Genomic DNA, 72,089 nt, shown 5'->3' on the forward strand with positions numbered 1-72,089 from the left:
TGTGATAGGACCTTGACCAGAGTTGAACGGCAAGAACATAGACATCTGAATGGTCTGTGTTTCTACTGTGGTGATTCCACTCATGCTATCTCTGATTGTCCTAAGCGCACTAAGCGGTTCGCTAGGTCTGCCACCATTGGTACTGTTCAGTCAAAATTTCTTCTGTCCGTTACCTTGATCTGCTCTTTGTCATCATATTCTGTCATGGCATTTGTGGATTCAGGCGCTGCCCTGAATTTGATGGACTTGGAATATGCTAAGCGTTGTGGGTTTTTCTTGGAGCCCTTGCAGTGTCCTATTCCATTGAGAGGAATTGATGCTACGCCTTTGGCCAAGAATAAGCCTCAATACTGGACCCAGCTGACCATGTGCATGGCTCCTGCACATCAGGAGGTTATTCGCTTTCTGGTGTTGCATAATCTGCATGATGTGGTCGTGTTGGGGTTCCCATGGCTACAAGCCCATAATCCAGTATTAGATTGGAAATCCATGTCGGTGTCCAGCTGGGGTTGTCAGGGGGTACATGGTGATGTTCCATTTCTGTCAATTTCGTCATCCACTCCTTCTGAGGTCCCAGAGTTCTTGTCTGATTACCGGGATGTATTTGATGAGCCCAAGTCCAATACCCTACCTCCGCATAGGGATTGTGATTGTGCTATCAATTTGATTCCTGGTAGTAAATTCCCAAAAGGTCGATTGTTTAATTTGTCCGTGCCTGAGCACACCGCTATGCGCAGTTATGTGAAGGAATCCCTGGAGAAGGGGCATATTCGCCCGTCATCGTCGCCATTAGGAGCAGGGTTCTTTTTTGTAGCCAAGAAAGATGGTTCGCTGAGACCTTGTATAGATTACCGCCTTCTTAATAAGATCACGGTTAAATTTCAGTACCCCTTGCCATTGTTATCTGATCTGTTTGCTCGGATTAAGGGGGCTAGTTGGTTCACAAAGATAGATCTTCGTGGTGCGTATAATCTGGTGCGAATTAAGCAAGGTGATGAATGGAAAACTGCATTTAATACGCCCGAGGGTCATTTTGAGTATCTCGTGATGCCGTTCGGACTTGCCAATGTTCCATCAGTGTTTCAGTCCTTTATGCATGACATCTTCCGAGAGTACCTGGATAAATTCCTGATTGTGTACTTGGATGACATTTTGATCTTCTCGGATGATTGGGAGTCTCATGTGAAGCAGGTCAGAACGGTTTTTCAGGTCCTGCGTGTTAATTCTTTGTTTGTGAAGGGATCAAAGTGTCTCTTTGGTGTGCAGAAGGTTTCATTTTTGGGGTTCATCTTTTCCCCTTCTACTATCGAGATGGATCCTGTTAAGGTCCAAGCCATCCATGATTGGACTCAGCCGACATCTCTGAAAAGTCTGCAAAAGTTCCTGGGCTTTGCTAATTTTTATCGTCGCTTCATCTGCAATTTTTCTAGTATTGCTAAACCACTGACCGATTTGACCAAGAAGGGTGCTGATGTGGTCAATTGGTCTTCTGCTGCTGTGGAAGCTTTTCAAGAGTTGAAGCGTCGTTTTTCTTCTGCCCCTGTGTTGTGTCAACCAGATGTTTCTCTTCCGTTCCAGGTCGAGGTTGATGCTTCTGAGATTGGAGCAGGGGCTGTTTTGTCGCAGAGAGGTTCTGGTTGCTCAGTGATGAAACCATGCGCTTTCTTTTCCAGGAAGTTTTCGCCTGCTGAGCGTAATTATGATGTGGGCAACCGAGAGTTGCTGGCCATGAAGTGGGCATTCGAGGAGTGGCGTCATTGGCTTGAAGGAGCTAAGCATCGCGTGGTGGTATTGACTGATCATAAGAACTTGACTTATCTCGAGTCTGCCAAGCGCTTGAATCCTAGACAAGCTCGTTGGTCGTTGTTTTTTGCCCGTTTTGACTTTGTGATTTCGTACCTTCCGGGCTCTAAAAATGTGAAGGCGGATGCTCTGTCTAGGAGTTTTGTACCCGACTCTCCGGGTTTATCTGAGCCGGCGGGTATCCTCAAGGAAGGAGTAATTGTGTCTGCCATCTCCCCTGATTTGCGGCGGGTGCTGCAAAAATTTCAGGCTAATAAACCTGATCGTTGCCCAGCGGAGAAACTGTTTGTCCCTGATAGGTGGACGAATAGAGTTATCTCTGAACTTCATTGTTCGGTGTTGGCTGGTCATCCTGGAATCTTTGGTACCAGAGAGTTAGTGGCTAGATCCTTTTGGTGGCCCTCTCTGTCGCGGGATGTGCGTGCTTTTGTGCAGTCCTGTTGGATTTGTGCTCGGGCTAAGCCCTGCTGTTCTCGTGCCAGTGGGTTGCTTTTGCCCTTGCCGGTCCCGAAGAGGCCTTGGACACATATCTCTATGGATTTTATTTCTGACCTTCCCGTTTCTCAAAAGATGTCAGTCATTTGGGTGGTCTGTGATCGCTTTTCTAAGATGGTCCATCTGGTACCCTTGTCTAAATTGCCTTCCTCCTCTGATTTGGTGCCTTTGTTCTTCCAGCATGTGGTTCGTTTGCATGGCATCCCAGAGAATATTGTTTCTGACAGAGGTTCCCAGTTTGTTTCGAGGTTTTGGCGAGCCTTTTGTGGTAGGATGGGCATTGACTTGTCTTTTTCCTCGGCTTTCCATCCTCAGACTAATGGCCAGACCGAGCGAACCAATCAGACCTTGGAAACATATCTGAGGTGCTTTGTTTCTGCTGATCAGGATGACTGGGTGTCCTTTTTGCCTTTGGCTGAGTTCGCCCTTAATAATCGGGCCAGCTCGGCTACCTTGGTTTCACCGTTTTTCTGCAATTCTGGGTTCCATCCTCGTTTCTCTTCTGGACAGGTTGAGTCTTCGGACTGTCCTGGTGTGGATACTGTGGTGGACAGTTTGCAGCAGATTTGGACTCAGGTAGTGGACATTTTGACCTTGTCCCAGGAGAAGGCTCAACTTTTCGCTAATCGCAGACGCCGTGTGGGTCCCCGACTTCGTGTTGGGGATCTGGTTTGGTTATCTTCTCGTCATATTCCTATGAAGGTTTTCTCTCCTAAGTTTAAACCTCGTTTTATTGGTCCGTATAGGATTTCTGAGGTTCTTAATCCTGTGTCTTTTCGTCTGACCCTTCCAGATTCTTTTTCCATACATAACGTATTCCATAGGTCATTGTTGCGGAGATACGTGGCACCTATGGTTCCATCTGTTGAGCCTCCTGCCCCGGTTTTGGTGGAGGGGGAATTGGAGTATATTGTGGAGAAGATTTTGGATTCTCATGTTTCAAGACGGAAACTCCAGTATCTGGTTAAATGGAAGGGTTATGCTCAGGAGGATAATTCCTGGGTTTTTGCCTCTGATGTCCATGCTCCCGATCTTGTTCGTGCCTTTCATGTGGCTCATCCTGGTCGGCCTGGGGGCTCTGGTGAGGGTTCAGTGACCCCTCCTCAAGGGGGGGGTACTGTTGTGAATTCTGTGGCAGAGTTCACTCTTGTGGTCACAAGTGGTACTTCGGCTGATTCTCTCTGGGATCTTCCGTTTGTGGAGGAAAGTGGTACTGCAGCTTCTGAGTTTCCTCCCTCAGGTGATCTGGTGAGCTCGTTAGCATCTTCTCTACTTAACTCCACCTGATGCTTTGATCTATGCTTCCTGTCAATGTTTCAGTGTGGGACTTGTTTTTTCCCTGGATCATTCCTGTGGCCTGCTGCTCTGCAAAGCTAAGTTTTGCTTATGTTATTTTGTTGCTATTTTTCTGTCCAGCTTGCTTTATTGGTTTTTCTCGCCTGCTGGAAGCTCTGAGACGCAGAGGGACCACCTCCGTACCGTTAGTCGGTGCGGAGGGTCTTTTTGTCCCCTCTGCGTGGTTTTTTATAGGTTTTTGTGCTGACCGCAAAGTTGTCTTCCCTATCCTCGTTCTGTTCAGCTAGTCGGGCCTCGCTTTGCTAAATCTGTTTCATCTCTATGTTTGTGTTTTCATCTTACTCACAGTCATTATATGTGGGGGGCTGCCTTTTCCTTTGGGGAATTTCTCTGAGGCAAGGTAGGCTTATTTTTCTATCTTCAGGATTAGCTAGTTTCTCAGGCTGTGACGAGGCGCCTAGGTTCTGGTCAGGAGCGCTCCACGGCTGCCTTTAGTGTGGTTTGATAGGCTTAGGGATTGCGGTCTGCAGAATTCCCACGTCTCAGAGCTCGTTCTATTATTTTGGGTTATTGTCAGTCCACTGTATGTGCTCTGACCTCCATGTCCATTGTGATTCTGAATTGCCTTTCATAACACATTTTATCCTATTGCTCATGTGAAAATGAAAAAATTGAGGCGATAATAAATTTTTTGTGAAAAAAAAGTACTTTTTCATTTTTACGGATCAATTTGTGAAGCACCTGAGGGTTTAAAGTGCTCACTAGGCATCTAGATAAGTTCCTTGGGGGGTCCAGTTTACAAAATGGGGTCACTTGTGGGGGAGCTCCAATGTTTAGGCACACAGGGTCTCTCCAAACGTGACATGGTGTCCGCTAACGATGGAGATAATTTTTCATTCAAAAAGTCAAATGGCGCTCCTTCCCTTCCAAGCCCTGCCGTGCGCCCAAACAGTGGTTTACCCCCCCATATGAGGTATCAGCGTACTCAGGACAAATTGGACAACAACTTTCGTTGTTCAGTTTCTCCTTTTACCATCGGGAAAATAAAAAAATTGTTGCTGAAAAATCATTTTTGTGACTAAAAAGTTAAATGTTCATTTTTTCCTTCCATGTTGCTTCTGCTGCTGTGAAGCACCTGAAGGTTTAATAAACTTCTTGAATGTGGTTTTGTGCACCTTGAGGGGTGCAGTTTTTAAAATGGTGTCACTTTTGGGTATTTTCAGCCATATAGACCCCTCAAACTGACTTCAAATGTGAGGTGGTCCCTAAAAAAAATGGTTTTGTAAATTTCGTTGTAAAAATGAGAAATTGCTGGTCAAATTTTAACCCTTATAACTTCCTAGCAAAAAAAAATTTTGTTTCCAAAATTGTGCTGATGTAAAGTAGACGTGTGGGAAATGTTATTTATTAATTATTTTGTGTCACATAACTCTCTGGTTTAACAGAATAAAAATTCAAAATGTGAAAATTGTGAAATTTTCAAAATTTTCGCCAAATTTCCGTTTTTATCACAAATAAACACAAAATTTATTGACCTAAATTTACCACTATCATGAAGCCCAATATGTCACGAAAAAACAATCTCAGAACCGCTAGGATCCATTGAAGCGTTCCTGAGTTATTACCTCATAAAGGGACACTGGTCAGAATTGCAAAAAACGGCAAGGTCTTTAAGGTCAAAATAGGCTGGGTCATGAAGGGGTTAATACTTTGGGCCACTTGTACTGTTATGACCTGGTGGTAAGGGCAATAATGGACCTGGTGGTTAAGAGCACACGGAATGACCTGATAGTTACTAATAATATAGGACGAGCTCTGAGACGTGGGAACTCTGCTGACCGCAATCCCTAATCCTATCACACACACTAGAAATAGCCGTGGATTGCTCCTAATGCTCCCTATGCAACTCGACACAGCCTAAGAAACTGCTAGCCCTAGAGATAGAAAAATAAAGCCTACCTTGCCTCAGAGAAATTCCCCAAAGGAAAAGGCAGCCCCCCACATATAATGACTGTGAGTAAAGATGAAAAATACAAACACAGAGATGAAATAGATTTAGCAAAGTGAGGCCCGACTTACTGAACAGACAGAGGATAGGAAAGGTAACTTTGCGGTCAGCACAAAAAACTACAAAAAGACCACGCAGAGGGCGCAAAAAGACCCTCCGCACCGACTCACGGTGCGGAGGCGCTCCCTCTGCGTCCCAGAGCTTCCAGCAAGCAAGACAAAAATCAAAATAGCAAGCTGGACAGAAAAATAGCAAACCAGAGAAAAACAAGCAGGAACTTAGCTTCTGCTGGGAAGACAGGTCACAACAACGATCCAGGAGAGAACTAGACCAATACTGGAACATTGACAGGTGGCATGGAGCAATGATCTAAGTGGAGTTAAATAGAGCAGCCAGCTAACGAATTAACCTCGTCACCTGTGGAAAGAAACTCAGAAGCCGCAGCTCCACTCACAACCACCAGAGGAAGCCCATGGACAGAACCAGCCGAAGTACCATTCATGACCACAGGAGGGAGCTTGACAACAGAATTTACAACAATTGTGTCCACAAACATTCCCCCTCCCAATACTGTCTGTAGCCATCCCACCCCCAGCTCACCATACTGTGTCCTCAAATTTAATCCTCCCCATGCTGTCCTTAATTTTCTCACCTTCATTCCCTATACTATGTCCACACCCATACCCCCATGGTCCCAATACTGTGTCTGCACCCATCCCCCTCATTCCCCATATCCCCATACTGTGTACTCAAATTTCCCCCCTTGCTTCCCATACTGTGTCCACACCCATCCCGCCCCCTCACTAACCATACTGTGTCCACATCTATCCCCCTTTGCTTCATATATTGTGTCCTCAAATTTCTTCCCCAGTCTTCACGTTTGTTCCTCATAATGTGTTTACATATACTCACTTTTTTCTCCTCATACTGTGTCTGCATGCATTCTCCTCATCCTTTCTTCCCATACTGTGTACTCAAATTTATTTCCTCCTTCCCCTAATTACAATTAGGGGAAGGAGACAGATTTGTCTCATGTGTCCAAAGGATTTTCTCCCAGACGCTTTGTGGCTTTTTAATATGCTTTTTGGCAAATTCCAGTCTCGCTTTTTCATGATTTGCTTTCAAAAGTTGTCCCCATTAGTCATATTCCATGAAGTCCACTTTGACCAAGACACCAACCAATGGTGCGATCTAACACTGATGTACCTTGGACCTTGGAACTCACCTCTAATCTCTTTAGAAGTTGCTCTGGGCTGTTTGGTTACCATTCATGTTATCAGTCTATTCAGTTTGGCATCAATTTTCTTCTTCTGGCCACGTCCAGGGAGCTTGGCTATAGTCCCATAGATCTTAAACTTCAGAATAATATGTCCAAGTTGTTTGGAGATGATATAATAACCTTAACTTTTGCATGTTTGCATATAATTTTCCATCTAATCTCTTGAGTAGTGTTGAGCATTCCGATACCGCAAGTATCGGGTATCGGCCGATACTTGCGGTATCGGAATTCCGATACCGAGATCCGATACTTTTGTGGTATCGGGTATCGGTATCGGATCCATAGGGATCTGTAAAATAAAGAATTAAAATAAAAAATATTGATATATTCACCTCTCCGGCGGCCCCTGGACATCACGCTGGTAACCGGCAGGCTTCTTTGTTTAAAACGAGCGCCTTTAGGACCTGTGAATGACGTCGCGGCTTCTGATTGGTCGAGTGCCGCTCATGTGACCGCCACGCGACCAATCAGAAGCCGCGACGTCATTCTCATTCACTAAACTCCTAATTCTAGGAATTAAGGACCTGCGAATGACGTCGCGGCTTCTGATTGGTCGCGTGGCAGTCACATGAGCGGCACGCGACCAATCAGAAGCCACGACGTCATTCGCAGGTCCTAAAGGCGCTCATTTTAAACAAAGAAGCCTGCCGGTTACCAGCGTGATGTCCAGGGGCCGCCGGAGAGGTGAATATATCAATATTTTTTATTTTAATTCTTTATTTTACACATTAATATGGATCCCAGGGCCTGAATGAGAGTTTCCTCTCCTTCAGACTCTGGGAACCATGAGGATACCTTCCGATACTTGGTGTCCCATTGACTGGTATTGGTATCGGATATCGGTATCGGCGATATCCGATATTTTTTGGGTATCGGCCGATACTATCCGATACCGATACTTTCAAGTATCGGACAGTATCGCTCAACACTACTCTTGAGACAACTCTCTCCTTAGCCTTCTTTGGTCTATGTTCAGTGTGGTACACATCAAGATACCAAACAGCACAGTGACTACTTTTCACCCTTCAAATAGGCAAACTGACTGATTATAAGTTTGTAGACACATGTGATGCTAACTACAGGACACACCTTAGTTTAACATGTCTCTATGGTCAAAATATTTTCAGTCTTTTAGGCATATCATCATTTTCTCCATCAAAATTTCATTTTTTTGCTGTTTAACCACAATTCAAAAACAATATCTAATTTTCAGTAGTTTTTATTCAGTAAATTTAGCTTGAAAATTACTTTTGTCATCTTCAAGTTATTTCAGTTACTATGGTGTTTTTTTCTTACTTCAACAGCTTATGATTAGAACTTTTCTGGACCTAGGATCTACTAGAAGTGCCTGTTGTTACAGTAGTCTATTCTATATATGGAATCAATTCAAATTGTTTTACCAACAAAGACTAGTCATATGCTACCACTGTCTGATTACTGAGGATCTGATCACCGTATCCCCCTTCCGAATCACGATAACATAGTGGTAGTTGGCTCCATTCACCTCATATCTGTTTACTTCTTTAGATTTTCTTTAGGAAAACACTCACATCTTTTTGGAGTCTGTTATAGGATCAAGAAATGAAAGCAACTTCTTTGTTTCCCAGGAGGACAGAAAATATTTTCCACTAATTATGTGAAATCTGAAATCGGCTATAGTGGACACTTGTATAAGATTTTTTTTTCAACCTAGTTTAACCACTTAAAGACCAAGCCACATTTGACCTAAATTAACAAAGCTCAGTTTATCAAGTAATAACGTTTTACTTTATGGATGATAATTTTGGAATGTTTCAACGTATCCCAATGATTCTGAGATTCTTTTCTTCATGTCACATTGTAATTTTGCTCAAACTAAATTTCGATCAATATCTTTTGCCTTTTTTATGAAAATGACTGAAATGTTTACAAATTGACAATTTTAAAGCTAATATTACTTATACCCTTAAACTATACAGTCATACTACACAAACTAGATAACAAATAACTTTTCCCATGTCTACCTTATGTCAACATCTTTTTTTACACATCCTTTTATTTTGGTAGGATTTTAGGAAGGTTAAAATTTAGCAGCAATTTTTAATTTGTTTAAGGAAATTCATTAATCCATTTTTTACAAACCTGTTGAGATCTTAAAGGGACACTGTCACCTGAATTTGGAGGGAACAATCTTCAGCCATGGAGGCGGGGTTTTCGGGTGTTTGATTCACCCTTTCCTTACCCGCTGGCTGCATGCTGGCTGCAATATTGGATTGAAGTTCATTCTCTGTCCACCGTAGTACATGCCTGCACAAGGCAATCTTGCCTTTCGCAGGCGTGTACTATGGAGGACAAAGAATGAACTTCAATCCAATATTGCAGCCAGCATGCAGACAGCGGGCAAGGAAAGGGTGAATCAAACACCCGAAAACCCCGCCTCCATGGCTGAAGATTGTTCCCTCCAAATTCAGGTGACAGAGTCCCTTTAAGTGACTTTGAGAGCTTATATATTAGAAAACTCTCCTGAGTGATGTAATTTTAAGAATTTAACGCCTCAAAGTATTTAAAACTGCTGTCCAGAAGCTTAGACTTTTTTTTTTCATTTTCACAAGGGGTAATAGGAGACAATTGATATAGAATTCGACATGCAGTTCATTCCAAACATGGAAATAATCAATATGTGGTTAAAAATTCCTGTTTGGGCAAACAGCAGAGCTTAAAATGGAAGCAGCGATATTTGATTTTTGAAGCGCAATTTGGTTGGAATAAATAGAGAACACAATGTTGCATTTGCAGGGTTCTTTGCAAAAAACCCCATACAAGTGACCATATTTGAAAAACTAGGCATTTAACCCCTTTCTGATATCCAATGTACTATCCCGTCCATATGGGCCGGGCCCGTCTAAGCATGGATGGGATAGTACCTCATAGCAGATCGACTCCGCACACGGGTGGTGTGCGGCCATTCGGGGCCGGTTGTTAGCTGATTGTCACAGCTGACACCCGGCACTTTAACCCCCAAACATGATTGCTGCATTCCAGAGCCGGCACAGGGGCTGACAGCCCCTCTGCCTTTGGATAGGAGACATCGCGGCATGCTGCGGGGTCCTGATCGCTGCCATGGAGACCCAATGTTGTCATGATGACATCTGGGTCTCCAGAGCTCAAAGACTTCCTTTCAAGCGCAGTGCATGTCAGGAAGTCTCTAAGGTTAGTGTACAGAAGCTGCAGCACTGACAGCTTCTATAGAATGCAGATCTGCATGCTACAGAAGCAATCAGCCTGCACAAAATGAGTGTCCCATAGTGGGACAAAGTGTAAAACTAAGAATGAAATTAAAAAACAATTAAATAATTGTGAAAATATTTTTAGAAAAAAAATAAAAAATAATAATAAAAAAATCAATATTTACCGTATTCCATCAATAAATAAATACTTGAGTAAAAAAAAAATTTAAACAATAAAAGTACACATATTTGGTATCGTCCGTAACGGCGTGACCTATAAAACTGTCCCACTAATTAACCCCTTTAGTGAACACCATTAAAAAAAAAAAACAAGCCAAAAAAACAATGCTTTATCATCATACCGCTGTAAAAAAAGTGGAATAACACGAGATCAAAAAGACGGATATAAATAAGTGTGGTACCGCTGAAAACTTCATCTTGTCCTGCAAAAAACAAGCTCCAAAACAGCTCCATCAGCAGAAAAAGAAAAAAGTTATAGCTCTCAGAATAAAGCGATGCAAAAATAATTATTTTTTTATATAAAATAGTTTTTATTGTAGAAAAGCACCAAAACAAAACAAATATATAAATGAGGTATTGCTATCATCGTACTGACCCGAGTAATAAAACTGCCTTATCAATTTTACCACACGCAGAATGGTGTAAACGCCCCCCCTACCCCCAAAAAAGAAATTCATGAATTGCTTGTTTTTGTTCATCCTGCCTCCCAAAAATCGGAATAAAAAGCGATAAAAAAAAAGTCATGAAAATGGTACCAATAAAAACACGAACTCGTCCCGCAAAAAACAAGAACTCACATAACTCTGTGGGTCAAAATATGGAAAAAGTATAGCTCTCAAAATATGGTGCTACATAAACTATTTTTTTCATTAAAAAGCGTCTTTTAGTGTTTGACAGCTGACAAACATAAAAACCCGCTATAAATAGTAAATCAAACCACCTTTATCACCCCCTTAGTTAGGGAAAAATAATAAAATACATTTTTTTATTTATTTCCATTTTCCCAATAGGGTTAGGGTTGGGGTTGGGTTAGGGTGGTGTTAGGGTTGGGGTTAGGGATAGGGTTGGGGCGAAAGTTAGGGTTAGGGTTGGGGCTAAAGTTAGGGTTAGGGTTGGGGCTAAAGTTAGGGTTAGGGTTGGGGCTAAAGTTAGGGTTAGGGTTGAGGCTAAAATTAGGGTTAAGGTTACGATTGGGATTAAGGTTAGGGTTGGGGTTAGGGTTGGGATTAGGAGTAAGAGTGTGTTAGGGTTAGGTTTGCGGTTATGGGTAGCGTTGGGATTAGGGTTAGGGGTGTGTTGGGGTTAGTGTTGGAGTTAGAATTGGGGGTTTCCACTGTTTAGGCACATCAGGGGCTCTCCAAATGCGACATGGCGTCTGATCTCAATTTCATTTCATTTTTTGGCATTGAAACGTCAAACGGCGCTCCTTCCCTTCCAAGCTCTACCATGCGCCCAAACAGTGGTTTACCCCCACATATAAGGTATTGGCATACTCAGGAAAAATTGTACAACAACTTTTGGGGTCCAATTTCTCCTGTTACCGTTGGTAAAATAAAACAATTGTTTGTGAAAATAAGTTAAATGTTAATTTTTTTAAGCATTCCAAAAATTCCTGTGAAGCACCTAATGGGTTAATAAACTTCTTGAATGTGGTTTTGAGCACCTTGAGGGATGCAGTTTTTAGAATGGTGTCACTTTTGGGTATTTCCTATCATATAGACCCCTCAAAGTGACTTCGAATGTGATGTGGTCCCTAAAAAAAATGGTTTTGTAAAAATGAGAAATCGCTGGTCAACTTTTAACCCTTATAACTCCCTAACAAAAAAATGTTGGTTCCAAAATTGTGCAGATGTAAAGTAGATATGTGGGAAATGTTACTTATTAAGTATTTTGTGTGACATATCTGTGTGATTTAAGGGCATGAAAATTCAAAGTAGAAAAATTGCGAAATGTTCTACATTTTTGCCAAATTTCCATTTTTTTCACAAATAAACGCGTCATATCAAAGAAATTTTGCCACTATCATGAAGTACAATATGTCATGAGAAAACAGAATCACCGGGATCCGTTGAAGCGTTCCAGTGTTACAACCTCATAAAGGGACAGTGGTCAGAATTGTAACAATTGGCCTGGTCATTAACGTGGAAACCACCCTTGGAGGTAAAGGGGTTAAACTTGTGCTTCACAAGATTTTATTACATTTGGAAGTGAATACAAATTCAATTCTTTACAGTAAAATGATGTTTAAGCCCCAAATTTGTCTTCCTTTATAAGAATAATAGACTAATATGGACCCTAAAGTATTTTACGTAATCTATCCCAAATGCACTGGTGCCCCATGTGTGGTCAAAAACTAATGTTAAGGCACACATCAGGACCTGGAAAGGAAAGACTGATGTTTGATTTTTGGAGTGCAAATGTGGCCGAAATTGATTTTGGACGCCATGTTGAATTTACTGAGCTCCTGAGGTGTCTAAAAAGTAGAAACCAACACAAGCTACCACATTTCGCAAACTAAAAAACTCAAAGAATTCATCTAGGGTTGTTGTGACATTTTAAACTCACAGGTGCTTAACAGAATTTTATGAGATTCGGTCATGGAAAAAAAATTAAAATTTTTCCACTAAAATACTTCTTCAGCTTCAAATTTTTAATTCTCTCAAGCAGAAAATGGACTAAACAATCTGTTATGTAATTTATATTGAACACGTCAATGCATCATAGGTCAGTGTACACTATTGTTTGAGCGCAGGGCAAAGAAGGGAATGAGCACCATTTGACTTTCAGAAGATTTTGTTTTAATAGATTGTGGGTGCAAATTACACAGGCCCTGAGGTGCTAAAACAACAAAAACCTTCACATGAGACACCAATTTTAGAAACCACACTGCTCAAGAAATTCATCAAGTAGTAAGTGAGCATCTTGAACCCACAGATGCCTCACGGAATTTTATAAAATTGGGCCCTGGAAATAACATTGTAGTAGCAAAAAAATATTTTTTAAGTAGATACAGATTTTTCATTTTTGTAAGGCGTAATATGTGAAAAGGGACCTAACAATTTGTTGCGCAATTTCTCCAGAAAGCAGTGATACCCCACATATCATTGGAAAGTACAGTTTGGCCACATGCTGGGCTTAGAGGAAAGGAGTGCTATTTGACTTTTAGAGCATAGATTTGTTGGAATAGTTTGCAGGCACTATTTATAGAGCCCCTTAATTGCCAGAACACCAAAAAAACAGAAGTGAACTTTTCAATTTACATACCTCTGCAAATTAGCAAATTAATCCATAAGAGAGTGACTATTTTGGTCTCAACGGTGTTTTCCAGAAAAAAAAAAACAATCAGTGAAAATTGCATATATACCACCTTTATGCCCAATACATTGTGGTCACCTTGTTCATCTGGAACACCCACCCTTTAAATTGTTTAGTGGTTCTTGTTGCCACACATGTGAAAGCTATGGGTATAAGTAGGGAAAGGGGGGCATTTGACTTTGGGAGCTCAGATTTTGCTGGTTTGGCTTCTGGATGCTATATAGGAATGCCAAAGCCTTTGAACCACTAGTAAGCCCAGGTTCTAATGAATGTATTTTCGGCTCCATATACGGACTGCAATGCCCAGACTCCTTGTAGCACATGTAAGCCAATCTTACAGCCTCATTTGTGAGACTGTCAGTCCGGAGAGGAAGACTCGCTTTCAACCAGGGCATTGCAGTCCATATGCATACCATGAAATACTGTATGCTTGCCTAAACCTGAATGAGTTGACATTTGTATGTGTAAATTGCCTCTTCAGAGAAAAAGAGGACTTGAACTCTATAGCGTCACCTTTTGGAAGTAGCGATCCTACAAGTCACAATCAACTCTTAAACAAGTCTTGCAATATGACTTACGATAAAAGCCAAATCAGTATCTCAATTCACAGACATGGTGTTTCTGGCTGTTGGCCCTCATCAGTGCCAAGCATAAGAACTGATTTGGCTAGGTGAGAGGCTCTGGACTGAGGTCTAACATTTTTTGATCACTTTTTATTCAGATATTTCTGACAAAGAATGAATAAAAGCTGCAATTCACAAATTATTTCTTACTTATTTTTTTTTACGCTGTTCAACACGCAGGACAAGATGACATTTTCATTGATATCACATTTTTATATACAACTTTTTGAACACTTTTCATTCTATATTTGTGTCATTTTGTTGAAAAAGCTTGAAGTTTTTTTTTTACAGTGTTCACCATGCAGGGCAAATAAAATTACAGTTTTATAGTACAGGTCATTCCAGACTCAACAATATCAAATTTGATTACTCTTTTTTTAGGGATAAGCAAACGCGCTTGGTGATACTTGGATATTACTCTAGTATCTGGGTGCTTGGATGTGCTCAACTTTCAGGGAGCATTAGCCAGTGGTGAATTTCAAAATCTAATCCCCGACCCAAATGTTTGGTGACTGTTACACAGCCAATAAGCCTGAGAGGATTGCCTGCACATCACTAAAATGCCATAGCCATCTTGATAGTGACATTACTGCGATTGTCTGGCCGTGTAACATCATCAGGGGTTATAAAAGGACAGGTGCCACCATGCTCGGCACATTGACGCCATTGCACAGCTCTGTGAAAGTTGCTATTGGAAGCAGAGAGTGCTTGTTCAGGCGTGTGTGTGTACGGCTTAACAAATTAGAGTCCTGTATTAAGAGTCCTTCTAAGGGATAATCTTATGCTTTGCTGTTTGTATCAGAAACATTCTACATTTAGCATAGGGAGCAGGTAAGGACTGGGGTTGAAACTCAGCCCTGGCATTTGAAATCACCCAGGCCCATGGGCCCCCATGGATAGAGTAAAGGAAGATTTACTACAAGACCAATATTTCTAATGATACCTTTGGCCTGTTGGGGTAGGCTCCGTCAAAACTCTTAACGGTATGGATGTCTTGAGAACACCAATTCTGTTAACAATTTAGCAGACAAGGCAGCCCACAACCAGACAGGCCCTTCTGGCATTTGCCACAATTGCTAGATGGCCAGTCTGGCCCTAATAGGGAGGGAGATAGAGTTGCAGGAGCAAGGAGAGTGGCTCAATACAGTCTCTAGGAAGGGATTAGGGCTTTGCAGTCTGTTGTTAAATATTTAGCTGCAGCAGATTGTCTTTTTTGTGTGAAAAAAATTAACTATAATGCGATTCATAGAGTATTACGTCCTTTGTCACACATTTGGGTATTATATGCCGCTCACAAAAAGTGGTGAAACATTTTTCTGGATTCAAATACTCACCCATTGAGTATTCCATGCTCAGGGATATATTTTTGTTTCATATAACACACCCAGAAAGCATTCAAAAATGTTTCTGTAATCTCTCACTCATCCATAGAGTATTACGTCCTCTGGGGTACATTTCTGTGGTATATAACCCTCCAAAAAGCATATACATTTTTTGGTATTATAGTGCTCATCCATAGAGTATTATATGCTCTAGGGTACATACTGGTGGTATATAACCCTTCAAAAAAGAGTTCACAAGTTTTTCTGGATTCAATTAGTCATCCATAGAGTATTAGGTGCTTTCTGTGACCTTGGGGTTATATATAACACTCCCAAAAAACATTGAAAAATGTGTCTGTATTCAGTTACTCACCCACATACTATGACATGGTCTGTGGTATATTTCAGTGTTACATAATACTCAAAAAAAAATTGAAACATTTTTCTCTATTCAATTACTCATCCATAGAGTATTGCGTAATTTAGTATTATATATAACACTCCCAAAAAACATTGAAAAATGTGACTGTATTCAGTTACTCACCCACATACTATGACATGGTCTGTGGTATATTTCAGTGTTACATAATACTCAAAAAAAAATTGAAACATTTTTCTCTATTCAATTACTCATCCATAGAGTATTGCGTAATTTAGTATTATATATAACACTCCCAAAAAACATTGAAAAATGTGACTGTATTCAGTTACTCACCCACATACTATGACATGGTCTGTGGTATATTTCAGTGTTACATAATACTCAAAAAAAACATTGAAACATTTTTCTCTATTCAATTACTCATCCATAGAGTTTTGCGTAATTTAGTATTATTATTATTATAGCGCCATTTATTCCATGGTTCTTTACATGTGAGAAGGGGTATACATAATAAAAAACAAGTACAATAATCTTAATCAATACAAGTCAGGACTGATACATGAGGAGAGAGGACCCTGCCCGTAAGGGCTCACAGTCTACGAGGGATGGGTGAGGATACAAGAAGCGAGGGTAGAGCTGGTTGTGCAGCGATTGGGTCATAAGAGTGGTATTAAACTTAAAAAAAAAAAACGCTTTGACTAGTGTAGGTCATGATTTTTTTAAAAATGAAAAATAAACTTTGTTTAAAGATACCTAGCAATTAGTTTAAAGATACCTAGAAATTAGATTTCAATGTGCGCACACGCTGCCTCCAGCGGCCATTTTCCTGAAGCCTCTGGCGACCCATGGCTTCAGGATGATGACCGCAGGAAAACCGGTGATGCACTATGCTCACTGTGGACACCAGACTGCAGCGCCGCCACATTTCTGACGCCGGCATCCTCAAGAAGGGACCCTGCTCAGGTGCACTCCGCACCATCACAGCAATAACCACACCTCTGCTGCATCCCTCCGGTAAACCTGCGTTCGCAGTATAAGATGCACCCCCATTTTCCTCACAAATTTTTCGGGGAAAAAGTGCATCTTATACTCCAAAAAATACGGTATATGGCATCAATGTAATGTAAAGAGTCCAAGTTCCAGGCTGCAAACCCATACTAATGCTGGTAGTGGCATATATCTTTAGGAGAGTTGCCACATGACTTACATCCTATCAATGGATGACATAAGGTAGAAGCCAAGAGACTTGTATGTATATGCAGGAAAGCACATATATTAATGAGGGTACATACCAGGAGGCTGCTGTGCTGTATTGAGAACTGCAGCGCCGCAGATTTCCCATTGACTTCAATTAAACTTGTTACTCGAACCGAGCATCCGAGCATTAAAAATTGCTCAATTCGAGTAACGAACATACGTGCATTTAAGTGCTTTCTCATCTCTACTCTTTTTGTTATTTTTTTGTGCGATTTTTTTTTTTTTACAAATTTAATTCATTTTTTTAAACCTTTTTTTTCCGCATTATGGGACTTGAATATTTTTTCACTTTGATTGCTGGCCTGATACTCTGCAGTATATAAGACCTATCGGAGTTGCTCTGACACAGCTAATTAGATTATTTTCAGTCCACCATTATTATTCTTATTATTTATATATATATATATATATATATATACATACATTAATTCCATGGTGCTGTACATGAGAAGGGGTTACATCAAAATACAAATAACACTTACAGTAAACAAAACTAACAATGACAGACTGATACAGAGGGGCGAGGACCCTGCCCTTGCGGGCTTACATTCTACAGGATTATGGGGAAGGAGACAGTAGGTCGAGAGTTGCAGTAGCCACTGGCGGCCACAGACAGAAAAGGGCCCCGGTGCGAGAACAATATAAGGGCCCTTTCCAGACCACGAGCTCCTAAAAATGCAAAATTGCACTTGCTTTGGAGGTAGAAATGGGCCCCCTTACCTCTTGGGCCCCTGTTCGGCTGCACAGGTTGCACCAATGATATGTCCGCCCCTGGCAGTAGCTCCAATGGTGTTAAGGTGGCCGTGTGGTCTTTACAGGCTGTAAGCTTCCTTGAAGAGGTGGGTTTTCAGGTTTCTTTTGAAGGATCCAAAAGTAGTGGATAACCTGATGAGTTGGGGCACTGAATTGCAAAGGATGGGTGATATTCGGGAGAAGTCTTGGAGGCGATTGGGTGAGGAGCGAATAAGCATAGAGGAGAGGAGGAGGTCTTGGGAGGACCGGAGATTACATGAGGGAAGATATTGAGAGATTAGTGTGGAAATATACGGAGGAGAAAGATTATAGATGGCCATAGCTAGCAGACACTAAGGCCATTATTTGGCCTCAGGTTCCCTAGGCAACCCTCGCTAGTTTGATATCACTGACCTCATGACACATAGTTTATATGGACCGAATTAGCAAAACTCTTTTTTTGGTCAAATACACCAAGTTAACTTATATGGGGCCATCCATGGGACATCCCTCCCAGTTAATTGCTGTGTCTATTGGCCATCACTAAAGAAATTTGGCTTAAATGTACAGCTCAGTCAAAACTAGGCTCAATAACCTTTCCACTCATTCACTTCCTTCTTACTAATTTTCTACCAGATAGTCAAACTTCTAGAATGTCTAAGCCTTAGTTTGATGCAAGATTTTTCCATCGGATAGATTTTGTAGATCCACATTTGAGAAGGTTGAGATCTTTTACAAATCTTCAAAATAGCTACAATATCCCAAACACAGCTACTTACTCATTCTGACAGATGACACACTTTTTTTGTAGTTATCTATTCATTACTCTCTATCTTGCATCAATCCATTTGAAGGATAATGCATATGAGTCGCCCCACCCGGGCTGTGGGGTACTCGGTACCGGGTCTGGTGTTTCACAGGGGGAATGTCATGGTGGCGACCCGGTCCGTGGCCCTGGGCGCCCATGTAAAAGGGAAAGGTCTTTAAAGGGAATAAAGTTTATGTTCATGATGCCATCTGTGGTCACGCTCAGACTAGCCCACCGAAGAACCGGAGGATTCTCCGGTGGGCCCAGGCACTGACACCTGCTGGCATACTGGCCAGCAGCTGCCTAGCACCCCCACTGCTCCAGGGGCCCTCAGCCACTGGCTATGGGGCCCCTGAGTCAAGGGGGCCTGCCCTGTGCCAGTAGCAGCAGCTGGAGACAGGATCCTGTCCCCGCTGCTAAAGCAAAATGAATATTCACGCTTCCTCATGCCCCTATGGGCGTGGAGAGGCGTGAATACAATTTCTCTTTAATAGCGGGCAGCATTAGCTGCAGGCTGCAGCTAACATTGCCCACATGTAAATCCCCACCACCACACACACACATACACACACAGCACCACACACATATACACATGCAGGCACACAGACTCACACAGAGCAGCTCACTTCCCGGTGTCCTGCTTCCTGTCTGAGACAGCCCAGCTGGATGACGTCATCATTCAGCGTGCTGTCTCAGACAGAAAGCTTCCAGTGAGGAAGAGGCTGCTGGGATGAGCTGCTGCTGCGGGGAGATGGGCTGTGCTGTGTGCCTGCATGTGTGTGTGTGTGTGTGTGTGTGTGTGCGTGCGTGTGCCTGCGTGTGTGTGTGTGTGAGTGTGAGTGTGTGCCTGTGTGTGTGTGAGTGTGTGTGTGTTTGTGTGTGTGTGATGAGCTGCTGCTGCGGTGAGGTGCGTGTGTGTGGTGGTGAAGGACAATGATATTGGTGGGGAGAGACAATGATTGAGGTGATGGGCAATGATAGTGGTGGGGGAAGACAATGATGGAGGTGATGGGCAATGATGGTGGGGGAAGACAATGATGGAGGTGATGGGCAATGATGGTGGTGGTGGGGAGGCAATGATGGAGTGAGGGGAGGCAATGATGCAAGTGATGGGCAATGATGGTGGGGAGACAATGATGGAGGTGATGAGCAATGATGGAGGTGATAGGCAATGATGGTGGGGAGGCAATGATGGAAGTGATAGGCAATGATGTTAGGGAGGCAATGATGGAGGTGATGGGCAATGATGGTGGTGGGGGAGGCAATGATGGAGGTGATGGGCAAGGATGGTGGTGGGGGAAGCAATGATGGAGGCGATGATGGAGGTGATGAAATGGACAATGATGATGGGGAGGAGGTAATGATACAGGTGGTGAAATGGGCAGTGATGGAGGTGGTGGGGAGAATGATAGGGGTGGAGGGGGAGAAGGCAATGATGGAGGTGGCGATGAGGACAATGATGGGGGTGGAGAGGGGCTGCATTTTGCTTTATGAGGAGGCTACATTTTATTCTGTGGGGGACTGCATTATTCTCAGGGGACTACATTATATTATGGGGGCTACATCATACTATATGAGGGGGCTACAGTATACTATATGGAGGGCTGCATTATATTCTGTGGTGGGCTGCATTATACTATATGAGGGGGCTGCATTATACTATATGAGGGGGCTGCATTATACCTTATGAGGGTGCTACATTATATTCTATGGTGGGGACTGCGTTATACCTGAGGGGGTTGCATTATATTTTATTGGGTGATGTGTTATATTCTATTAGAGGGGACTGCATTATATTTTATGAGGGGGCTACATTATATTCTGTGAGGGGGCTATCCCAACCCTTGCTACATAATTAAGACATGAACTACCTTACATTATACCCTGATATTAGCGCTTTTTACCACACAATTGGTGGTCTTGTATCTATTTCTATGTAGCTACATAGTAGGCCCCAAAAGTGATTTTCTCTGGTGAGCCCAAGGTGCTCGAGTCCGACGCTGCCTGTGGTACTCGGTCAGTGTGGACCGACGCTGCTTTAAGGGGTCCTCTGGGGTGATGTTATGGCAGCTAGATGGTATAACTTCCCACAAGTGAAGTATATCCCCAGGGCTCCTGGTGTGTGGATGGAAGATGGTGAATGGCGCAGTAATGAACGAGGACGCAGGTTTGCAGTCTCTTTACCTTGTTTACTGAAGACTTCAGGCAGCCACAGTCCATTCAACCAGATCGCAGGGCAGGCAGGATCTGGCCGGCTTGGAGGCAAGTTAGGAGTCCCCTTATCCAGTTGGCAATCAAAAGCCTTCCTCTAGTGCCATGGTGTTGTAGTCCCTTACTGCCTAGGGCTTCACATAAGGTCCTCACAGATGTTATCTCTCTCTCCCCCAGATAGCATAGGACATAACCCGTATGACTGGTGGCTTGAGGCTGTTTATAGGGACTCTAGCACGCCCCGGCCTCAGAGTGGTGCCACCGTGCCTACTGGGTGTTAGGTCAGACAGGTAACTTGGAGTTCAGCTGTCCTGCCAGTCTCTGATGTATGTCATAGAGGTCCTTACAACCTTGGTGTTCCTGCTACCGGTCTCTGCGCCTCAGAAGGAGGCAGCCTGCTCGGGGATGGTCTCCCCCTGATTTTCTCTCCTGTGCTTTGCTCTCCTGCATGCTCTCTGCAATGTATTCGGCTTTCTTAATGTCTCTTTCCAGGAGCTGCTGCACTGCAGCTACACAGCTCCGTAAACCCTCTGCTGCCTCAGACTGATCTAGTCTGTTTCCTGGCAAGAACTGTTCTCTCTCTTCCCTCCTAAACTACCAGTTATATATATATGGGGAGTCACCTAGTGAATTGGATCAAAAGCTCCCTCTGGTGGCCTGGAGTGTGAATGTGTTGCATGTTTGTGGTACCTGGTTACAGTTATCCCCTCTTGCCTTCAAGCATAACATCACTGTCCCCGTGAGAAAAGCAATGCTACTGTGACAACCAGGACCCTGGGGCGCCACACATACAAATCCCCCACCACCACCATGGTCTAATTTCATTGTTATATTATTCTTATATAACTGTTATTTCACATTTTATCAGCTTCTATATGTTTAATTGCTTTATTTTGGAAGAGTAGAGAGCCACCATCTAGAGCTGACCTGTAGTAAAAAATTAAAGATTTTCAGGTTATGAAATACTGAATAGTAGAGATGAGCAGATCGATTCATGGAACTCAAGTCCAGCATCCAGGTCAGTGGTGGCTAGATGGAAGGCCCACAAATCTGTTACCTTCTGGCATGCCCGGCACAGCTTTTCATTAGCCAGGGCGATGTCATCTGTGCATCATGTTGCCAGGTACCAGTGATGTGGACGCTGGACCGCAGTCCAACTAGTATTCCATTAGATTGCATCACATATAAATGGAAGTCTTACTGAAAAGAGACAATTGCCTAAATACATTAAGTATGTAATAAATACAAAAAAAGTATTTTGAACTGAAATTATACTGTCCACTTTGTGATGCAGATGACAACTACAGCTACAACTCAAGGACCTCAGACCTTAAGGGAGATTAAAGTCCCCATACACATTAAAGTCAGGCAAATTTATCTTAATGTTTATTGGGGCCTCCCCACTCTTATCCTGATGTAGGGGAAAAGAAGAATTGGGCGCTTTCCATTTCACAACACAATCCTAACATATGAACACTCAGGGTACCGTCACACAGTGGCATTTTGATCACTACGACGGCACGATTTGTGACGTTCCAGCGATATATCCGTGACGTTCCAGCGATCTCGCTGTGTCTGACACGCTCCTGCGATCAGGGACCCCGCTGAGAATCGTACGTCGTAGCAGATCGTTTGAAACTTTCTTTCGTCGTCTAGTGTCCCGCTGTGGCGGCATGATCGCATGGTGTAACAAAGGTGTATACGATATTGTATACGATGTGCGCATAGTAACCAACGGCTTGTACATCGCACATACGTCATGAAATTATCGCTCCAGCGTCGTACATTGCAAAGTGTGACAGCAGTCTACGACGCTGGAGCGATATTGTTACGACGCTGGAGCGTCACGGAACGTGCCGTCGTAGCGATCAAAATGCCACTGTGTGACGGTACCCTAAAGGTACCGTCACACTTAGCGATGCTGCAGCGATACCGACAACGATCCAGATCGCTGCAGCGTCGCTGTTTGGTCGCTGGAGAGCTGTCACACAGACCGCTCTCCAGCGACCAACGATGCCGGTAACCAGGGTAAACATCGGGTAACTAAGCGCAGGGCCGCGCTTAGTAACCCGATGTTTATCCTGGTTACCATCCTAAAAGTAAAAAAAAACAAATACTACATACTTACCTACAGCCGTCTGTCCTCCAGCGCTGTGCTCTGCACTCCTCCTGGACTGGCTGTGAGCACAGCGGCCGGAAAGCAGAGCGGTGACGTCACCGCTCTGCTTTCCGGCTGACCGACGCTCACAGCCAGTACAGGAGGAGTGCAGAGCACAGCGCTGGAGGACAGACGGCTGTAGGTAAGTATGTAGTGTTTGTTTTTTTTTACTTTTAGGATGGTAACCAGGATAAACATCGGGTTACTAAGCGCGGCCCTGCGCTTAGTTACCCGATGTTTACCCTGGTTACCAGCGAAGACATCGCTGAATCGGTGTCACACACGCCGATTCAGCGATGTCTACGGGGAGTCCAGCGACCAAATAAAGTTCTGGACTTTCTTCCCCGACCAGCGACAGCACAGCAGGGGCCTGATCGCTGCTACCTGTCACACTGGACGATATCGCTAGCGAGGACGCTGCAACGTCACGGATCGCTAGCGATATCGTCTAGTGTGACGGTACCTTTAGTCAAGCGTTTATTTGTAGGGGGGGTTGGAAAAGATAGCTGTCAGTCAAATGAGTGTCAGAGGTGTAAGGCAAAAAAATCTAATTTATGATCTTAACATTTCTGTCTGGTAGCACCAATTAATAGATGTTCCTTTAGTTTTTTTCTGACACTAAAGAACAAGAAAAAATATTTTGTCCTGACAACATAAATATGAAGACACAAAAGAGAATAGTAAAACCAAAAACACTCAGTTTGAAAAAATGTTGCAGTAATCCGCAAGTGCTAGTAAAAGATGTAAAAAACAGGGTATTTGGTTGATACGTTTTTTGCAAAAAATGTATACTAAGCTGCTCTACCAATCTTCACGGTATACCCTTATCAGAGCAGTCCTAACTAATGTATGCAATCCCTATCTGATGTATTTAAAAACCTGATCATCTGTATATAACCTGTGTGAACAGGGTTCAGAGATGAAAAATCCATGTGTGCATACAGGGTAGAACAGCTTTTGTGCAGATAGCCCAAGAGGAGTGGTGGAACTCCCCAGTCTTATAGACACAAGAGAACAATTATGGAAACAGGAACACATGGGCTACTTGCACAGTGAACAAGTCTGTATGATCATGTTCACACACCACCAAGAAACCTGAAGACACAAAAGAGAATAGTAAAACCAAAAACACTCAGTTTGAAAAAATGTTGCAGTAATCCGCAAGTGCTAGTAAAAGATGTAAAAAACAGGGTATTTGGTTGATACGTTTTTTGCAAAAAATGTATACTAAGCTGCTCTACCAATCTTCACGGTATACCCTTATCAGAGCAGTCCTAACTAATGTATGCAATCCCTATCTGATGTATTTAAAAACCTGATCATCTGTATATAACCTGTGTGAACAGGGTTCAGAGAGGAAAAATCCATGTGTGCATACAGGGTAGAACAGCTTTTGTGCAGATAGCCCAAGAGGAGTGGTGGAACTCCCCAGTCTTGTAGACACAAGAGAACAATTATGGAAACAGGAACACATGGGCTACTTGCACAGTGAACAAGTCTGTATGATCATGTTCACACACCACCAAGAAACCTGAAGACACAAAAGAGAATAGTAAAACCAAAAACACTCAGTTTGAAAAAATGTTGCAGTAATCCGCAAGTGCTAGTAAAAGATGTAAAAAACAGGGTATTTGGTTGATACGTTTTTTGCAAAAAATGTATACTAAGTTGCTCTACCAATCTTCACGGTATACCCTTATCAGAGCAGTCCTAACTAATGTATGCAATCCCTATCTGATGTATTTAAAAACCTGATCATCTGTATATAACCTGTGTGAACAGGGTTCAGAGAGGAAAAATCCATGTGTGCATACAGGGTAGAACAGCTTTTGTGCAGATAGCCCAAGAGGAGTGGTGGAACTCCCCAGTCTTGTAGACACAAGAGAACAATTATGGAAACAGGAACACATGGGCTACTTGCACAGTGAACAAGTCTGTATGATCATGTTCACACACCACCAAGAAACCTGAAGACACAAAAGAGAATAGTAAAACCAAAAACACTCAGTTTGAAAAAATGTTGCAGTAATCCGCAAGTGCTAGTAAAAGATGTAAAAAACAGGGTATTTGGTTGATACGTTTTTTGCAAAAAATGTATACTAAGCTGCTCTACCAATCTTCATGGTATACCCTTATCAGAGCAGTCCTAACTAATGTATGCAATCCCTATCTGATGTATTTAAAAACCTGATCATCTGTATATAACCTGTGTGAACAGGGTTCAGAGAGGAAAAATCCATGTGTGCATACAGGGTAGAACAGCTTTTGTGCAGATAGCCCAAGAGGAGTGGTGGAACTCCCCAGTCTTGTAGACACAAGAGAACAATTATGGAAACAGGAACACATGGGCTACTTGCACAGTGAACAAGTCTGTATGATCATGTTCACACACCACCAAGAAACCTGAAGACACAAAAGAGAATGGTAAAACCAAAAACACTCAGTTTGAAAAAATGTTGCAGTAATCCGCAAGTGCTAGTAAAAGATGTAAAAAACAGGGTATTTGGTTGATACGTTTTTTGCAAAAAATGTATACTAAGCTGCTCTACCAATCTTCACGGTATACCCTTATCAGAGCAGTCCTAACTAATGTATGCAATCCCTATCTGATGTATTTAAAAACCTGATCATCTGTATATAACCTGTGTGAACAGGGTTCAGAGAGGAAAAATCCATGTGTGCATACAGGGTAGAACAGCTGTTCTCCTCTCTGAACCCTGTTCACACAGGTTATATACAGATGATCAGGTTTTTAAATACATCAGATAGGGATTGCATACATTAGTTAGGACTGCTCTGATAAGGGTATACCGTGAAGATTGGTAGAGCAGCTTAGTATACATTTTTTGCAAAAAACGTATCAACCAAATACCCTGTTTTTTACATCTTTTACTAGCACTTGCGGATTACTGCAACATTTTTTCAAACTGAGTGTTTTTGGTTTTACTATTCTCTTTTGTGTCTTCAGGTTTCTTGGTGGTGTGTGAACATGATCATACAGACTTGTTCACTGTGCAAGTAGCCCATGTGTTCCTGTTTCCATAATTGTTCTCTTGTGTCTACAAGACTGGGGAGTTCCACCACTCCTCTTGGGCTATCTGCACAAAAGCTGTTCTACCCTGTATGCACACATGGATTTTTCCTCTCTGAACCCTGTTCACACAGGTTATATACAGATGATCAGGTTTTTAAATACATCAGATAGGGATTGCATACATTAGTTAGGACTGCTCTGATAAGGGTATACCGTGAAGATTGGTAGAGCAGCTTAGTATACATTTTTTGCAAAAAACGTATCAACTAAATACCCTGTTTTTTACATCTTTTACTAGCACTTGCGGATTACTGCAACATTTTTTCAAACTGAGTGTTTTTGGTTTTACTATTCTCTTTTGTGTCTTCAGGTTTCTTGGTGGTGTGTGAACATGATCATACAGACTTGTTCACTGTGCAAGTAGCCCATGTGTTCCTGTTTCTGACAACATAAATGTCACATTATCACATAATATAATCGTGACATATCTGACATATTCTGGGTGTCTGCATCCTTTGCAATGTCACACGTGATATGTTTCTCCTGAGAGAGAGGATGTGACATTGACATGGGAAATAGTGTCACAGTCACAGTTATCTGTTTTACAAAGCTGTCTTTCATTTTGACAGCTGATGATCTCTTCTAACATAGTTTCTACAAATTCACATTAAAAAGAAGATACAATACAAAACCCAATGGCCAATAGCAGTATTTCAGCTGCAAGTATGTGGCACATATGTAATTTCCACTTAGTTCATTCCAGATACTTAAGATCCAGTGCCTATTACAACACAGTATTTTATAGACTGTTCATAGTGGATTTTACACTGTCATATATACAAACGTGGTCAAAATTGTCGGTACCCCTCGTTTAATGCCAGAAAAACCCACAATGGTCACAGAAATAACTTGAATCTGACAAAAGTAATAATAAATAAAAGATCTATGAAAATGATCAAATGAAAGTCAGAAATGTATTTTTTTGTGAAAAAAGTAAAATGTTAATTTTTTCCTTCCACATTGGTTTAGTTCTCGTGAAGCACCTGAAGGGTTAATAAACTTCTTAAATGTGGTTTTGCACACCGTGAGGGGCGCAGTTTTTAGAATGGTGTCACATTTGGGTATTTTCTGTTATATTAACCCCCCAAAGTCACTTCAAATGCAAGGTGGTCCCTAAAAAATGGTTTTGTAAATTTTGTTGTAAAAATGAGAAATCGCTTATCAACTTTTAACCCTTATAACTTCCTAACAAAAAAAATGTTGCTCCCAAAGTTGCTGATGTAAAGTAGACATGTGGGAAATGTTATTTATTAAGTATTTTGTGTAACACCACTCTCTGATTTAAGGTTCAAACTTTGAAAATTGCTAAATTTTCAAAATTTTCGCCATATTTCCATTTTTTCATAAACACAAGTCAAATAGAAGAAATTTTACCACTAACATTAAATACAATATGTCACGGAAAAACAAACACAGAATCAGTGGGATGCGTTGAAGAGTTCCAGAGTTATAACTACATAAAGTGACAGTGAATAATGCGAGGGCAGCAGTGAGTAAGGCTACTTCACACATCACTACTTTCACACATCAGGATTTTAGTGTCATGCTAAATCCGGCGAATGTTGGAAAAACTGGATCCGGTGCAGATTGTGAAAAACTGATGTGGCGGATCCGTTTTTTTGACGGATCTGGCTAGCCTATCTAGATTATTGGATAAAAAAAATTTGGAGCTTGCTCAGTTTACAAAACCGGATCAGGCCACCAGATCCGCCTTTTTCCGGATCCAGCACCTTCCGGCTCCCATAGGCTTCCATTCTAGCAAACAGCCAGAAGCGCCGGATCCGGCGCTTCAGGCTTTTTTACCGGAGACAAAAAACATTGCAGTGGACGTTTTTTCAAGAAACCGGAAGCGGCAGATTTGCCGGATGCTGCAAAAACCGGACGAAACGCAATGTCATCCGGTGCAATCCGGCACTAATACAAGTCTATGGGGAAAAAAACTGATCCGGCGGCAACATTCACCTGATCCGGTTTTTTTATAATTTAGCCGGATTTAGCCTGACGGCGAAAGCCTGATGTGTGAAAGTAGCCTAAGACTTTTGGGCTGCTAGGGACAATGTGAGCCTAATATATTCGGGGCAACATATTGCTGTACATACCCTTCAAGTGATTCTATCTAATGGCCAAGGGCAACCTCAAGATGAACGTCAGAGGCCAGGGGCACACTCAGCTTGTGAAGCTAATGGAAAAGATGGACACAGACTACATGAGGTGGAAGGTATTGCAATCCAGGTATGCTGCTGGAGGTGAGGAAGATCCCCAAGGGCTAGGAAAGCCAGAGAGGGGGATATGTCACCTAGAACGCGAGAACCAGGGCTAAAGTTGTATCAAGTATCTGTGGGAAAGATGACAATCCGTTGAGTCTTATCCTTTAAACCTGCATGTAAATACTGTACAGACTGCCTTTCTCAAAGCAAAAGGTTATTTTTTTTAAACAAGTGTCTCCTGGACTGTTTTCTGACCTGGTTCCAGAAGAGGAATTCCTGAAGTCAGAAGAGGCCTGCAGGCCAGAAGTAAGTGGGAAGCATCACATACACAGCAGCACACCAAGACTGAGACACCCCTTGTCTGTAGGATGTCAGAGTGAGTGAGGACCAAAGCACGCTCATAACTACCTCGCTTGGGCATCTCACATGTTTCCAATGAGTCAAGGTTAAATTCTGCTGTATTGTGCTGATTATTATCAGGCACAGCTCTGCAGCAGAGCTGACAGCACTATGAAAGGACAAATGCTTCTGCAAATGTTTGTAAAGAGACAAAGTTCACTTTTGTTGTGCTGTGTTCATAGGCAGATTATAATGAGAGCAATCAGGTAAACCACCCGAGGTCTGGGGCTCCCATGGCCATATTGCCCTGACAATGGCCATGGCAGAGCACATCTCCATTGCTGACAAAACAGAATGGAAGTGCAGCTCCAGGTAAGATCTCTCCGCCTTTTTGTGGCGTGCTTCACCTCATGATGGTGCCTGTGCGATTACATTATCGTCATCCCACAGATGCCGACATGTACTTGCTGGCTACCGGAATTGAAGCTGCAGATGACCATATGGAGAGATAAGTATTAAAAACCTTTCTTTTCTTTTTTTTTTAATTTAAATAATATGAATTAAATGGAGGTAGGGGAGAGCAAATGATGATGTACTGAGGGTGGGGGAGAGCAAATGATTAGGGTGGGGCAGAGCAAATAATTCTATATAGTGTGGGGGAGAGGAAACGATGCTGTTATTGAGGGTTGAGAGAGCAAACGATGCTGTATAGTGTGGGGGAGAGCAATTGGTGAAGCATTGAGGATGGGGAGAGTAAATGATGCTGTATTGATGGTGGGCCAGAGTGAATTATGCTGTATAGGGTGGGGGACAGCAAAAGATGATGCATTGAGGGTGGAGGAAAGCAAATAATGACATATTGAGGTGTGGGAGAGAAAATTATGCTATATAGGGCGGGGGACAGCAAATGATGATGTATTGAGGGTGAGAGTGAGCAAATGATGATGAATTTAGACTAGGGAGGGGAACAGAAAATGATGATAAATTGAATGTGTGTGAGATAGGGTTGAGCGACCTTGACCTTTTTAGAGTCGAGCCGTGTTTCGCGAAACCCGACTATCTTAGAAGTCGAGTCGAGTGGAATCGGCCGATTATCGCGAAAAGTCGGGTATCGCCCGAAACACGAAACCCAATGCAAGTCAATGGGGGAGCATAGTCGGCAGTGAGTGGAGGCCAGGAAAACACCTACACTGCCCATTTTAATGGCAAAAACATCCATTCTTGTTACAGAAGCTTGTCAATTGTAATTTACCTTATAATAATTGGAAGGCATTTGAAATTGGGGGTCATTTGGCTAAAGTTGTGGGGGGTAGGGCTGGTTCAAGTAATTAGTGGGCCCAGGAAATCTGGAACACGTCACGGCAGTGGAGCAGGGAGAAGTAAGTATTTAAACTTTGCAAGTGCTGTGATCCTGAGCAAGCAGGGGGGGCCCACTAGTTGGCATTGGCACTGGCACAGGGCCCCTCAAAGTACAGCGGTGTGTTTGCACGGCGGGGGCGCCTCCCACCGGCAGCAACACTTTTGCATACTATGAGAGGCCCTGTGCCAGTGACGTCGCCAACTAGTATTCCTGCCCCCACCTGATGAAGGAACCTGCACTTTCATCTGCACCTTCCTCTTTGTCCCCGTGTAAGGTGGTATGGTATGCGGGAAGGGGGACCTGACTTTCAGCAGGGTCACAATCTTGCTGTGTAGCGTGCATGGGGAATTTTGCGTTATGGGTCAATGTACCAGCAGACTCATCTATCACTGGCTGGGCAATGGGCAGGATGAGGAGGAAACACAGATATAGGCCCAAAGAATAAAGTTGGCTAAATGCAGTTCAAAATTGGTAACACAGGACTAACCAGGGGGCATTGCAGTGGAGGACAACTGGAATGAGAGGCTGACACAGAGTAGGCCCAAATCAGTAAGTAGTCGAAATGCAGTTCAAAATTGGCAACCGTAGCAAACAGGCGGCACAGCTTTGTTCAGTGGAGGAGAACAGCAAGGAGTGGCAGACACCGATAGTAGGCCCCAACCCAACTAGTAGGCCAAATGCAGTCTAACATTAACAACTACTTAACGAGAGCCTGAAAATGGAATTTCAGGACAGGAAACCAGTAGAACAGCAAGGAGCGGAAGACACTGTTAGTAGGCCCCAAACCAACTAGTACGCCAAATGCAGTTGTTCCATTTAACCACTATTTAACAAGAGCCTGAAGATAGAAGCTCAGGAAAGGCAACCTGGAGAACACCTTGGAGTGGAACACACCGTCTCTACACCCCATACCCAATTTGTAGGCCTAATGCAGTGTAGTTTCCAACAACTACTAAACGAGAGCATTAAGATTAAAGCAATGGAGAGGAAACCTGGGGAACACCTTGGAGTGGAACACACCATCTCTCTACACCCCATACCGAATTTGTAGGCCTAATGCAGTGTAGTTTCCAACAACTACTAAACGAGAGCATTGAGATCAAAGCAATGGCGAGGAAACCTGGGGAACACCTTGGAGTGGAACACACCGTCTCTACACCCCATACCCAATTTGTAGGCCTAATGCAGTGTAGTTTTCACCAACTACTAAACGAGAGTCGGAAGACCGAAGCAATGTGGACGAAACCTGGGGAACACCTTGGAGTGTAACACACCATCTCTCTACACCCCATACCCAATTTGTACGCCTAATGCAGTGTAGTTTCCAACAACTACTAAACGAGAGCCTGAAGATAGAAGCTCAGGAAAGGCAACCTGGAGAACACCTTGGAGTGGAACACACCGTCTCTACACCCCATACCCAATTTGTAGGCCTAATGCAGTGTAGTTTTCAACAACTACTAAACGAGAGTCGGAAGACCGAAGCAATGTGGACGAAACCTGGGGAACACCTTGGAGTGTAACACACCATCTCTCTGCACCCCATACCCAATTTGTACGCCTAATGCAGTGTAGTTTCCAACAACTACTAAACGAGAGCCTGAAGATAGAAGCTCAGGAAAGGCAACCTGGAGAACACCTTGGAGTGGAACACACCGTCTCTACACCCCATACCCAATTTGTAGGCCTAATGCAGTGTAGTTTCCAACAACTACTAAACGAGAGCCTGAAGATAGAAGCTCAGGAAAGGCAACCTGGAGAACACCTTGGAGTGGAACACACCGTCTCTACACCCCATACCCAATTTGTAGGCCTAATGCAGTGTAGTTTTCAACAACTACTAAACGAGAGTCGGAAGACCGAAGCAATGTGGACGAAACCTGGGGAACACCTTGGAGTGTAACACACCATCTCTCTACACCCCATACCCAATTTGTACGCCTAATGCAGTGTAGTTTCCAACAACTACTAAACGAGAGCCTGAAGATAGAAGCTCAGGAAAGGCAACCTGGAGAACACCTTGGAGTGGAACACACCGTCTCTACACCCCATACCCAATTTGTAGGCCTAAAGCAGTGTAGTTTTCAACAACTACTAAACGAGAGTGGGAAGACCGAAGCAATGTGGACGAAACCTGGGGAACACCATGGAGTGTAACACACCATCTCTCTACACCCCATACCCAATTTGTAGGCCTAATGCAGTGTAGTTTCCAACAACTACTAAACGAGAGCATTAAGATCGAAGCAATGGCGAGGAAACCTGGGGAACACCTTGGAGTGGAACACACCGTCTCTACACCACATACCCAATTTGTAGGCCTAATGCAGTGTAGCTTTCTACAACTACTAAACGAGAGTCGGAAGACCGAAGCAATGTGGATGAAACCTGGGGAACACCTTGGAGTGTAACACACCATCTCTCTACACCCCATACCCAATTTGTACGCCTAATGCAGTGTAGTTTCCAACAACTACTAAACGAGAGCCTGAAGATAGAAGCTCAGGAAAGGCAACCTGGGGAACACCTTGGAGTGGAACACACCGTCTCTACACCCCATACCCAATTTGTAGGCCTAATGCAGTGTAGTTTCCAACAACTACTAAACGAGAGCATTAAGATCGAAGCAATGGCGAGGAAACCTGGGGAACACCTTGGAGTGGAACACACCGTCTCTACACCCCATACCCAATTTGTAGGCCTAATGCAGTGTAGTTTTCAACAACTACTAAACGAGAGTCGGAAGACCGAAGCAATGTGGACGAAACCTGGGGAACACCTTGGAGTGTAACACACCATCTCTCTACACCCCATACCCAATTTGTAGGACTAATGCAGTGTAGTTTCCAACAACTACTAAACGAGAGCCTGAAGATAGAAGCTCAGGAAAGGCAACCTGGAGAACACCTTGGAGTGGAACACACCGTCTCTACACCCCATACCCAATTTGTAGGCCTAATGCAGTGTAGTTTTCAACAACTACTAAACGAGAGTAGGAAGATCGAAGCAATGTGGACGAAACCTGGGGCACACCTTGGGGCGGCAGACACCGTTAGTAGGCCCTACCAAAGTTGTACCCCCAATGCAGTTTTAAAATTCCTAGAGGCTGAAAACAAGACTATTGACGCTCAGCTTTTTTAAAAGGAACACAGCTGAATTGAGTGGCGCAGACAGACACAGGTAGTAGGCCTTAAACCAAAAATGTGGCTCACTGCAGCTTAAAAAAGGTTACAGGGGTACACAGGCAGCATTGCTCTGGGCAGTGGAGGACAATTTCAATAGTGGACCGCAGACAGACTTTGTACGCCTACTATTAAAAAAAGGATACTCTATGCAATAAAAATTAGGTTCCAGGGGTACACAGGCAGCAGTTGACTGGTCAGTGTAGTAGTAGTAGAAAGAACGGGCCGCAGACAGGCTTCGAAGGCCTAACATAATAAAATTGGAAGACTGTAGGCACTTTATAATTGGTTCCAGGGGTACACGGGCAGCAGTGGTCTGGTCAGTGGAGGCCTAGTGGAAGGAGGGACCGCAGACAGGCTTCGAAGGCCTAAGATAATAAAATGGGCTGGCTGTAGGCAATTTAAAATTGGTTCCAGGGGTACACAGGCAGCAGTAGACAGGTCAGTAGAGGCCTAGTGGAAGGAGGGACCGCAGACAGGCTTCGAAGGCCTAACATAATAAAATTGGCTGGCTGTCGGCAATTTAAAATTGGTTCCAGGGGTACACGGGCAGCAGTAGACAGGTCAGTGGAGGCCTAGTGGAAGGAGGGACCGCAGACAGGCTTCGAAGGCCTAACATAATAAAATGGGCTGGCTGTAGGCAATTTAAAATTGGTTCCAGGGGTACACGGGCAGCAGTGGTCTGGTCAGTGGAGGCCTAGTGGAAGGAGGGACCGCAGACAGGCTTCGAAGGCCTAACATAATAAAATGGGCTGGCTGTAGGCAATTTAAAATTGGTTCCAGGGGTACACGGGCAGCAGTAGACAGGTCAGTGGAGGCCTAGTGGAAGGAGGGACCGCAGACAGGCTTCGAAGGCCTAACATAATAAAATGGGCTGGCTGTAGGCAATTTAAAATTGGTTCCAGGGGTACACGGGCAGCAGTAGACAGGTCAGTGGAGGCCTAGTGGAAGGAGGGACCGCAGACAGGCTTCGAAGGCCTAACATAATAAAATGGGCTGGCTGTAGGCAATTTAAAATTGGTTCCAGGGGTACACGGGCAGCAGTAGACAGGTCAGTGGAGGCCTAGTGGAAGGAGGGACCGCAGACAGGCTTCGAAGGCCTAACATAATAAAATTGGAAGGCTGTAGGCACTTTATAATTGGTTCCAGGGGTACACGGGCAGCAGTAGACAGGTCAGTGGAGGCCTAGTGGAAGGAGGGACCGCAGACAGGCTTCGAAGGCCTAACATAATAAAATGGGCTGGCTGTAGGCAATTTAAAATTGGTTCCAGGGGTACACGGGCAGCAGTGGTCTGGTCAGTGGAGGCCTAGTGGAAGGAGGGACCGCAGACAGGCTTCGAAGGCCTAACATAATAAAATTGGACAGGCTGTAGGCAATTTAAAATTGGTTCCAGGGGAACACGGGCAGCAGTGGTCTGGTCAGCGGAGGCCGATTGTAATGAGTGTCTGCCAGTTAGTAGTCCAAAACAATAAATAAATGTGAATGTCTCGCATTAAAACAAAACGAAAACACTAAAGGGTGCAATCATTAGGTTCAGGGGTGGGATCCTCTGCGTAGTTTCAGACCTACTAATTTAGCGCAAAGTATTTTCTGTGGTAAATAGAGGACACTGCCCCTGACTATGTTAAGTACCATCATACATGTCAACACAATGGTATTGTCAGTGGCAGGAATGGAAGGATGTCAGCGCATAGACTAAACATTGGTGGAAGTGTGAGAGATAACTGTGGAAGTGGTAGAGCAATGTTTGACCTGGGGGTGGGTGAACTCTCTTGTGGCCGGCGGTACAGGCCCAGGGCCCCTCATGTTACAACAGTGTGTCTGACGTTGGGTGCGCACCACCACCGCCAGAGACACTTTATTGTACTATGAGGGACCCAGTGGCAGTGCCGTCAACCAAAAGCGGGCACACCCACCTCTTCAGACAAACTGCACTCTCACGGGTGCTTGCGCCAAGTCGTGATACCACAGCCCCGTGTGGGGAGTTTGGCCATTTAGGGAGGTGTAAACATGTCGTATGCTGGACAATCAGCTGCAGCAAATTAGACATTAGATAAGTAATTCACAGTAACATAGTAACATAGTAACATAGTTAGTAAGGCCGAAAAAAGACATTTGTCCATCCAGTTCAGCCTATATTCCATCCTAATAAATCCCCAGATCTACGTCCTTCTACAGAACCTAATTGTATGATACAATATTGTTCTGCTCCAGGAAGACATCCAGGCCTCTCTTGAACCCCTCGACTGAGTTCGCCATCACCACCTCCTCAGGCAAGCAATTCCAGATTCTCACTGCCCTAACAGTAAAGAATCCTCTTCTATGTTGGTGGAAAAACCTTCTCTCCTCCAGACGCAAAGAATGCCCCCTTGTGCCCGTCACCTTCCTTGGTATAAACAGATCCTCAGCGAGATATTTGTATTGTCCCCTTATATACTTATACATGGTTATTAGATCGCCCCTCAGTCGTCTTTTTTCTAGACTAAATAATCCTAATTTCGCTAATCTATCTGGGTATTGTAGTTCTCCCATCCCCTTTATTAATTTTGTTGCCCTCCTTTGTACTCTCTCTAGTTCCAATATATCCTTCCTGAGCACCGGTGCCCAAAACTGGACACAGTACTCCATGTGCGGTCTAACTAGGGATTTGTACAGAGGCAGTATAATGCTCTCATCATGTGTATCCAGACCTCTTTTAATGCACCCCATGATCCTGTTTGCCTTGGCAGCTGCTGCCTGGCACTGGCTGCTCCAGGTAAGTTTATCATTAACTAGGATCCCCAAGTCCTTCTCCCTGTCAGATTTACCCAGTGGTTTCCCATTCAGTGTGTAATGGTGATATTGATTCCTTCTTCCCATGTGTATAACCTTACATTTATCATTGTTATCATTAACCTTACATTTATCATTGTAGTCCACAGGCAAGAGCTTTTCATAGGAAAGCTACGTGTCTGCCGGGCAAGGTGGGGCAAAAGAATTCGAAATCCAGTTGTGGTTCATTTTAATGAATGTTAGATCATCAACATTTTGGGTAGCCAGACGAGTCCTTTTTTCGGTTAATATTGAACCTGCAGCACTGAATACTCTTTCTGATAGGACACTAGCTGCCGGGCAAGCAAGCTCCTGCAATGCATATTCTGCCAATTCTGGCCAGGTGTCTAATTTTGATGCCCAGTAATCAAATGGGAATGACGGTTGAGGGAGAACATCGATAAGGGATGAAAAATAGTTTGTAACCATACTGGACAAATGTTGTCTCCTGTCACTTTCAATTGATGCAGCAGTACCTGTCCTGTCTGTGGTCATAGCAAAATCACTCCACAACCTGGTCAGAAAACCCCTCTGTCCAACGCCACTTCTGATGTGTGCACCCCTAACACTCCTGGTCTGCTGCCCCCTGGAGCTTGTGTGAGAACGATCACGTGCGCTGTGTGCTGGGAATGCCTGAAGCAAACGGTCAACAAGAGTTGATTGTTTGGTTGCTAATATTAGTTCCAAGTTCTCATGTGGCATAATATTTTGCAATTTGCCTTTATAGCGTGGATCAAGGAGGCAGGCCAACCAGTAATCGTCATCGTTCATCATTTTAGTAATGCGTGTGTCCCTTTTGAGGATACGTAAAGCATAATCCGCCATGTGGGCCAAAGTTCCAGTTGTCAAATCTGCGGTTGTGATTGGTTGAGGGGCAGTTTCAGGCAAATTTACGTCACTTGTGTCACTCAAAAAACCAGAACCCGGCCTTGCCACGCAACCAATTTCCAGTGCCCCCGGGAAAGCTTCCTCATTAAAAATATACTCATCCCCATCATCCTCCTCGTCCTCCTCGTCCTCCACCTCCTCTTCGCCCGCTACCTCGTCCTGTACACTGCCCTGACCAGACAATGGCTGACTGTCATCAAGGCTTTCCCCTTCCTCTGGTGCAGACGCCTGATCCTTTATGTGCGTCAAATTTTGCATCAGCAGACACATTAGGGGGATGCTCATGCTTATTATGGCGTTGTCTGCACTAACCAGCCGTGTGCATTCCTCAAAACACTGAAGGACTTGACACATGTCTTGTATCTTCGACCACTGCACACCTGACAACTCCATGTCTGCCATCCTACTGCCTGCCCGTGTATGTGTATCCTCCCACAAAAACATAACAGCCCGCCTCTGTTGGCACAGTCTCTGAAGCATGTGCAGTGTTGAGTTCCACCTTGTTGCAACGTCTATGATTAGGCAATGCTGGGGAAGGTTCAAAGACCGCTGATAGGTCTGCATACGGCTGGAGTGTACAGGCGAACGTCGGATATGTGAGCAAAGTCCACGCACTTTGAGGAGCAGGTCGGAGAACCCAGGATAAGTTTTCAATAAGCACTGCACCACCAGGTTTAAGGTGTGAGCCAGGCAAGGAATGTGTTTCAGTTGGGAAAGGGAGATGGCAGCCATGAAATTCCTTCCGTTATCACTCACTACCTTGCCTGCCTCAAGATCTACTGTGCCCAGCCACGACTGCGTTTCTTGCTGCAAGAACTCGGACAGAACTTCCGCGGTGTGTCTGTTGTCGCCCAAACACTTCATAGCCAATACAGCCTGCTGACGCTTGCCAGTAGCTGACCCATAATGGGACAACTGGTGTGCAACAGTGTCAGCTGCCGATGGAGTGGTTGGCCGACTGCGGTCTGTGGAAGAGCTGTCGCTTCTGCAGGAGGACGAGGAGGAGGGGGTGCGAACGCCTACAGCCAACTGTTTCCTAGACCGTGGGCTAGGCACAACTGTCCCGAAATTGATGTCCCCTGTGGACCCTGCATCCACCACATTCACCCAGTGTGCCGTGATGGACACGTAACGTCCCTGGCCATGCCTACTGGTCCATGCATCTGTAGTCAGGTGCACCTTTGAACTCACAGATTGCCTGAGTGCATGGACGATGCGCTGTTTAACATGCTGGTGCAGGGCTGGGATGGCTTTTCTGGAAAAAAGTGTCGACTGGGTAGCTCGTAGCGTGGTTCAGCGTACTCCATCAGGGCTTTGAAAGCTTCGCTTTCAACTAACCGGTAGGGCATCATCTCTAACGAGATTAGTCTAGCTATGTGGGCGTTAAAACCCTGTGTACGCGGATGCGAGGATAAGTACTTCCTTTTTCTAACCAGAGTCTCATGTAGGGTGAGCTGGACTGGAGAGCTGGAGATCGTGGAACTAGCGGGTGTGCCGGTGGACATGGCAGACTGAGAGACGGTTGGAGACGGTATTGTTTCCGCCGGTGCCCTAGATGCAGTGTTTCCTCCTACAAAACTGGTGATTCCCTGACCCTGACTGCTTTTGGCTGGCAAAGAAACCCGCACAGATACTGCCGGTGGTGCGGAAAATGGTGGCTTTACAGTGACGGAAGGGATGTTGCGTTGCTGACTAGCTTCATTGGCCGAGGGTGCTACAACCTTAAGGGACGTTTGGTAGTTAGTCCAGGCTTGAAAATGCATGGTGGTTAAATGTCTATGCATGCAACTTGTATTGAGACTTTTCAGATTCTGACCTCTGCTTAAGCTAGTTGAACATTTTTGACAGATGACTTTGCGCTGATCAATTGGATGTTGTTTAAAAAAATGCCAGACTGCACTCTTCCTAGCATCGGATCCCTTTTCAGGGATTGCAGACTGAGCTTTAACCGGATGGCCATGCTGTCCTCCAACAGGTTTTGGCTTTGCCACGCGTTTTGGGCCAGATACGGGCCCGGCAGATGGAACCTGTTGCGATGTTGATGCCTGCTGCGGCCCCTCCTCCACCTCCGCTTCTGAACTACTGCCGCCTGCACCCTGTTCCCCCAATGGCTGCCAATCGGGGTCAACAACTGGGTCATCTATTACCTCCTCTTCTAGCTCGTGTGCAACTTCGTCTGTGTCACCGTGTCGGTCGGTGGTATAGCGTTCGTGACGGGGCAACATAGTCTCATCAGGGTCTGATTGTGGATCAGTACCCTGAGAGGGCAATGTTGTGGTCTGAGTCAAAGGACCAGCATAGTAGTCTGGCTGTGGCTGTGCATCAGTGCACTCCATGTCAGAATCTACTTGTAATGGGAATGGCCTGTTAAGTGTTTCACTTTCTAAGCCAGGGACGGTATGTGTAAAGAGCTCCATGGAGTAACCCGTTGTGTCGCCTGCTGCATCCTTCTCTCTTGTTGTTGTTTTTGCTGAAGAGGACAAGGAAGCGACTTGTCCCTGACCGTGAACATCCACAAGTGACGCGCTGCTTTTACATTTACCAGTTTCAGAAGAGGAGGCAAAAGAGCTAGAGGCTGAGTCTGCAAGGTAAGCCAAAACTTGCTATTGCTGCTCCAGCTTTAAAAGCGGTTTTCCTACTCCCAGAAAAGAGAGCGTTCGAGGCCTTGTGTAGCCAGACGACGAACCTGGCTCCACAGCTCCAGACTTAGGTGGAATATTTTTTTTCCCACGACCACCTGATGCTCCACTACCACTACCATCATTACCAGCTGACAATGAACGCCCACGGCCACGACCTCTTGCACCAGACTTCCTCATTGTTTTAAAAACTTAACCAAAGTAACTTTATTTGTTGCTGTCAAACAACTTACACGGTGTTAGGAGTCGAGTTTCCTCTGCTGCACAGGGGGAATCTCGATCCGTGTCTGCTGCGGTCTCCCATTCGGTATCGGCCGCAGTGGGCTCTGCTCAGCAGAGACGTCGCTCCCAGCGTCTCGCTGGGGCTGATTCGGTGCATAGGGTCACTACTGCCTTTTCTGGCTTTCCTATGGTACCCTGCACTGATCTGCGGCGAGCGAGCCTCTCTGGGACTAAGTCATTGTTTACTCACACTGCGCATGCCCAGGGCAGGGTCTCCCATTGGAGGTCGAGGGCCACATGTTCGGTCACATGCTCAGGTGCTGCAGTACATTCCATTGGTCCTTCTGGAAGGTCCTGAAAGGGCAAAACATGCTCAGGTACTGCAGCACTTTCCATTGGTCCTTCTGGAAGGTCCTGAAAGGGCAAAAACTTCAGTAGCAGCTTCCTGTGCTGCAACTATATAAACTGCGCATGACCGCACGGCCATGCGCTAGTATCGTCTTTTGCTATATGCTTTGCGCCAATGTGGTCATGTGTTTGTATATGTTCAGGGACCCGGCTGAAATAAGCCCCTAGAATGCTGGCACCTCCGGCGAGGAGATTGTGTATAAGTGTGTTCAGGGACCCGGCTGAAATAAGCCCCTAGAATGCTGGCTTCTCCGGCGAGGAGATTGAGTATGCATGCATGACCACTCACTGCTCACATCTGGGTAGTTGGCCTGTGCCTCTGTGAAAGTCTAACACGGCACAGAGCTCACCTCTCGCGGTTACTCTGTGAGGCTAACAGAGTTAGTATATACCGCCATATAGAGCCGCCATTATTTAGCAGCAGGTACTTTCCTGCACGGTGGATCCCGGGTTGCGAACGCACCAATTCCTTTTAATAAACAATATATTTGGTGCGTTCCGCCAACCCTAACAGTATACTAGCGCCAGGATCTGGCTAAGTAATGGCGGATGAACAGCGATTGCAGGGGTACATCCAGCTGCTGGAGGGCCGGTTGGCGTCTCTTGAGCGTGCAACCTCGGCGGTGGATGTTACCGCAATAGCTGTTCAGGCTGCTAGCGTGGCTGCAGCAGCTTTACCCACTGCCACCTCTGTTCCGACCCTATCTCACCTTCCTTTGCCTGAGAGATACTCTGGGGACAGTAAGTCCTGTAGGGGTTTCGTGAGCCAATGTGGTATACACCTCGAGCTTCTGGCTGCACGTTTCCCTACTGAGCGGGCAAAGGTGGGGTTCATAATCTCTCTCCTGTCGGACAGAGCGTTGGAGTGGGCTACGCCGCTGTGGGAGCGCAACGATCATGTGGTGCGGAGTGTTCCTAGGTTTCTGGACACTCTGAAACAGGTCTTTTTAGGACCTCAAGTCACCCATGATACAGCACTCCAACTGCTGGCTTTGACTCAGGGTTCAACCATGGTCAGCCATTTTGCTGTTCACTTCCGGACATTAGCGTCTCAGTTGGAATGGCCAGATAAAACCCTCATTCCCGTATTTTGGAGGGGGCTGGCTGACCATGTGAAGGACGCTTTGGCCACTAGGGAGATTCCCGCCACACTGGAGGAGCTCATAGCCGTATCTACTCGTATTGACCTCCGTTTTAACGAGCGGAGGTTGGAGCGAGCCCAGTGTAGGCAGAGGTTTCGGCTGGCTCCCACCTTCGCCAAACCTTTGGAATCTCCAGTCCAGGCATCCGAGTCACATGAGGCCTTAGAGGTGACACGAGCGGGATCCAAGTCTCAGTCTGCCCATGCACCTAAGGTCCGTCATGTTTGCCAGCAGTCAGGACATCTTGCCTCCAAGGGTCCTCAGCGGTCGGGGAAACGTCAGCGTTTAGTGGCAGTTGGAGGAGGTACACTAGACACGGCGACGTTTGCCTCAAAGTTGTCCTTCAAGGGGACAATTACCATAGGCCCATCCACTCTTATGGTCGAGCTATGCGTGGATTCTGGGGCAGAGGGTAACTTTATGTCTTCCGCTTTTGCCCAGCGTCACGCAATACCCTTGGTGATGCTCGCCAAGCCGGTAACCGTTCGAGTGGTAAATGGGTCAACACTTCCTTCACAGATTACCCACCAAACCATTCCTTTCACGCTATCTGTGTCTCCATCACATCAGGAGATAATCTCCCTATTAGTCATTCCTGAGGGAATTGATGAGGTCCTGTTGGGGATACCATGGCTTCGCTACCATTCTCCTCATATTGAGTGGTCCTCTGGGAGAATTTTGGGTTGGAGTAAATCTTGCGAGGGTAGATGTCTGAGGGAGTGCGTTCAGGTTGCTACTACACAGGTACCCGCAGATCTTTCCTCTCTCCCCAAGCACTATTGGCCCTATGCAGACGTGTTCTCCAAAAGAGCTGCGGAGACCCTTCCGCCTCACCGCCCCTATGACTGTCCTATTGACCTCTTGCCTGGTGCTGAGCCTCCCCGGGGTCGAGTCTATCCGTTATCTCTCCCGGAGACGGAGGCAATGTCCCAGTACATCCAGGAGAATCTGGCAAGAGGATTCATTAGGAAGTCAGTGTCACCGGCAGGGGCAGGGTTCTTCTTCGTACAGAAGAAGACTGGAGACTTACGTCCATGCATAGACTACAGGGGTCTTAACGCCATCACCGTTAAGAACAAGTACCCACTACCCCTGATATCTGAGCTGTTTGATAGGCTACGGGGAGCGAGGGTATTTACAAAGTTAGATCTGCGGGGTGCTTACAACCTGATTCGCATCCGTGAGGGGGATGAATGGAAGACGGCTTTTAACACCAGGGATGGGCACTATGAATATCTGGTGATGCCCTTCGGGCTCTGTAATGCCCCAGCCGTTTTCCAAGACTTTGTGAACGACATCTTCCGGGATATGCTCACCACCTCGGTCGTAGTCTATCTGGATGATATTCTCATCTTCTCTCCAGATATTGACTCCCATCGGAGAGATGTTCGCAAAGTCTTCGACCTCTTACGGGCAAACTCCCTCTACGCCAAGTTGGAGAAGTGTGTGTTTGAGCAGGAGTCCTTGCCTTTCCTTGGTTATATCATCTCTGCCCAGGGTTTGGCTATGGATCCTGCCAAGCTACAGGCTGTAATGGACTGGCAAGAACCCCATTCTCTTAAAGCGGTGCAGCGCTTTATGGGGTTCATTAATTACTATCGCCAGTTCATTCCACACTTCTCAACTTTGGTAGCTCCCTTGGTTGCCCTCACCAAGAAGGGAGCAAATCCCAAGTTGTGGTCAGAGGAGGTCTCCAAAGCCTTTCTCTCGATCAAGTCACACTTCGCTAGCGCTCCCATCCTACATCGCCCCGATGTTGATAAGCCATTTATCTTGGAGGTGGATGCCTCATCCGTTGGTGCTGGAGCAGTCCTTTTCCAAAAGGATGCTCAAGGTCGGAAGCATCCTTGCTTCTTCTTCTCCAAGACCTTCACACCAGCGGAGAGGAATTATTCCATCGGGGACAGGGAGTTGCTGGCCATGAAGTTGGCTTTTTCGGAGTGGAGACATCTCTTGGAGGGAGCTCGCTTTCCCTTCCAAGTCTTCACTGACCACAAGAACTTGGTGTATCTTCAAACGGCCCAGCGGCTGAATTCTCGCCAGGCTAGATGGTCCCTGTTCTTCTCCCGGTTCCATTTTACTCTTCATTTCCTCTCCGGGGAGAAGAACGTTCGTGCTGACGCTCTCTCCCGCTCCGTGGTGTCATCGGAGGAGGAGGAGGAGGAGCCTCGGCTTATTGTCCCTACTGAGAGCCTGAGAACTGTAGCTCCGGTTTCGCTAGAGTCTGTGCCCCCGGGCAAGACTTTCGTACCAGCTAACTTGCGACCGGAGGTTCTGTCTTGGGCTCACTCCTCCAGACTGGGTGGGCATTTTGGGACCAAGAGGACATCTGAGCTTCTGGCGAGAACATACTGGTGGCCGCATATGGCCCGAGATGTCAAGGACTATATTCAGGCGTGCGTTTCTTGCGCCCAGAATCGGTCTCCTCGGCAACGGCCTGCTGGGTTGCTTTACCCTCTACCGGTGGCAGACAGGCCCTGGGAGATGGTCGGGATGGACTTTGTGGTGGGTCTACCCAAGTCGCGTGGCTGCTCCATTATTTGGGTTGTCACCGACCACTTCTCCAAGATGGTGCATTTGGTGCCGCTTCCTCGGTTACCCTCAGCACGGGCCTTGGCGGTGTTGTTCATTAAACATGTTTTCCGTTTGCATGGTATGCCTGATAAGATTGTCAGCGATCGGGGTCCCCAGTTCGCATCTCGGTTTTGGAGAGAGCTCTGCCGTTTACTCAGCATAGAGTTAAACCTCTCCTCTGCATACCATCCCGAGACGAATGGGTTGGTGGAGAGAACCAACCAGACTCTGGTGACATATTTGCGACATTTCGTCTCTGCTAGGCAGGATGACTGGGCATCTTTGCTACCTTGGGCGGAATTTGCCCTGAACAACGCCGTAGCCGATTCCACTGGTCAAACTCCTTTTCTCCTTAATTACGGCCAGCATCCACGTGTCCCTGTGCCCATGCCCGTGTCATCCACCGATTCTAGGGTGGCAGACTGGGCACTGGAGGCACGTGACATCTGGGACCGCACACAGGATGCCATCCGGGCCTCCAAGGAGAGAATGGGGGTTTCGGCTGATACACACCGGCGCCCCGCTCCGGTCTTTGCTCCTGGTGACTTAGTGTGGCTCTCCGCCCGTAACATCAGGCTGCGAGTTGAGTCCACTAAGTTTGCTCCTCGCTACATTGGCCCGTTTAAGGTTCTGGAACAGGTCAACCCTGTGGTCTACCGTTTGGCTATTCCTCCACGCCTTGCTATCACCGATACTTTCCACGTTTCCCTCTTAAAGCCCGTTCATTTGTCCCGGTTTTCCGAGTCATCTGCTGGGACATCGGGTTCATCCATTGATGAGTTTGAGGTGAATGCTATTGTGGGGTGCAAGGTGGTACGTGGCAAGAAATTTTATCTGGTGGACTGGAAGGGTCACGGCCCAGAGGATAGAACCTGGGAGCCTGTGGAGCACATTCGGGCTCCGCTGCTTATCGCAGCATTTGAGCGTAGTGAGGCTCAAGGAGGGGGGGGCCCTAGGAGGGGGGTAATGTTAGGAGTCGAGTTTCCTCTGCTGCACAGGGGGAATCTCGATCCGTGTCTGCTGCGGTCTCCCATTCGGTATCGGCCGCAGTGGGCTCTGCTCAGCGGAGACGTCGCTCCCAGCGTCTCGCTGGGGCTGATTCTGTCCATAGGGTCACTACTGCCTTTTCTGGCTTTCCTATGGTACCCTGCACTGATCTGCGGCGAGCGAGCCTCTCTGGGACTAAGTCCTTGTTTACTCACACTGAGCATGCCCAGGGCAGGGTCTCCCATTGGAGGTCGAGGGCCACATGTTCGGTCACATGCTCAGGTGCTGCAGTACATTCCATTGGTCCTTCTGGAAGGTCCTGAAAGGGCAAAACATGCTCAGGTACTGCAGCACTTTCCATTGGTCCTTCTGGAAGGTCCTGAAAGGGCAAAAACTTCAGTAGCAGCTTCCTGTGCTGCAACTATATAAACTGCGCATGACCGCACAGCCATGCGCTAGTATCGTCTTTTGCTATATGCTTTGCGCCAATGTGGTCATGTGTTTGTATGTGTTCAGGGACCCGGCTGAAATAAGCCCCTAGAATGCTGGCACCTCCGGCGAGGAGATTGTGTATAAGTGTGTTCAGGGACCCGGCTGAAATAAGCCCCTAGAATGCTGGCTTCTCCGGCGAGGAGATTGAGTATGCATGCATGACCACTCACTGCTCAAATCTGGGTAGTTGGCCTGTGCCTCTGTGAAAGTCTAACACGGCACAGAGCTCACCTCTCGCGGTTACTCTGTGAGGCTAACAGAGTTAGTATATACCGCCATATAGAGCCGCCATTATTTAGCAGCAGGTACTTTCCTGCACGGTGGATCCCGGGTTGCGAACGCACCAATTCCTTTTAATAAACAATATATTTGGTGCGTTCCGCCAACCCTAACACACGGTGAGCTATAACTTCAGTATGATTTCAATATCCCTTTACAGGTTGGTGAGACCACAAGGAAAATCAGGCACAATGTTACACACTCTGTTTTCTGTGGCACCAAATCACAGAGATGCCACACACGCAGGACTGTCACTCAAGCACAAATGTCAATATTAATCTCCCACTGTTTTTTTTTTGTTTTGTTTTTTTTTCAGGGAGACTTTAGAAACAAAATAAAATAAAATGATTTTTTCAGGAAGAATTTAGAAACCAAATAAAATAAAATGATTTTTTCAGGGACAATTTAGAAACCAAATAAAAAAAAAGGCTTTCTATGGCCCACTGAGTGGGAGATGGCACACACAGGAGTCAGGAGTGGCACACAAGCCCAGAGGCCAATATTTTTCTCCCACTGATTGATTTATTGATTTTTTCAGGTAGGATTTAGAACCCAAATCAAGCAAAAAAATAAATAGGCTTTCTATGGCCCACAATTTGAGAGAGAGAGAGAGAGAGAGAGATGGCACACCCAGGAGTCAAGACTGGCACACAAGCAGAAAGGGCAATATTAATCTCCCACTGTTTTTTTGTTTTTGTTTTTTTTTCAGGGAGACTTTAGAAACAAAATAAAATAAAATGATTTTTTCAGGAAGAATTTAGAAACCAAATAAAATAAAATGATTTTTTCAGGGACAATTTAGAAACCAAATAAAAAAAAAGGCTTTCTATGGCCCACTGAGTGAGAGATGGCACACACAGGAGTCAGGAGTGGCACACAAGCCCAGAGGCCAATATTTTTCTCCCACTGATTGATGTAGTGATTTTTTCAGGTAGATTTTGGAACCCAAATCAAGCAAAAAAATAAATAGGCTTTCTATGGCCCACAATTTGAGAGAGAGAGAGAGATGGCACACCCAGGAGTCAAGACTGGCACACAAGCAGAAAGGGCAATACTAATCTCCCACTGTTTGTTTTTTTTTTTTTTTTCAGGGAGACTTTAGAAACAATATAACATAAAATGATTTGTTCAGGAAAAATTTAGAAACCAAATAAAATAAAATGATTTTTTCAGGGACAATTTAGAAATCAAATAAAAAAAAGGCTTTCTATGGCCCACTGAGTGAGAGATGGCACACACAGGAGTCAGGAGTGGCACACAAGCCCAGAGGCCAATATTTTTCTCCCACTGATTGATGTAGTGATTTTTTCAGGTAGATTTTGGAACCCAAATCAAGCAAAAAAATAAATAGGCTTTCTATGGCCCACAATTTGAGAGAGAGAGAGATGGCACACCCAGGAGTCAAGACTGGCACACAAGCAGAAAGGGCAATATTAATCTCCCACTGTTTTTTTTTTGTTTTTTGTTTTTTCAGGGAGACTTTAGAAACAAAATAAAATAAAATGATTTTTTCAGAAAGAATTTAGAAACCAAATAAAATAAAATGATTTTTTCAGGGACAATTTAGAAACCAAATAAAAAAAAAAGGCTTTCTATGGCCCACTGAGTGAGAGATGGCACACACAGGAGTCAGGAGTGGCACACAAGCCCAGAGGCCAATATTTTTCTCCCACTGATTGATGTAGTGATTTTTTCAGGTAGATTTTGGAACCCAAATCAAGCAAAAAAATAAATAGGCTTTCTATGGCCCACAATTTGAGAGAGAGAGAGATGGCACACCCAGGAGTCAAGACTGGCACACAAGCAGAAAGGGCAATATTAATCTCCCACTGTTTTTTGTTTTGTTTTTTTTTCAGGGAGACTTTAGAAACAAAATAAAATAAAATGATTTTTTCAGGAACAATTTAGAAACCAAATAAAATAAAATGATTTTTTCAGGGACAATTTAGAAACCAAATAAAAAAAAAAAGGCTTTCTATGGCCCACTGAGTGAGAGATGGCACACACAGGAGTCAGGAGTGGCACACAAGCCCAGAGGCCAATATTTTTCTCCCACTGATTGATGTAGTGATTTTTTCAGGTAGATTTTGGAACCCAAATCAAGCAAAAAAATAAATAGGCTTTCTATGGCCCACAATTTGAGAGAGAGAGAGAGAGAGATGGCACACCCAGGAGTCAAGACTGGCACACAAGCAGAAAGGGCAATATTAATCTCCCACTGTTTTTTTTTTCAGGGAGACTTTAGAAACAAAATAAAATAAAATGATTTTTTCAGGAAGAATTTAGAAACCAAATAAAATAAAATGATTTTTTCAGGGACAATTTAGAAACCAAATAAAAAAAAAAAAAAAAGGCTTTCTATGGCCCACTGAGTGAGAGATGGCACACACAGGAGTCAGGAGTGGCACACAAGCCCAGAGGCCAATATTTTTCTCCCACTGATTGATTTATTGATTTTTTCAGGTAGGATTTAGAACCCAAATCAAGCAAAAAAATAAATAGGCTTTCTATGGCCCACTGAGTGAGAGATGGCACACACAGGAGCCAGGAGTGGCACACAAGCCCAGAGGCCAATATTTTTCTCCCACTGATTGATGTAGTGATTTTTTCAGGTAGATTTTGGAACCCAAATCAAGCAAAAAAATAAATAGGCTTTCTATGGCCCACAATTTGAGAGAGAGAGAGATGGCACACCCAGGAGTCAAGACTGGCACACAAGCAGAAAGGGCAATATTAATCTCCCACTGTTTTTTTTTTTTGTTTTTTTTTTCAGGGAGACTTTAGAAACAAAATAAAATAAAATGATTTTTTCAGGAACAATTTAGAAACCAAATAAAATAAAATGATTTTTTCAGGGACAATTTAGAAACCAAATTAAAAAAAAAGGCTTTCTATGGCCCACTGAGTGAGAGATGGCACACACAGGAGTCAGGAGTGGCACACAAGCCCAGAGGCCAATATTTTTCTCCCACTGATTGATGTAGTGATTTTTTCAGGTAGATTTTGGAACCCAAATCAAGCAAAAAAATAAATAGGCTTTCTATGGCCCACAATTTGAGAGAGAGAGAGAGATGGCACACCCAGGAGTCAAGACTGGCACACAAGCAGAAAGGGCAATACTAATCTCCCACTGTTTTTTTTTTTTTTTTTTTTCAGGGAGACTTTAGAAACAAAATAACATAAAATGATTTGTTCAGGAAAAATTTAGAAACCAAATAAAATAAAATGATTTTTTCAGGGACAATTTAGAAATCAAATAAAAAAAAGGCTTTCTATGGCCCACTGAGTGAGAGATGGCACACACAGGAGTCAGGAGTGGCATACAAGCCCAGAGGCCAATATTTTTCTCCCACTGATTGATGTAGTGATTTTTTCAGGTAGATTTTGGAACCCAAATCAAGCAAAAAAATAAATAGGCTTTCTATGGCCCACAATTTGAGAGAGAGAGAGATGGCACACCCAGGAGTCAAGACTGGCACACAAGCAGAAAGGGCAATATTAATCTCCCACTGTTTTTTTTTGTTTTTTGTTTTTTCAGGGAGACTTTAGAAACAAAATAAAATAAAATGATTTTTTCAGAAAGAATTTAGAAACCAAATAAAATAAAATGATTTTTTCAGGGACAATTTAGAAACCAAATAAAAAAAAAAGGCTTTCTATGGCCCACTGAGTGAGAGATGGCACACACAGGAGTCAGGAGTGGCACACAAGCCCAGAGGCCAATATTTTTCTCCCTCTGATTGATGTAGTGATTTTTTCAGGTAGATTTTGGAACCCAAATCAAGCAAAAAAATAAATAGGCTTTCTATGGCCCACAATTTGAGAGAGAGAGAGATGGCACACCCAGGAGTCAAGACTGGCACACAAGCAGAAAGGGCAATATTAATCTCCCACTGTTTTTTTTTTGTTTTGTTTTTCAGGGAGACTTTAGAAACAAAATAAAATAAAATGATTTTTTCAGGAACAATTTAGAAACCAAATAAAATAAAATGATTTTTTCAGGGACAATTTAGAAACCAAATAAAAAAAAAAAGGCTTTCTATGGCCCACTGAGTGAGAGATGGCACACACAGGAGTCAGGAGTGGCACACAAGCCCAGAGGCCAATATTTTTCTCCCACTGATTGATGTAGTGATTTTTTCAGGTAGATTTTGGAACCCAAATCAAGCAAAAAAATAAATAGGCTTTCTATGGCCCACAATTTGAGAGAGAGAGAGAGAGAGATGGCACACCCAGGAGTCAAGACTGGCACACAAGCAGAAAGGGCAATATTAATCTCCCACAGTTTTTTTTTTTCAGGGAGACTTTAGAAACAAAATAAAATAAAATGATTTTTTCAGGAAGAATTTAGAAACCAAATAAAATAAAATGATTTTTTCAGGGACAATTTAGAAACCAAATAAAAAAAAAAAAAAGGCTTTCTATGGCCCACTGAGTGAGAGATGGCACACACAGGAGTCAGGAGTGGCACACAAGCCCAGAGGCCAATATTTTTCTCCCACTGATTGATTTATTGATTTTTTCAGGTAGGATTTAGAACCCAAATCAAGCAAAAAAATAAATAGGCTTTCTATGGCCCACAATTTGAGAGAGAGAGAGAGAGATGGCACACCCAGGAGTCAAGACTGGCACACAAGCAGAAAGGGCAATATTAATCTCCCACTGTTTTTTTTTTTTTTTTTTTTTCAGGGAGACTTTAGAAACAAAATAAAATAAAATGATTTTTTCAGGAAGAATTTAGAAACCAAATAAAATAAAATGATTTTTTCAGGGACAATTTAGAAACCAAATAAAAAAAAAGTCTTTCTATGGCCCACTGAGTGAGAGATGGCACACACAGGAGTCAGGAGTGGCACACAAGCCCAGAGGCCAATATTTTTCTCCCACTGATTGATTTATTGATTTTTTTCAGGTAGATTTTAGAACCCAAATCAAGCAAAAAAATAAATAGGCTTTCTATGGCCCACTGAGTGAGAGATGGCACACACAGGAGTCAGGAGTGGCACACAAGCCCAGAGGCCAATATTTTTCTCCCACTGATTGATGTAGTGATTTTTTCAGGTAGATTTTAGAACCCAAATCAAGCAAAAAAATAAATAGGCTTTCTACGGCCCACTGAGTGAGAGATGGCACACACAGGAGTCAGGAGTGGCACACAAGCCCAGAGGCCAATATTTTTCTCCCACTGATTGATTTATTGATTTTTTCAGGTAGATTTTAGAATCCAAATCAAGCAAAAAAATAAATAGGCTTTCTATGGCCCACTGAGTGAGAGATGGCACACACAGGGATGGCACTCTAGCAGAAATGCCAATCTTAATCTCCCACAAAAAAAAAATAAAAACAGGGACTGTCCTACAATTACTATCTCCCTGCAGTAATCTCAGCCAGGTATGGCAGGCAGCAATAAGGAGTGGACTGATGCACAAATTAAATAAAAAGTGTGGACAAACAAAAAAGATAGCTGTGCAGAACGGAAGGAACAAGAGGATTTGTGCTTTGAAAAAAGCAGTTGGTTTGCACAGCGGCGTACACACAGCAATGCAGCTATCAGGGAGCCTTCTAGGGCAGCCCAATGAGCTACAGCGCTGAGAAAAAAAAAATGTAGCTTCCACTGTCCCTGCACACCGAAGGTGGTGTTGGACAGTGGAAATCGCTACAGCACAAGCGGTTTGGTGGTTAATGGACCCTGCCTAACGCTATCCCTGCTTCTGACGAAGCGGCAGCAACCTCTCCCTAAGCTCAGATCAGCAGCAGTAAGATGGCGGTCGGCGGGAACGCCCCTTTATAGCCCCTGTGACGCCGCAGACAGCAAGCCAATCACTGCAATGCCCTTCTCTAAGATGGTGGGGACCAGGACCTATGTCATCACGCTGCCCACACTCTGCGTTCACCTTCATTGGCTGAGAAATGCCGCTTTTCGCGTCATTGAAACGCGACTTTGGCGCGAAAGTTGCATACCGCATGGCCGACCCCGCACAGGGGTCGGATCGGGTTTCATGAAACCCGACTTTGCCAAAAGTTGGCGATTTTTGAAAATGAACGACCCGTTTCGCTCAACCCTAGTGTGAGAGCAAATGATAATGCATTGAGGATATGGGGTGGGGGACAGCAAATGATAATGGATTGAGGTGGGGATGAGGCCCAGAAAATTATGAATTAAAGGTGGGGGTGGGGAGAGTAAATTATAGACCTGCACAAGACTAAGATGGGCTACAAGCATTAGACAAGCAGCTTGGTGAGAAGGCAAAAATGTTGGCACAATTATTAGAAAATTGAAGAAACACAAGATGACTGACAATCTTCCTTAGTCTTGCCTCATGGGGTAAGGATGATTTTGGGAAAGGATAGGAATCAGCCCAGAACTACATGGGAGGACCTGGTCAATGACATGAAGAGAGCTGGGACCACAGTCTCAAACATTACCGTTAGTAACACACTATGTGGTTATGGATTAAAATTCTGCACATGTCCAGGTCCGTTTGAAATTCACCAATGACCATCTGGATGATCCACAGGAGGCATAGGAGAAGGTCATTTGGTCAGATGAGACCAAAATAGAACTTTTTGGTTTCAACTCCATTTGCCGTTGCTGGAGGAAGAAGAAAGATGAGAACAATCCCATAAACACTGTACCCATTATGAAGCACGGTGGGGGAAATATCATACTTTGGTGGTGCTTAACTGCAAAGGGGACAGGACAACTGTATCATATTGAAGGGAGGATGGATGAGGTCATGTATCATGAGATTTTGGTCAACAACTTCCTTCCCCAAGTAAGAACATTGAATATTGTTCAAGGCTGGATCTTCCAGCATGTCAAAGACCCAAAACACACAGCCAGGGCAACTAAGAAGTGGCTCCATAAGAAGCTTTTTAAGGTCCTGGAGTGGACTAGCCAGTCTCCAGACTTGAACCCAATAGAAAATCTTTAGAAGGAGCTGAAACTCAATGTTGCCCAACGACAGCCCTGAAACCTGAAAGATTTGGAGCGGGCCAAAATCCCTGCTGTATTGTGTGCAAACTTGGTGAAGAACTACAGGAAACATCTGACCTCTGAATTTGCAAACAAAGGGTTCTATACCGAATTTTAAGTTGTTTTTCTATTGTATCAAATACTTATGTCATGCAATAAAATACAAATTAATAGTGTAAAGTTCAAACAAATGTGATATTCTGAATTCTTTTTAGATTCTGCCTCTCACAGTTGAAGTGTACATAACATAAACATTACAGGTCTCTCACTTTTTGTAGGTGGGAAAACTTGCAAAATCAACAGTGTCTCAAATACTTATTTTTCCACTGTACATAGCACCGTCCCATATTATATAGCATCCTCTTGTTATATATAGTACAGCACTTTTTCTTTTTACACAGCATCTTATATTACTTATAGTGCTATGTTATTCATAGCACTGTACATAAGGAAAAAAAATTGCCTGGCACACACAGCACACCACTGTCTCTATTGTCTTACATCTGCACATGTGCACCTGTGTGTGAATTACATGACCTATCACATGATTTATCACAGGCGATCATGTGACATGTAATAATAATAATAATCTTTATTTTTATATAACGCTAACATATTCCGCAGCGCTTTACAGTTTGCACACATTATCATCGCTGTCCCCGACGGGCTCACAATCTGCATGTCACATGATATATCAGGTGCTGAGGGGCCACACCCTCTAAACTGCCCAGGGTCCTGGCTACTCTTAATCCGCCGCTGACTGCGTTAGTTCTAGTCTCACAGAGCTGTGTGTGATTATGAGACCAGACTGTCAGTCATTACATGTCTCTCACTGGTAATGCCCCTTTTGATTTAAAATACTCTCTGGAGGCAGATTTTCATGCAGGTCTGTGACTTCCCAAAGATCTTATTAGCTCATTTACTGTACATATGAAAAAAATTGGATTTATCTGGAATAAGACATGACATCGCAGATATCAAGGTATCATTTTATTCAGCTTTCCAAAACCTGGATGCCCGTATAGACAACTTAGGTGGGTCGATCCTACTGACAGATTTCCTTTAAATCATTTGTCCAGATCTAAATTTTTAGAAAATATATCTTTCAGAGTGTTCAAAAATTTAAAAAATACATAAAATATTCACCCAAATGATCCCCTACTACTTCTCTGTGCATCTTGCTTTGGTTGTATAGACAAGTGACTGGTACAGTTTAATACATTATTTATAGTTTTGTTTTAGGTTTTAAATCTTTTTCCTCTATCTTTAATATTCTTTATTCTTTCTTTGATGTGCACTTTCAACTTTTAATCTTTCAGTTGGACAACTATGGAGTGATACACTTACAAAGCTTGCTTTACTTAAAGGAAATATAATATTTAGACCAGGCACTTTATGGAAAACTCTTAAGTGCAATGTAGCTAAGAGTATTGCACTATTGCACTACAGGAGTTTACATAAGTGCTTAGAAGTGTCCCTGTCGACAGACTTCATTCAGCTCTATTCAGTATAAAACATGTAAAGCAATGCAGTTCCAAACTTCTATACATAAATTATATAGGCAGCATAACATATTCCCTCTAAATAGTGTACATGTATTTCATGAATACATGAAACATTAAAACACTTTGAGTAGTACTCTAATTTATATTATAATGAGTAGTGATGAGCAAGCAGTAAAATACTCGGGCGTTTGTTACTCGATTCGAGAACTTCGGACTGCTCCGGTGCGCCATTCAAATAGCGAGTATAATGGAAGTCAATGGGAAACTTGAGCAATTTTCCAGCAGACCCTCTCAGGAGGTCTGGGGGGCAGTAAAATCACTGAAATGGATGGAAAAGTGTTCAAGTGGAATGGTAGCATGGGGAAGATGCCTAGTCGCATCTCTGACCCACAGGTCGCAGCAGGGAACAATATTGTCAGAGTATTACACCAGTTTAACAGACTGATAAAAAAAACATACCAAACCAAAGATACAATGGATTGTCTTGGAAAGAAATCTTATGAAACATTCTTTCCAGTATAATGACTTGCATATCAGGCAAATTAAAAAAGAGAGAAAAAAGAACGGCTTCCTCCGCCCCTTAGGCTATGTTCACACATTACGTTTTGGCACTTTCTCATTGTTTCAATGGTAAAAAAAAAATCCACTGATAAATGTAATTGTAACATTTTTCTAACTTATCTGAGCATGTGGTCTGTGTGACATGGTTAGACAAATCCTGTTTAACTTATGAAGGAAATAGTCTGAAACTCACTAAACCTATGCGGACAATGCAAGAACTGCCAAAGATTAGAAGGAAAGGGACTGCGATACACCCTGTATCAGACATAAAGAAAAAAAGATTGGGACTTTTACATTTTAAAAAGATTGTACAAAGATACAGAATCTGTCTGCATGGAAAGTAGCTATCACGTTGTGGACTGTGGAAGAGATATACGTGACCAGAAGCCTCCCAACATAATGCTCAACATGTGAAACCCTTTTAGACAACAGGAATACCTTACCAATGTGGATGGTGATGAAGAAGAAGCTGGTGATGAAACGTGCATCGGGAAGAGGTGACACTGAGCTAGTTATCTTATCCCTGGATATCAGCTTGAACCACGTTGTCTTGAGATTCAGCTCATGGACAAATGTTCTTTTTCCATTTAGAAATTGCTGGTATAATTCAGAATTCATTGTTCCATCGTCCTGGCTAAGATGAAGGAAAACAGGCCCAAAGCATGATGTTACCACCACCATGTTTCACAGGTGGTATGAGGGTTTTTTAATGCTGTAATTCAGTGATTTTCTTTCTTCAAACATAACACTTCTCATTTAAACCAAAAAACTCTTGTGTTCATTTGTGACCTGTAGGATAATACAGTATGGTCAAGGAGTCATCCTTGTTGGTCAACAGCTACTAGAAGGGTAACAATAATTTTGAATTTCCTACAATTTCACCACAATCTGTCTGACTATGGATCGATGGAGTCCAAATTTTTCTGATATGGTTTTATAACCTTTTCCAGTCTGATGAGCATCAACATCTCTTCAGAGATTCTCAGAAATCTCTTTTGTTCATGCCATAATACACTTCAACAAACATCAGATTTTGATAGATCCCTGTTCTTTAAATAAAGAAAATCACCAGCTAACAGCTGTCATCACAGTGATTGAGAACACCAGACTCTACAGTAATTTCACCTTCAAATTATCTACTAATCCTAAAAAGACACTTTTGCCATTTACAGTGGGGGAAATAAGTATTTGATCCCTTGCTGATTTTGTAAGTTTGCTCACTGACAAAGACATGAACAGTCTATAATTTTAAGGGTAGGTTAATTTTAAAATTGAGAGATAGAATATCACAAATAAAATCCAGAAAATTGCATTGTATACATTCTATAAATTTATTTGCATTTTGCAGTGAGAAATAAGTATTTGATCCCTCTGGCAAATAAGACTTAATAATTGATGGCAAAACCCTTGTTGGCAAGCACAGCAGACAAACATTTGTTATATTTGATGATAATAATAATCTTTATTTTTATATAGCGCTAACATATTCTGCAGCGCTTTACAGGATGCACACATTATCATCGCTGTCCCCGTTTAGGCTCACAATCAAAATTCCCTGTCAGTATGTCTTTGGAATGTGGGAGGAAACCGGAGTACCCAGAGGAAAACCACGCAAACATAGAGAGAACATACAAACTCTTTGCAGATGTTGTCCTTGGTGGGGTTTGAACCCAGGACTCCAGCGCTGCAAGGCTGCTGTGCTAACCACTGCGCCCCCGTGCTGACCATGATAAGGTTTGTGCACATATCTTCAGATATTTTAGTCCACTCCTCTTTGCACATCATCTCTAAATCATTAAGATTTTGAGGCTGTTGCTTGGCAACTTGGAGGTTCAATTCCCTCCATAAGTTCTCTATGGGATTAAGGTCTGAAGACAGGCTAGACCACTCCATGACCTTAATGTGCTTCTTCTTGAGCCACTCCTTTGTTGCTTGGTTGTATATTTTGGGCCATTGTCTTGATGGAAGACCCAGTCACAACACATTTTTAATGTCCTGGAGGAGGGAAGAAGGCTGTCAATCATGATTTTATGGTACATGGCTCCATCCATTCTCCCATTGATGCGATGAAGTAGTCCTGTGCCCTTAGCAGAGAAACACCCCAAAACATAATGTTTCCACTTCAATGCTTGAAAGTGGGGACAATGCTCTTTGAGTTATAGGCAGAATCTCTTCCTCCAAACACAGCGTGATGAATTAATGCGAAGGACCTCGATTTTTGTCTCATGTGAACACAGCACCTTCTCCCAATCACTCACAGAATCATCCAGGTGTTCACTGGCAATCTTGAGACGGGCCTGCACATGTGACTTTTTGAGCAGGGGGACCTTGCGGGCACTGCAGGATTTTAAACCCTTACGGCGGATTTTGTTACCAATAGTTTTCTTGGTGACTGTGGTCCCAGCTGCCTTAAGATCATTAAGAAGTTCCCCCATGTAGTTTTAGGCTACCCTACGAGGAGAGATTTTGCAATGTCGAGTGACAGTCATATTGTATTTCTTCCATTTTCTTACTATTGCACCAACAGTTTTCTCCTTCTCACCCAGCGTCTTACATATGGTTTTGTATCCCATTCCTGCTTTGTGCAGGTCTATGATATTGTCCCTGACACCCTTATAAAGCTCTTTGATCTTGCCCATGTTGTAGAGGTTAGAGTCTTACTGATTAATTGAGTCTGTGTACAGGAGCCTTTTATAAAGATGACTATATAAGACAGCTGTCTTTATTGCAGGTAACGAGTTGATTAGGAGCGCCCAACTGGTCTGTAGGAGCCAGAACTCTTAATGGCTGGTAGGGGGTCAAATACTGATTTCTCACTGCATAATGCAAATACATTTCTATAATTTACAATGTGATTTTCTGGATTTTATTTTTGATATTCTATCTCTCAATGTTAAAATTAACCTACCCTTAAAATTATAGACTGTTCATGTCTTTGTCAGTGGGCAAACTTACAAAATCAGCAAGGGATCAAATACGTATTTCCCCCACTGTACATACATGTGATATTGGATAATTTTCCTAACTTAAAAAATGACAAAGCCTAATATGCTTTACCCATTTTCTATTTGCTTCTCTTTATGTGCTATCAGTACTATGGTAAAAATCTGATATAGTTTTAGGTCAAGCTTATGCAGAAATATGGAAAAAGGGTTTCCCAACTTTCAAGCACCACTATATATGCACTAGCTATTGAACCCGTTCTACGCCCGGGTGGCGAGCATTTATATTGGTATATGGTCTCCATCATGTGCTGCTGTCATCCTGCGCCCGTTCTGTCATGTGCTGCTCCCATCCTGCGCCCCCGTTCTGTCATGCGCTGCTGCCATCCTGCGCCCGTTCTGTCATGTGCTGCTCCCATCTGCTGCCATCCTGCGCCCGTTATGTCATGCGCTGCTGCCATCCTGCGCCCGTTCTGTCATGTGCTGCTGCCATCCTGCGCCCGTTCTGTCATGTGCTGCTCCCATCCCGTGCCCCCGTTCTGTCATGCGCTGCTGCCATCCTGCGCCCGTTCTGTCATGTGCTGCTCCCATCCTGCTGCCATCCTGCGCCCGTTATGTCATGCGCTGCTGCCATCCTGCGCCCGTTGTCATGTGCTGCTCCCATCCTCCGCCCGTTCTGTCATGTGCTGCTGCCATCCTGCGCCCGTTCTGTCATGTGCTGCTGCCATCCTGCGCCCGTTCTGTCATGCGCTGCTGCCATCCTGCGCCCGTTCTGTCATGTGCTGCTCCCATCCTGCGCCCCCGTTCTGTCATGCGCTGCTGCCATCCTGCGCCCGTTCTGTCATGTGCTGCTCCCATCCTGCGCCCGTTCTGTCATGTGCTGCTGCCATCCTGCGCCCGTTCTGTCATGTGCTGCTGCCATCCTGCGTCCGTTCTGTCATGTGCTGCTGCCATCCTGCGCCCGTTCTGTCATGTGCTGCTCCCATCCTGCTGCCATCCTGCGCCCGTTATGTCATGCGCTGCTGCCATCCTGCGCCCGTTCTGTCATGTGCTGCTGCCATCCTGCGCCCGTTCTGTCATGTGCTGCTGCCATCCTGCGCCCGTTCTGTCATGTGCTGCTGCCATCCTGCGCCCGTTCTGTCATGCGCTGCTGCCATCCTGCGCCCGTTCTGTCATGTGCTGCTGCCATCCTGCGCCCGTTCTGTCATGTGCTGCTCCCATCCTGCGCCACTATTGTATTATATGCCCCCGTATGCTGCTGCCATATAAAAAAAAAAATACCATACTCACCTATCGTCCAGCTCCACTGCAGGTGTGTGTTCAAGAAAATGGCGCCGGAATGCGCGGACTGCGCAGGCGCCGATTCCGGCAGCAGGAATCGGCGCCTGCGCAGTCCGCGCTCTCCGGCGCCATTTTCTTGAAGACACACCTGCAGTGGAGCCGGAGTGTGTCTTCAAGAAAATGGCGCCGGAAAGCGCGGACTGCGCAGGCGCCGATTCCGGTAGCAGGAATCGGCGCCTGCGCAGTCCGCGCTTTCCGGCGCCATTTTCTTGAACACACACTCCGGCTCCTCTGCCTGTGACTGGACTCTGTCACAGCAGAGGAGCCGGAGACGGAGCCGCACGCAGCGCTGGAACGGAGGACAGGTGACTATACTTACCCTCCCTCCTGGCGCGTCCACGGTCCCTGACTCTCCGGTGGAGATCGCGGTATGCGTTCAGTGCTTACGCATACCGCGATCTCCTGGGAGCGTCACTCTGTGGGGGCCAGACTGCGCCGGCGCTTGCACCTGCGCAGTCTATAAAGGCTTCGGACAGAGTGACGCTCCCAGCGTTATATTATAGATGTCATGTTATGCAAAGTCTATTTGTACTTTTTTCATTTACACACACCTTTCAATTAAAGAGGTTGTCCGTTACTAGACAGAACAAACCTCCAAAATGCTAATGTCCCCATAAAAATTAAGCAAAAAATATACTCATATATTTCTCATTCCAGTGGTATCGGCGCCGTGTCTTCTGGCACTCACAATGATGGACTGCAGCCTTAATAGTTCAGTTGTGTGGCTGCTGAAAGGCTGCAACTTTAACGTAAAGTAATGTCAATTGAGTGCCGTAAGACACAGTGCCAACATCTCTGCAGCAGCGCTGGTCCAGTAGGTGAGTATATGTTTTTTCTATTTTGTATGGGACACCTTAGCATTTAAGAAGGGGTTGTCCAGTGGTTGACAACCCCTAGAAAACCACATTAAAATAAATCATAAATAGTACAGTACTAAGCAAAGTGATTAACCCTATCATTATTAAAAAAGGGATGAGAACTGTCCAATATTATAATAGTTTAGACAGTCTTGAAGACAAGAAGTGATATGTACAAAAAAAGCCTGCAACTCCTAGGGCAAATTAAACTATCTCCAGTTTTTGGTTCCAACCAATCTATTATATTTATGTTCTCATGCTACACGAGAATCATATAATATCAACCAGTCAGTGGTTAAAAGCATAATATGCAATAACAATATACTACGGTAAGCACTAAAATGTTGACCTAGATGATTTAGAGACAGCACAAAAAAAATAATTAATTCTGATGAATTATGTATGAGTGCTTTCAATATTTCAGTTTACGTCTTAAGTAAAACTGTCATACTATCCGAGTTATTGATTTCCTGTACACTGTGAAATCACATTCGGTATTTTTCAATGCCATGCCTAGAATAATGACTTGCACTGGTCAGCCAGAGATGAGGAAATCGACCAGATGGAAACAAAGTTCTGTTCTGCTGATCTGAACCTGACCTCATAATGGTGTAATTAATTAACCATTACATTTATATAACACTCTAAGGCTGTTAGCTGCCCTTAAAACTAGCAGGGTCATTTCATTTACTTTCAGCTAACAGCATGGCGAGTAAATGGTTTACAAACCAAAATATCAAGGAACCTGCGCTGAATGTCGCAAATATTTTATCTGTGCAACACAAAATATTTAATAATCGAATAATCACTCAGATGTCTCCCCTAATGTTATTCACTAATTGTATTGTAGATCTGATTTTTCCTCCTAGAGGATCTTTAAGCAATTTTTACATGTTGATTTGTAAAAAAAAAACAGTGTAATAGTGGCTGCAGAGCAGAATAACACATTTTTATTATTTTTGAATTTCACTTCTCCGTTGCAGAAATATTAGCAAAGTATTTGGCACCTAATGAGTTGACTTTTAGTAAGTCCAAGTGGGTGTTACAAGAGGGCAACTCATACAAGGAGAAGAAGTAGACATCCCCAATGAAAACACCTACTTGGATTTAAATAAAGATAACTCATTAGGTGTCAAATTCTTTGTTTGCTAGTATCTCTGCACTGAGAAGCAAAATGAAAAACTGCTATTAAATTGTGTGTCCGGTTCAACATGAAAAATTTGGTCAAAGGTCCTCTTTAGCTAAATATGTTTTCTTACTATCGATCAGTAGTAGGTATTACTAGTAATTTGGTTTCCTTCTCACAATAGGAATACTTTGAATTAACAAGCAATAGGCGTGGGTATATTTCAAGTTACACTATAAGGCTCAGTGATGATTTCCACTTCATACTATGTCTTTTTCCGGTAGTAAAAAGTAAAGCAGAAGATGCTAAAGAAATCCTGAAGCGTCTTTTTTTCAGCAGTTTTTCGTCATTTCCTGAAAGCTTTCGCAACATTTTTTTCCCCAAACATCTTGGAGAACCAACCATAGATCAGATAAACTCAATCATGTGAAGATCAGAGCTTTGTGAGAGCCATAACATCACTTTCACACCTCCTTGTTCTTCTCTACATTGAGAATAATTTTTAATGACATTGACTTTATGTTTTGGGGTCATTTTTCTACAGAATAAATTTGTGACCAATTTGATGCCTTCCTTATGGTATTGCATGATGGATAAGTTTCTGTCGGTATTTATCAGCATTGAGGACATCTTTAATCGTGAGCAGATACCCAATTGTGTTCCTGAAATGTAGTTCCAAACTTGCAAGAACCTTCTACAATGTTTCACTGTTGCCTGCAGACACTTATTGTTATACTAGATGGTGGCCCGATTCTAATTCATCGGGTATTCTAGAATATGTATGTAGTTTATTTATGAAGTTTTCAGAATAATGCAATTTATACACAGGATTCGGCCGGCCGGGCATGACCAATTAGCAAAGCGTGGTTCAAATTCCACGCCAATTCGCGACTGGACTGCGCCTGTCGCTGATTGGTCACATCCGTCTGCGAACAATCAGTGAAGCCAGGGCCTGCTCCAGGTTTTTGAGGGCCCAGGGCGAAAGATTCTCAGTGGGCCCCCCTCTTTAACACATACCACGATTCATGATGCACAGATAGAGCAGAGAAATATAGAACAGCCAAGTAGCATACAGCCCACGTAGTATATAACACAGCCCATGTAGCATATAACACAGCCCACGTAGTATATAGCACAGCCCACATAGTATATTGCCCAGCCACATAGTATATAGCACAGTTCCCATAGTATATAGCACAGACACGTAGTATATTGCCCAGCCACGTAATATATTGCACAGCCACGTAATATATTGCACAGCCACGTAATATATTGCACAGATACGTAATATATTACACAGCCACGTAGTATATAGCACAGCCACGTAGTATATAGCACAGAGACGTAGTATATAACACAGCCCATGCAGTATCTAACACAGCCCACATAGTATATAGCAATGTGGGCACCATATCCCTGTTAAAAAAAAATAATTAAAATAAAAAATAGTTATATACTCACCTTCCGTCAGCCCCTGGATCCAGCCCAGGCGTTTACCGATGCTCCTCGAGACGCTCCGGTCCCAAGAATGCATTGCAGTCTCGCAAGATGATGACGTAGCGGTCTCACGAGAGCGCTATGTCATCATCTTGCGAGACCGCAATGCATGGACCGGAGCATCGTGAGGAGCAGCGGGAAAGGCGATGGAAGGTAAGAATATAATGATTTTTTATTTTGTTTATTATTTTTAACATTAGATCTTTTTACTATTGATGCTGCATAGCATCAATAGTAAAAAGTTGTAGAACCAGAAGCACATGGGCTATTTGCACATTGAACAAGTCTGTAGGAACCTGTTCACACCACCAAAAAACTTGAAAACACAAAAGAGCACAGTGAGGTCAAAAATACTCTGTTGTAAAAAAAATCACAGTAATAAGCAAGTGCATGTCAAAAGATGGAAAAAAAACAGGGCATTTAGTTGATACGTTTTTTTGCAAAAAAAGGGACTGCTCTATAAGGGTATACCTTAACGACTGGTGGAGCAGTTTAGTATACTTTTTTTTGCAAAAAAAGTATCAACTAAATACCCTGTTTTTTCCATCTTTTGACAAGCACTTGCTTATTACTGTGATTTTTTTTACAACAGAGTATTTTTGACCTCACTGTGCTCTTTTGTGTTTTCAAATAGTAAAAAGTTGGTCACACAGGGTTAATAGCAGTGTTAACGGACTGCGTTACAGCGTGGCATAACACAGTGTAACACAGCCATTAACCCTGTGTGAGCGCTGACTGGAGGGGGCACTGACAGAGAGTAGGAAGGGGCAAATTCATGGCCGGACTGTGCCCGTCACCCGAATCAGCAACGCGGGATTTCCGTGACAGACAGACAAACAGACGGAAGTGCCCCTTAGAAGATTATATGTATAGATGGCTTTCCAGCCCTTCAACAAGCAAACTTCATCCCATCATAGCCAAATATTTCACTTCTTGACTTATCAGTCCAGAGAACCTGCTGCCATTTTTCTGCAGCCAAGTTCTCGTGGTTTTTTGTTAGTTGAGTCACCTGGCCTTGCTTCTTGTTTGGCTTTTTTTGCCGCAACTTTTCCATTAAGACTACTTCTGGCCAGACTTCTCTGAACAGTAAATGGCTGTAGCTGGGTTCCATTGATTAGTACCAATTCTGAGCTGATGGCACTGCTGGACATCTACACTACTCTTGGCTAACTACTGTGTCTATGGTCAACAATGTTGCCATTTTTTGGTTACCTCAATGCTCGTTCAGTTTCCATTTTGTTAATTGATAACAAATCAACTATTTTAATTTTGAAAGCATTCTCATTTTGCAGCATTTTTTTCCACTATTGCCTAAAACATATACTCAGTATTCTTGATAATTAGATAGATAAAATACCAAAACAGTGGAGCAGCAACAAACATAATATTATTTTTTTTATTTATCTCAATTAATTCCACAGCGCTTTACAGACATTATTGGCACTGTCCCCTAATGGGGCTCACATTCTAAGTTCCCTATTAGTAGGTCTTTGGAATGTGAGAGAAAATCAGAGTACCCAGAGGAAACCCATGCAAACACAGGGAGAACATACAAACTCCTTCCACTAAGCCACTGTGCCACCCCATCCATAATAAACAATGGGTGCAAAGCCTCATGGATGCATACCCTACTTGTCCATTATAATAAAATAAGTAAAATGCTCCCCTAGATTGTGCAAAAGAGTGAACATTTATTTTTTCATAGTTAACAAGAACTGACATCTCAGAAACACATTAACATATGTAGTCCCACAGACGGGAACTGCTAGAGCAACTCCCTGAAAATCATATTATCCTACAAAGAGCAAAAAGGAACAAGGGCTCACACAGAAAAAATATATAATAATAGACTGAGTCAGAATAGTTATAGTAAAATATACATATAATCTTTATTAACCCCTTCACCCCGAAGCCTGTTTTCAACTTCCTGACAGGGCCATTTTTTTCAATTCTGACCACTGTCACTTTATGAAGTTAATTAACCCTTCGGGTGCTTCACAGGAGCTGAAGCAATGTGGAAGGAAAAAATGAACATTTAACTTTTTAGTCACAAAATGATCATTCGGCAACAATTTGTTTATTTTCACAAGGGTAAAAGAAGAAAATGATCAACTAAAGTTGGTGAGCAATTTCTCCAGAATACGCCAATACCCAATTTGTGGGGGAAAACCACTGTTTGAGCGCACAGCAGGGCTCGGAAGGGAAGGAGCGCCATTTGACTTTTTAAATGCAAAATTGACTGGAATTGAGAGTGGACACCATGTTGCGCTTGGAGAGCCCCTGGTGTGCCTAAACATGTTGTGTTTGCAGAGCCTCTGATGTGCCTAAACAGTTGAAAACCCCCACAACTGACCCCATTTTGGAAACTAGACCCTTGAATGAACTTATGTAGCTGTGTGGTGAGCACTTTGAACCCCCAGGTGCTTCACAGAAGTTTATAACATAGAGCTGTGAAAAAAAATCACATTTTTTTTAACAAAAATGATCTTCTAGCCCCAATTTTTTTATTTTCACAAAGCTAACAAGAGAAAATAGACCACTAAAGTTGTTGCACATTTTCTCCTGAATACGCCAATACCCCATATGTGGGGGAAAACCACTGTTTGTGCGCACGGCAGGGCTCAGAATGGAAGGAGTGCCATTTTGGATTGCAGACTTTGATGGAATGGTCTGCGGGCGTCATGTTGCATTTGCAGAGCCCCTGTTGTGCCTAAACAGTGGAAATCTCCCAAAAGTGACCCCATTTTGGAAACTAGACCTCCCATGGAATTTATTTAGATATGGGGTGAGCACCGTAAACCTCCAAGTGCCTCACAGAAAATTATAATCATGAAAATAAAAAAAATCACATTTTTTCCACAAAAATTATCTTTAGCCCCATTTTTTTTATTTTCACAAAGGTAACAGGAGAAAATAGACCACTAAAGTCATGGCACATTTTCTCCTGAGTACGTCGATACCCCATTTGTGGGGGAAAACAACTGTTTGTGCGCACGGCAGGGCTCAGAATGGAAGGAGTGACGTTTTGGATTGCAGACGTTGATGGAATGGTCTGCAGACATCACGTTGTGTTTGCAGAGCCCCTGATGTGCCTAAACAGTTGAAACCCCTCAGAAGTGACCCCATTTTGGAAACTACACCTCTGAAGGAATTTATCTAGAGGCATAGTTTTATAGTAATAACTATAATGCTTTTGGTTTTAGTGTATGAATTTATAATGTGGCAGTATGTGTAAGATGTGCTCGGTTCATCAGATAATAGATGTGTTGTGTCAAAAGGGTATAAACTAATTTTATTAATTTGTGGATGTGTGGTACGCTTTGAAACAATTCTTAATGCAAAGGCCAGGTTTGTCAGGGCTGGTAACTTGTGTCCTTTCGGATTCCCCTCTTGGAGCATACTCTGCACCGTTTTTGTGATCGTCCTGTCCTCGCTGCTTGCGGAACCTGTCCTGGGAAATGTTACCTGGGACAATACGGGCACTATCAGATTCAGAAGTACTGGGGCCCTCACCTCCCCGAGTGCCAAACATTAGGGCCTTGATGACTTCCTCCTGAAACTGAAGGAAGGTTCCCGTATTGCCTGCAGATCGGGACAGCACAAAAGCATTGTACAGTGCCATCTGTACAATGTGCATGGCCAATTTTTTGTACCATACTTTGGCTTTTCGCATGGCACTGTATGGTTGGAGGACCTGATCTGAAAGATCCACACCCCTCATGTACCGATTGTAATCCAGGATACAATCTGGCTTTGGGACTTGTGTTGTGGTCCCACGAACAGTGACAAGGGTGCTGTTGTCACGGTGTATGGTGGTCAGGATAAGGACATCCCTTTTGTCCTTATACTTGACTACCAGCATGTTGTCGCTGCATTGGGCTCTGGTTTGTCCTTTTCTCAGCATTTGCCCAATTAGCAGCTTAGGGAGGCCTCGCTGATTTTTTCGCACGGTGCCACATGCAGCTGTACCTCTGGCAGAGAGGGCCTTCAAGAGTGGGATGCTGGTGTAAAAGTTTTCAATGTAGAGGTGATAACCCTTATCCAGCAGTGGGTGCAGCAATTCCCACACAATTTTCCCACTCACCCCCAGGACGAGGGGCATTCAGGGGGGTTAATTTTGGTGTCCTTCCCCTCGTAGACCCTAAATCTGTGGGTGTACCCTGAGGTACTCTCGCACAGTTTGTCCAGCTTTATTCCATACCTGGACCTCTTACTGGGCAGGTATTGTCGGAATTTTAGCCTCCCTTTGAAGTGAACGAGAGATTCATCGATAGCGATGTCCCCCTGGGGTATTTACACCTCAGCAAATTTTCTGCTGAAGTGTTCAACCACTGGCCGAATTTTATATAGACGATTAAAGTTAGGATCGTCTCGGGGATACAGACTCGCATACAGGAGTGATATCCTCCGGATCGTAGCTGGGTTTCCAGAAATACAGTCCATATTCAAAACCTGTTGCCGTGGGCAATGGCACTGCCATGTCTCTTGGGCGCGTCAGCCGCCTTGAAGTCCCTGGCTCTGTGTTAGCTCCACACAGACCTAGGTTGCACAGAGCCTCCTGCCCTGCAACTTGCAAACGCCCAAACTGACATACACAAGACAAACTGACAGACTTTAAATGGAATCGTGGCCATAGAGCCACTTCCAAAACCCAGATTATTATCACTATAATGCAAAAATCTTTGGATCCCTTCAAATTGTGTCCTTTTCGTGGCCATGCGGAATACTGGTGTACTGTAGAGAATATCAGTACTCCAGTACTGACGAATCTCTGTTTTTTTTTATTACGCCCATATGCAGCACAATTCCCCAAAATGTCATCATCTCTGCTGCATTTACGGGGGTCCATCTGGCATATGATGACGTGGGATTTTGGGTGAAAAATTGCTGGGCATACAAGTTCGTCTGGGCCACCATAAGAGTTATTATTTCCTCGCTGAAAAAGAATTTGAAGAAGTCAATTTCAGTGAGGCCAGTGGTGTCAAACTGGATTCCTGAGCTGCTGCTGAAATCCAGAATGAAGGGCTGAAAATTTTTTTTTTGGGGGGGAGGGTGGTGCAATCCATACGGAATCAATTGCTGCAGGAGTTGCCTGGGTCCTAGGGCGCCTTGTTGGGCGCCTTCCTCACCAGATGAGGAGGAGGAGGAGGAATAGAGGAATGTGGGATCTTCCTCACTGGCTGAATCCGTGTCGGACGCAAGGATGGCGTAAGCCTCCTCTGGTGAATAGCACCTTGTTGCCGAATGGGCCATTTTAATTTTTTTCCCAAACCCCGGGGATGTGTATATAAGTGGTGCTTTTACACGTGTAATGTGTGGGGCTTGTGTATAGGGTACACTTTATTATAACAAAACAGACAGAAAAAAAGAAGTAGAGAGGTAAAATGTAGAAGAAAAAATGGAAAGAAAAATCAGATTTAAAAAAAGTTTGTAAAAAAAAAAACAGACGTTCACTACGCTAATGCCCTCCCCATAAATTTATCCCACGCAAATTATTTTTTACAAAAGAAAAACGGACGTCACCAACAATGTGATGTTCGCTCCCCTAATGCACTTTTTATGCAAGAAAAAAAAAAGCTACTTCCCTACCTATAAAACTACTCTGTACTTTTTTTTCTAAAACAAGATCGGTCGTCACTAACACTGTAATGCCGGCTGTACTAACACGCTACCAGCCTACCACTAAAACTACACTGTACAATTTTTTTTTCTAACAATGTGAAGCTGGCTACGCTACCTTGCTATGTCTAAAACTATGCTGTACTAACTACTATTATTTTTTTGTAAAAAAAACTTGGACGTCGCTTAGACTGCAAAGTCCGCTACACTAACTAGCTAAAAAAGAAAAATTTGGACGACGTGCACAGGAAACAAAGCGCAAAAAAAGAGCAATAAAAATTCAATTGACGTGGGGGACATCACCAAACACTGACGCCGGCTGCGCTACTTTGCTACGTCTAAAACTACACAATACTGACTACGATTATTGTTTTTTTCTAAAAAAGAAAATCGGACGTCACTTAGACTGCAAAGTCCGCTACACTAACTAGCTAAAAAAGAAAAATTCCCGTGGCGCAGTCTCTGATCAACAACAATACTGATCAAAGCGCTGCGGACACAGGAAGAGCACGAATGCTCTGTGCGGGACGCCGCGCACAGGAAAAAAAGTGCAAAAAATTGCGCAAAAAAAATCAATTGGAGAGAGGAAAGGGAGGGGGAGGTAGTGGAACAGGGAAGGGGGATGGGAAAGGGGATGTCAAACACTGACGCTGGCTACGGTACTTTGCTGAGCCTGAAACTACACTGTACTAACTACGATTATTATTTTTTCTAAAAAAAATAAAAAAATCAGACTTCGCTTAGACTGCGAAGTCCGCTACGCTAACTAGCTAAAAAAAGAAAAAGTCCTGTGGCGCAGTCTCTGATCAGCAGCGATACTGATCAAAGCGCTGCGGCCACAGGAAGAGCACAAATGCTCTGCACAGGATGCCGCGCACAGGAAAAAAAGCGCAAAAAAGTGTGCAAAAAAATCAATTGGAGGGAGGAGAGAGGGGGAGGGGGTACTGGAACATGGATGGGAAATGGCTGGGGAGGTGCTGCTGCTGCTGCTGAGATCAGCACCGGAGGCAGGAGGGCAGGAGATCGCAGGGACGATCGCACTGGCCACCAATGGAATCCTTTGATCAGGTGACACAGAGGGGCTTAGACCACCACTCTGCATGCCAACTCTGAGGTAAAGATGGCGTGCAGGGTGGTGATTGGTATTTTATAATAACCCCTTTGGCGCTGATTGGCTAGAAGCTATTGTTCAGCCAATCAGCACCATAGGGGTTAATCAGGTGAGGTGACGTGGTGATCACCCCACCTACTGTGATGGCTGTGATTGATGCTACGTCACACAGCACCAATCACAGCCTGTCACATGCTTTTTTTTTTCTGCAACTTTATTGTCAGCTTTGCTGTGATTGGCTGCTGTGAGTTCACCAGCCAATCACAGCAATCACCGACGCGGGGGGGGGGGGGGCGGATCAGCCCCATGTGGTGACATGCCAGGATGGTCTGCTGTCAGGAACAGCAGCCATCCTCACCTGGTCACCGTGCGGTACGGTGCATGTCAGGAAGGGGTTAAACAATAACTTTCATATCAAGAGTATGGGCATAAATAGCCCCAAATACAAACACAAGATGAGAATAGAAGGGGTGAAGGAACCAAGCAGCACTGGTAGTACAGAACCTCTCGTGCTCACTGATAGTATGTAAAAATATGCACTGAACACCCCAAAAGATGTTTAAGCCAACCTCCAGAAAACAGGACACAACCCAATTTTATCTCTATAGTCAGTCCATGTAGACAAAATGGATTATATCGCTACCGGAGACTAAAGTGCCGCTCATAGTGCATAAAAGAGCTATCACTTACCCATATGGGAGAGGGGAATCAGACCAGTGCAAAGCCCCGACACGCGTTTTGCGTGATATTGCTTCCTTGGCTCATGTAGCAACATTTTGGTCCCATTACACAACTATGACATTTGACAACCTAGAGAAAGGTTCTGTAATGGGACCAAAACATTGCTACATATGCTAATAAAAGTCCACCTTTTTTGCACAATCTATTGGAGTACTGCCACATTTTACTTATTTTGGATAGATAGATAGATAGATAGATAGATAGATAGATAGATAGATAGATAGATAGATAGATAGATAGATAGATAGATAGTGTAGTGCAGCGGGGTTGGTGCAGTGCGACAAATAGGCAGGTACCACAGAAATGTCCAACATAAACAGTGTCATTATTTTCAGACTCGCATACAGGAGTGATATCCTCCGGATCGTAGCTGGGTTTCCAGAAATACAGTCCATGTTCAAAACCTGTTGCCGTGGGCAATGGCACTGCCATGTCTCTTGGGCGCGTCAGCCGCCTTGAAGTCCCTGGCTCTGTGTTAGCTCCACACAGACCTAGGTTGCACAGAGCCTCCTGCCCTGCAACTTGCAAACGCCCAAACTGACATACACAAGACAAACTGACAGACTTTAAATGGAATCGTGGCCATAGAGCCACTTCCAAAACCCAGAGTGGAGAGAGGGATTCACCCCATTACTAAACCTGCAAATCCCTTTAAAAATAAAAGCCCTTTACAGGTTTTCCTAAAACTCTGAATGGGTCACTCACTACTTAAGGTACCTTCACACATAACGATATTGTTAACGATATCGTTGCTTTTTGTGACGTAGCAACGATATCGTTAATAAAATCGTTATGTGTGACAGCGACCAACGATCAGGCCCCTGCTGGGAGATCGTTGGTCGCTGAAGAAAGTCCAGAACTTTATTTCGTCGCTGGACTCCCTGCTGACATCGCTGGATCGGCGTGTGTGACACCGATCCAGCGATGTCTTCACTGGTAACCATACTTACTTACCTACCGCTTACCTACCGCTGTCTGTCCTCCAGCGCTGTGCTCTGCACTCCTCCTGTACTGGCTGTGAGCGTCGGTCAGCCGGAAAGCAGAGCGGTGACGTCACCGCTCTGCTTTCCGGCCGCTGTGCTCACACAGACAGTACAGGAGGAGTGCAGAGCGCTGGGGACAGACAGCGGTAGGTAAGTATGTACTGTTTGTTTTTTTTACTTTTAGGATGGTAACCAGGGTAAACATCGGGTTACTAAGCGCGGCCCTGCGCTTAGTTACCCGATGTTTACCCTGGTTACCGGCATCGTTGGTCGCTGGAGAGCGGTCTGTGTGACAGCTCTCCAGCGACCAAACAGCGACGCTGCAGCGATCCGGATCGTTGTCGGTATCGCTGCAGCGTCGCTTAATGTGAAGGGGCCTTTAGACCCAATCCACTCTTTCTTTTATTTTACCTTGTGATTCACAGGCGTTCTGCTGTGAACACAAGATGCTACAGTGGGTTTAATAAGACTCCATCCACATCCTGGGGGACACATATTAACCCTCGCATATGATCCATCTCCCTGCCTCACAATAGATAGATATGGGATAGATAGATAGATAGATAGATAGATAGATAGATAGATAGATAGATAGATAGATAGATAGATAGATAGGTCACTTAGTCTTTTGCATATGCCGGGAAAAGCTGCTAGTGTAAATGTCGACATTCCTATTGGCCGAGCCTTGATGACTTATCCTGGATGGAGGGTATGGATGTGGACGGTATAAGAAAGGTATGGATTGGTGGGAACAAAAAGGGTCACTAAATTCAATGAATGATTGTCAGTGCATTAGCTATCATGTTGAACATCAGGGATAGAGGATGGGGCGGTACATTTTGTGACCCCTGACTTGGTCAGACTTTAGCATCTATTATGCCCTTTTTATAGTGTTATGGGTGTATTTATAATGCCATTAAATGCTCTTTTGGGAGTTTCATTACATTAGAAGGCAAGACACCGTGTAGCACTAATACTATTACTGCCATTAAAAGGACAGGCAACAATAGGGAACCTTGACATAGCCTGCTATAAGGTAGATGACAGATCTGGCACTGAATTGTGGCTTCTGATATGATTAGAAGGCCCAATGCAGAATGGAATGGAGCCAAATGTGGGTTCTTATGATGCATAATCTTGAAAGGAAAACACTAAAGTTGTTATTTTTTTCATGAGACTATTTACTCTGAAAGTTCTTTTCAGGATGTTTTTTCCAGTAAGCTAGAAGGCTTGTTTCTCTTCTGCAATGCAGTGTTGACCTTACCTCACATCTCTGTCTAATATGTATA

Source organism: Ranitomeya imitator, chromosome 4 (assembly GCF_032444005.1).
Source record: "Ranitomeya imitator isolate aRanImi1 chromosome 4, aRanImi1.pri, whole genome shotgun sequence".
NCBI classification, from domain to species: domain Eukaryota; kingdom Metazoa; phylum Chordata; class Amphibia; order Anura; family Dendrobatidae; genus Ranitomeya; species Ranitomeya imitator.